At 39.6% G+C, this 72,089-nt stretch overlaps 1 protein-coding gene across 1 annotated transcript; it reads left to right on the top strand.

Annotated features, from left to right (window-relative positions):
• Window positions 1-28,213: 28,213 nt before the first annotated feature.
• LOC120304833 (tripartite motif-containing protein 16-like protein) lies at window positions 28,214-55,672 on the top strand. Its single transcript, XM_039335828.1, has 6 exons — window positions 28,214-28,868; window positions 39,960-40,055; window positions 42,977-43,210; window positions 43,800-43,971; window positions 44,140-44,235; window positions 52,895-55,672. Exons 1-6 carry the CDS (start codon window positions 28,299-28,301, stop codon window positions 53,512-53,514), a joined length of 1,788 nt encoding a protein of 595 aa, XP_039191762.1. The 5' UTR covers window positions 28,214-28,298; the 3' UTR covers window positions 53,515-55,672.
• Window positions 55,673-72,089: the final 16,417 nt, after the last annotated feature.

Below are 72,089 nucleotides of genomic sequence, written 5' to 3'. Positions count from 1 at the left end.
AGGAATGAATGGCTAGCAAGCTGAGGAGATGAAACACCATACCACATCACATGCTTTATTATGGTCTATATTATAATAAAGAGAAGGCCTAGAGACACATGGTATGCAGCTTTGGCTAATATGTCTCTTATAACATTTAGAAGTTATTTATGAACTTCACATCATCCATGACATTCTGAATATACAGGTTCATATAAACAGAACACGAAACTAATGATAGGACACTATACCCTTTAATTGATTGCATGTGTTCATGAATCTACTATGCTCAATTTCCATCAGTAACATGGCTTGTGAGCCTGTCAGTAATTTTCCTGTTTGTTTGCAAAATGTTTATTGTTGCCAGCTTCATCTCTTGATTTTATTTTCCCAGGCTGCTTGGGCCATGCTGCCAAAGGAACACAAAATCTTGTCCTCTCCATCCATCTGGAATGCCAGGAAAATCAATATGAGCATAGAAATTGGTGTGTAAATATGATTGGAACAGGGAGCTCTGTACTGAACAAAATTCCCACCTGCTATTTACTGCTATAAAGCAATGATCCAAGCTATCCTTAGCATAGCATTGGGAACTTTCTTGAGATAAGCAAGCAAAAGGTCAATTATCTGATTTTTAGAAATTTTGTGCTTGTAATTATGTCTGAATTCATTTTCTGAATATCATCCAAGCCTGTGGATGATATGCATGAATAAGGTCAAAGCAGAATCAGACATTATGAGACCTCTGTTGCTTTAAGATGGTTTGTCTCCTCTTTGTTGTCACCTTAGCATATTATATAATCCTTTGCACAAGAGTAAGATCAAATGGAATCATTGTATGACCTTCAAGGAATTCTCACAAAGTTAGCTCTTTTTTGAAGAGAAACGTATATGAACTCCTCCTGGATAGTATGAACCCGTATGATTAAGCCTCTGGGTTTTTTTCCACTGATGCATGAAAAAGCAATAAATGAGTATATTTGACAAAAAGATACATCAATACAGTTCAGAACAAAATTATATGACACAACAATCTTTATTTCTGTCGAAAACCAGCGTAAAATGAGAGAAAACTATAGCAATACGAATAAAGTTATAATGCTAGCGTAAGCTATTTCCGTGTTATAATACAGTCCATAAAATATAATGCTGTAAAAGTTGGGGAAGTATATGCCTAAGATGAATTAGAAATTCAATATCAGTTTAATTGTGCTCTAAAAGAAGAAGAAATATTGTTGTAACCACAGGCCAGACAGATAAGATACTTAATGATCCAAACAGTAATGTAAAACTGATGAATCATTTATTAAAACAATATAGCCACATCAATCTCTAATTTCCTGTTTGTAAAAATCTAATTTTTATTGGTGTACTAAGTCTTCAGTTCACTTATTGCCACTCTGGCTTCTTCACTGCTCAAGGAAAGTAACAATTTTGGAAAAATACTGAGAGAATAAAAAAATTCCAAAGTGTGATCTGCTTTCACCTAGATTAAGTGTTACTAGAAAATTCATATGAGATGGGCCTATTGAGAAGAATGTACTGGTAGTCCTTGAGTTACAACCATTGGTTTAGTGACGATTCAAAGTTACAACAGCAATGAAAAAATGATTTATGACTGTTTTTCACACGACTGTTGTAGCATCCCCATTGGTCACGTGATCAAAATTCAGATGCCTGGCAACTGGCATGTATTTAAGGTAGTTACAGTATCCCAGGGTCATGTGATCACCTTTTGGGACCTTCTGACAAGCAAAATTGATGGGAAAGCCAGATTCACTTAATAACCGTGTTAGTTAGTAAGCCCTGATTAATATTAGTCTAATTGCCATATGACTTTGATATGTTAAATCCATGTTGGGAGCACTTTTATATGTACTTGGCCTATCACAAAATACCAATTTATAGAAAACAAATTGTTCAGGTGGCTTTCTATGACCCACTTTATTCCTCCCTTACCTCATTTCTCATCACCACAGTTAACTTTTATTTGTTTTTTTCTAGGGTTGATCCAGTCTATAGAAGGTGGTTCAATAACCAGATGAAAGTTTATTGGAATCTAAAGTGACTTCTTATATACACAATTATTTACTTTAGACAGCAATGCCATGTGCTAAATTATTATGATGCTGGCAAAAGGGTCAGTTGGTTGCACATGCATGAATCAATTTTCACACAGCTTACATGATTTCAGTTGTTTGCAATTTCTCAACATCAGCATAAGCTGAACTCCTGGTAATTTTTTTCCACAGGCTATAGGATCAAATTAGTGCAATAAATCATATTAAGGAGTTCTATAACATCACACTGTTGAACATTCAGTCATGCTTTTACTGTAATAGCTAAGTGTTTTCATTCTATAGAACACCTGAAAGCACATAAGACTTCATTGCTGATAAAATAAATTCTAGACAGTAAATCCATGATCAGGTGAAAAGATACAGTAAACATATTTTTCAAGAAATGGGAAAAATATATTTCTCCACATAACAAAGGGTCCAGTTCCTTAAATGAACTGGGCTGATTGCTCTGTACAAACCAAGTTAATGAGTTTATTGTTTTAATATAGAAACAAATTAATGAAAATTTAGGAAATTATATTTCCCTAGATAAAATAATAGGAACTGGGCTATTAATGACTATTTCTAGAAACTAAGGCAGCGTTCCTTAAAGACCAGTTATTATAGATCATTACTGGTATATATAGTCAGTGATCCCTCTCAGACCCCATTTCCCATAGACACCTGAATGGCTCCTAAAAGTAGTTTCTGTCAGCAAGAAAAAAAGACAACTATGGGGTATGGCATAAGTAGAACAGATTCTCCAGAATGGTTTTAAATTAATTGTGATGTTACTGGCCCAAGGTCACACAGCTAATGTGTCTAATGCAGAACCAGAACTAATGGTCTCCTGGTTTCAACACTATTCCAAACTGGCTGTCATACATTTAATATTCAGTAGGAATTACATAGGTTGGAAGCTGGACAATATACTGTCTTCTAAGTCCAGTTTTCCATCAATGATTCATGGCAGGATTATTCTGTTTTGGAGGTGTGGAACAACAATTTTTCAAAGATGTCTGGTTCTAGCCATCTTTAATATTTTTCCAGTGACCCAGAATGATGGATGTTAGACTGGAGAGAAATTGATGTGACGGTTAGATCATATTAATCACTGTGCTGCTCAGCCTGCCAAAATAGAACATTTTTAAATGTAATATGTAATAATGGGCTTTGCAGAACAGGCTTTACTCTGTCTATTGTCTTGATACCATGAGTGATGAGGCTGGTTCTGGGGATGCTGTGTTTTAGTTCATAAAACACCATTGTGATGCAGTAGTTAAGGTACTGGACTAAGGTTGGGAGGTGGGGGGAGAACCAAATTACTATTCCAGTTTAAGCCTTGGAAGTTCATGTAGTGCAGGGGTCTTCAAACTTGGCCCTTTTATGACTTGTGGACTTCAACTCCCAGAATTCCTCAGCCCGAGTGCCTGGCTGAGAAATTTTGGGAGTTGAAGTCCACAGGTCATAAAAGGGCCAAGTTTGAAGACCCTTGATCTAGTGACTTTGGGTCAGCCTGTCTTTCAGCCCAAATGGTTATTGTGATGATGCAATGGAACTCAGGAGCTCTATATAAGTCAGTTTAGTTACTGAGTGAATAGTGGGATCGAACTCTAACAAACCAATAATACACTTGGCTACCAACTATCTCATTTTTTTGATATACACAGTATATCAAATCATAAACTAAGCCAGAGAACAGGGTTCTCAGAACTCACTCAGCCAGCAAAAAAAAGAAAACTTAAATGAGAATAAAACCAATGAAGATTAGCATGTTGTGTGAATGCAGCTGTGAGTTTTTAAGGATAACTTGAGAGAGCATGTTGCATCTATGAAGCCCAAGTTTCATTTGTGCACCAGCTATTTTGAATTCAACCGAGATGTCAGGCTCCTCGCCATAAAAAAGCTATGACTGCCCTTAAAATTTTCCTTCTTCTGCCTTTCTTTTTCCTTTTATAGTGTGTCTTTTAAACTTTTAATATATTAATTAAATTTACTAGTTGCTTTATAGTAGGGCTGGGCAATAGCTTACTGTACGGTGCCAAATCTTTTGATGGCTCTCTGTGTGGTTCCAAACTGTGGTTGAACGTTAATGCAAAACACTGAAAATTGTGACCCGCTTTCCATCCCCTACACATTATTTGGCTAAAAAGTAAAGGAATTAGGATTTGTTAAGCTTCAAGTAGACTTAATGCACATATGAAAATAACCTCAATCCCCTAAATGGGCAAAACAAAAACAAAAAAATAATTGTTGCCCTTCTAGGCAACCAGGTGATGGTGATTGGGCAGAAGAACTGTAGCCCTTGGCTGCAAAAGAAAAAAGAAAAAAAAGAGAAAAAGATTATTATTACTTTATAGAATACAATTCTCAAAGTGAGAATTTATCACATATAAAACAAAATCAAAGACAAAATGTATGACGCTATTATAAGAAGGCAGAAAGTGGGGCCTTAAATAAAATGGAAATGCCATCCGAGAACATTTCTGGCTTGCCTAGGGAAATGAGAAATGCTTTTAATTGTATTAAGATTATATGTTTTGATTGAAAATACAGTGAGATGAGGTTCGGGTCCTTTTCTGATTTCCACGTGATTGTACTTCACATGAAAGAATGAAGAAGTAGAACTTTATTTATTGCCAATTTTATTTTATGCCTTTATTGCATTTTAAATAAACAAAACCAGAGCTGTTCCCATGGGAAACCATCAGTTCTATGGAAGAAAGGAAAATGCAATATATTAAGGAGTACTTGGCAGTAGTATGCATAAAAGATTTAATCCTATTAGCTCAGAATGAGATTCACTGAAATTTTTTATTTAATTATTTATATTTTTGACATTTCTATGAAAACTCAAGGTGACAAATAAACCCAGTACTCCTTCCTCCTCCTATTTTCTCCACAACAATAGCCCTGTGAGATGCCTTGGGCCAAAGTTACCCAGCTGGTTTTCATACCTAAGGCAGGATTAAAACTCACACTTTCCCGGTTTCTAACCAGATGTTTTAGCCACTAGACCAAACTGACCTATTCCTAGAATTATCTAGAAATGTCTTGTGGGATTATAAGAAAGCGGAAGCCAAATCATTCTTTAGTGTCATGTAGAATCTGATCAGTTTTCTGGGTCAATGTTACTATATGTTTTATGACACAAATGCACAGGACTTAGGTTTCAACTTCACATAAGTAACTCTATTCTTGTCTTCATCCTATGCTTTTACTCTATTTCCCAAGATGGCCACAATTCTCATTTCATAGAGTTTGGAGGGACTTTCCAGTCCAACTCATTGCGCAGTGCAAAAATCCTCAGATCATTCTGGATGAAAGGTGATTCAGTTTTTTTCTTGAAAGCTTCTAGTAATTGAGCACACACAACTTCAGGAGGCAGGTTGTTCCACTGCCTAATAGCTTCAGAACACTGCAACTATTGACATCATAAAGTTAAAACTTCTTAAGACTTTTAAGCAACATTCAAAACTTAAAATATTTTGGTTACCTTCCCTTCTAAATACTTCCTCATATTCTATGATGTTTTCTGCAGTTGTATCTTTAACAACCATAGAGGTGGAACTGAGCAGGAAAAATATTATATTTTAAAAACTGCAATAAATCTTCCACTGGTAGTCCTCGTTATTAAACCAAGAATTTAAAGCTTTCGATAATATAATAATACATTTTAAAAATACTGCAAATATTTATGGCCATAACATTGTTTCAAATACCTACTTATGTTGCATGACTAACACTAAGCTCACCAATTTATAAATTTCCTGGGAACGTAAGCCACCTTCATGTTAAGATAGGCAAGGACATAGTAAGAATTTAAACCAGTAAGTTGAATGTGTGAAGGTGAAGTGGAGTTGACTTGGCTTCAGTGGCAGTATGCTTCTATGGATCAAGAAACATAGATTACAAAGTTGGAATGAAAATTGGGGGTCTTCTAATCCAACCCCTTCTCCAGTATAGGAAGCTTCACAACACTGAGGACAAATAGCACTTTAGTTTTTTCTTGCAGACTTTCAGTGACAAAGACTCATAACTTCAAGAGGCAGGCTGTTCCTCTGCCTAATTGTTCTCAAATCCCTACTAAGATCAAGTTTGGATTTCTCATTGTAAAGCTTCCACCCACTGGTCCTTGTCCTCCCCTCAAGTGCTCAGGAGAATAGATCTGTTCTCTCTTCATGCCTCCTTCCTTTAAGCTGTTTCACCTTATGAATAAACTAAACATACCAAGCCAAACTCCTTCTTGGCTTTGGCTAAGAACAAGTGTAAGCATCTTATGAATAATATATTAGGATTTTCATTAATTTCATGGGATTTAATAAACGCACAAATTGCAGTTCTGAGTTCCTTCTTTAATTCTGAGATAATCCAGCCAACAGGTGATTAAAGTTGGAAACCCCCACATTCCCAACTTTCCTGCTCTTCAAGTGCTTCATGTTCCAGCATGCAACTATTGAATATTTTAGTATGAAGTTGCATCTAATTAAGAGAAACAATGTCCATAGCCAATGTTAAGCATAATTAGTATGATAGAATAATAGGCAATTGGCTGGGCAAAACCAAGACACAAAATACTGACATTCAGACATTTCTTGAAAGAACCTGCAACCAAATATTTTAAAGTCTCAGTTCTTAAGGTTCTAAACCTCAAACACTCAATATTATTTTGAAGTATTCCTTCTTCTGAGAAGAAGTGGTCCATTTCTCCTAAGAGTTCTATTTTTCAGGATGCCTGAGTTTGAATCCTTTACCTCTTATGGAATCTGAAGTTGGACAATCGCCTAACTAGCAGTTAGAAGAAGCTCTTGGCAACTTTTTAACTTCTATCTGTTTCACCTCAAGGAGTTCTGTACCTTATTTCTAAGAGAAGTAATCTGAATTAAGGGTATCACCCTCCCTAATAAATTTTCTGTTCAACAGTTTCTTTTTCCATCTTTCCCCATTCACTCTGTCTCTTTAGATCCTCCCCATCTACGCTGTCATGGGGACTTTTAAGTAGCTCACTGTCTTTGACAGCCTGATTAGCTATAGTTGCAATTTATATTCAGAAGAAGGCAAGTTGCTAAATAGTTCTCACTTTTGCTACATCATCATTGTGGCCAGCCCATGGCCAACTTATTTTGCAGCAAGATCCACAGTTCTGAAAGTAGACCTACCTACCTTGTATTAATTTAATGAAGATGATGGGACCATCTTGAATTTGAAAAAGTGTTTCTCACCTGTGGCAACTTGAAGATGTACCTATTTCAAGGGAATGCTGGGAGCCGAGTCTGCATATCCGTTGCCAAGTTGCCAAGGTTGAGAAATACTGCTCTAGAGCAAGTAGAGTCATGGCTTCTGATGATCAAGCATGAGAAAAAAAAAATTAACTCTTAAAAGTAAAATGAAAATTAGTTTTGAAATAAATTTACAGCTCATCCTTACTTAAGACATATTTTCCCCTAAATCTTTGCAGATCTCCATTTACTATTTTCCCAAATCAGAATGATGAAACATTTATTTATTTTTTTATCATATAGTTTACACTAAGAGTTTATAGCTTTTGGACGTTCTACTATACCTAAGATTTGTAATAGAACAAATAGCACCATAGCTCGGGAGGGTAAGAAAGTTACTGTCCTTCCATTACTTCTCCTTTTGAGAATAGGCTGTATTTCATTTCATGACTTTGTTAAACAATCTGCATGTTTAATTTACTGCTGTAAAGGAAAATAAATTTACAGACCTTGATCTGACTGTAATCAGTCACATCACAATGCAGAATGGATACTAATGTTGTAATTTTACCCATAAAGAATAACACTAAACAATAATTATATTGGGTTTTGTGATTTTGTGTGTGTATGTGTACGTTCAAGTCCTGATGACTTCCTGAATTAATTCCTGTCCTTTTCTTGACAAGATTGTTGGAAGTGGTTTGCTGTTGTCTCCTGCTTAGAGCGGAAAGAAAGTGACTGTCCCAAGGTCATCCAGTTGGCTTTGTGCCTATAGCAAAACTGGAACTCATGGTCTTCTGGTTCTTAGCACCTTAATCTCTCTACCAATGTGGCTCTTTTGGACATTAAGAGAACTTCAAATGCATCAATGAGACATGATCCTAAAAACAATTTCCCCAATTTCTAAAGTACTTCCATGTACTATAGAACAGGGATCCCCAATCCCCGGTCTGTGGACCGGCACTGGTCCGTGGCATGCCAGAAACCAGTCCATTGAAACAAGCGAAGCCCATCCACAGGATGCAGCAGTATGGAAAACCATGCTTCCTCTGGTCCACGAAAAAAGCTCTCTCCATGGAAGCAGTCCCTGGTGCCTAAACAGTTGGGGACCTCTGCTTTAGAGTATGTCTTCCATTGTACCCAAAGGTTCTGTTAAGTGGAATTGATGGACCTTATAACTTAATAGATTAGAAGATATCATTCTGGACAAGTTTACTTTATAACAATCTTGTAAAGAAAACTCATCTTTATTAACCCCCACATTACCGAGAGCAATGAGTAATGCTGATAGGCAACAGTTGACTTAAAGCCACGTGCACTACAAAAGGAAGATTAAAAATAGGCTATTTCCTGATTACTCATGTAGTCTCTTTCTCACTTTTCTTCGTGCCATCTCTTTCAATAGGTTTCTACAATGCTATCCTGGGAGGGAGTGTGTATTCGTTCATGAATAGAGAGAGGTCTGTACTCTTTTTTGTATCAGCTGTTAAATGAATAGTTGAACATGCAGTGTAGGACTAGGCAGGTTGATGCCTTCTTCAAATTTAAAGCTAGTTCTTTTAACGCTTGAGGCTTATTAAAGCCCTTGAAATATCTTCTGACAAGCATCCCTGGAATCTAGTACTGCCCAAAGTTTACATTAATTTTATCTGCCCTTAAATCCATGGTTTGGATTAGTTCTGGAGGCAATACGTTTCCGTTTGTTTGAAAATATTTGGTACCTTGTGTGTTTAGCACATGGGACTAAACATAGGAATAATCCTGCTGGATTACACTAAGGTCTAGTTCAGTCAGCCAATGCTTTCTTACAGTGGCCAACCAGATGGTCTGGGTTGCTCGCAAGCAAGGGTTTAGATTGTTCCCCTTGCAACTACTTTTAGGCATAATGCCACTAACCTGAAGGTAACATCAAGTCTTCAAGACAAATGAAAATGCATGAACATTGGTCATGCATGCAGTCGCTTTATGTATTAATGTTTTATCCTCAATACTCCTCTTCGCTGCAACCTAAAGGAGACCTCAAATGTCTCACTCCCTGTCACCCAAGAGCAAAGTTTTAATAAGTTTTAATAAAGTTTAATAAATTTTAATAAAGCATCAATTCATATTAATAAAACACCAATTCCTATTCCAGAAATTGAGGAACAGCCTTCCTCAATCTCCTTTTGTCACCTGAAATAGGTAACTTCCCTTAGCGGGACTGGCCTAGGTAAGAAGCCCAAGTAACTGCTGCTGGAAATGTGCCTTTTATAAATCTCTTTCCTTTTTTATGGAACAGTTTTTTTTCTAAGCCTCAACTTCCCTCTCCTTGACCATCTTTGGATTTGCTGATGCAGATAAAACATCCCTGCTGAATTCCTCAAGAGCAGGCAAGTCATACAAGCGGGAAAGAACATGCTGCAAAAGGTATTCTCAGATAAGAACTGGTGTTACTCTTCCAGCAATGAAGAGAAACTGCCTATAGTATTCAGGCTACTCTGGTACTACAGAGATTGAGTCTCCTCAGTTTTTATGCTTTTACTACTGAGGGAAGTTAGCCCCCCCAGAAGGAAATATTAAAAAGAAAAATATATTTTTCACCAAAAGGATTTTTTTTGAAAAGCAGAAACCAAACCTGGCCCCAAATTTCTTTGTCCCAAGCAAGAGTTATCCCCATACAAATGCAGATGTAAAACCGTCAGAAAGTTGGAGCCAGAGCAATCAAGAAGACAAAAGAGAAGATCTGCATACCCCACCCAAACTCTAGAAGTCAGCCCCATCACCTGGAAAGCATGATATAATAATAGAATTAAACCACAGATATCAAGGCCTAGACAAACACTCAGAAACAGCCTCAAGGTTCATGCCATAGGAACAGGAAACTATTCCAAACAAAAGGTTAGAGGGGGTATAAAAACCTACTACACCATGTACTCAGCCCTTCTCTCCTCTGCACTTTCCTGAAGAACCATCTTTCTGCAATAAACTGTAACCTTCTTCCCAAAGCAGTCGCCATGTTTGCTTATTTATTCCCGGCTTGGATGAACCAGGATGAAGACTTTACTTCTAACACTACAAAGGAATAGCTTTTTGCCTATAGAGGTCTCTGTTTTTTTTTCAAGGAATGATCTCTTTTCTTTACAGGTGTCATCTGTAGGCCTCTGCTGCTTGCATATGAAATTTAAGAAGACAGACACATGCTTACTCACACACTCCACCCTAACCTGCTTAGCAGGAAAGGCAATTTCTTTTTCCCTTCCCTTCTGGGCGTAATTTGTCTTCCTGCTTTTAGGCTTCAGGGCAAGGTGGGGCAAATGGAGATTGACTATGCACATAGGCTGCTGACAGTAATGAGGCAATGAGGAGAGATGTGTGGAATTGGCTTGCTGATGGGTGGTGATAGATCTGGTTTCAGGTGAGTGGAGAGAAGGGGAGACAGTGGATTTCCAAACAGGACCAACGTCTGATCAAACGGAGAGGCAAAACTCTGGGAGAGAAACAAAGCTGCCTTTCTCAGGGCTTGTGGCCATGTTTCTCAGACATAGAAATGCCTTTTCTGCCATGGCTGGGCTTTCCAAGATTGGCTTTTTTTTTTTTTTTAATTTCACTCATTTTTTCAAAAGCTTTGGCTGGGCCGGTGCTTCTTTCTCATCCAGATTTTTTTTTTTTTTTTGCTCTTATAACATGGAAGGTTAAGCTAAAAGGCCTTGCACAAGATAACCTGTTCTGCTTTATGGCTAAATACAGATCAGAAGAGGTGCTTTAGTTGAACATTGTGGTACAATTGCTTTCTTTGTTCTCCTTTTTTTAAATAGGTCTGAAGTACATGTGGAACATTTTGACCAGCTTTTCTAAACAGTCAGCTCTCTTGTTGCAGTCAAAGCAGGTGGAAGCATTTAAGAAATCTTGGCTGTTCTCAGAAAAGTCAAGTACTTTTCATCCTGGATAATACTAGAGGGAAGACTGGGGTTGTGAGCAAGATATTTGAAAATGTGAAGGAAAAAAAAACATTCTGAGAAAAAGCAATAGTAAACTACCATCATAATGAAGCCATGCAAATTGCATGGGTCCCTGTACTCATCACAAATAGAATTCCAGTTGAGGGAATACCATGTCTGTATTCTGAATAGACACGGTTCCATAAGCAGTACTACAAGTGACTTTTAAACACAATATTCACAACTTGTGGTAGAGCATATATGTAGCCCAGGGATGTACTTAGATGTTTGGTGTTCTCTGAATGTGGTTGTTTTCCTGCAGATGTTTCATTACCAGGTTACCTAATCTGGTAATGAACCCAAGAAACCAACAATTCAGATCTTTTCAGTCCTTACCCTAGAGGTTGGAAAGGCTTAGAATGTATAGCCAAAGGTTTAAAATTCCAGAACTTATAGCCCTCACAAATGGAAAAGATGTCAGGCTGGGAAAGACTGTCTTCATTACTGTTGCCAAATGTGCAAAGTATGAATGTAAGTTCTATAGCAGAGGTCTTTATGACTTGTGGACTTCAACTCTCAGAATTCCTCAGCCAGCGTGCCTGTTCTATAGGAAGAAATATGAATTTTTGACCAACTCCCATTATGCAGGGCTCCCGAAGCTGTGGTCTGAAGCCCACTACTGGGCTGTGGGCTGTTGGCCACTGGGCCATGGAGTGGCTGGATAGTGCACACATGTGTGCCTGCTCACACCCCTTCTCCCGCTAGTGTCGCAGCATCGAGTGGGTGCTAGTGATGCTGCGAGTGTTGTTCAGGCACTAGCATCACTGTGAGTGTACACTCCCCCCCACTCATGCACCTCCCACTTGCATTATTGTCGCAGCCTCTCACAGGCGCTATCATTGCTGTGAGCACACACATCCCCACTTGCGCTAGCAACACAGCATTGCGTGGGTGCTAGCATCGCCCAAGCATTGCACAGGTGCTTATGGCCCCATTTGTGTCACGTGCACAATCGTGGCCACGTTTGTGCATGTGCTTGCAGCCCCGTTTGCATATGTGCACACTTGTAAAAGTATCTCCACCACCACCCTGCCCCAGGCCGCCAATCCAGAAAGGTTGGGGACCCCTGCTCTTAGGAGATCAAATCAATCCCAAAGGAAATCAACTCTGATTGTTCTTTGGAAGGACAGATACTGAAACTGATGCTCAAATACTTTGGCCACCAAATGACAAGAGAGGACTCATTGGAAAAGGCCCTGATGTTGGGAAAGATTGAAAGTAAAAGGAGAGGGGGACGGCAGAGGATGAGATGGTGAGATAGTGTCATCAATGCTGTGGGCATGAGTTTGGGCAGACAGTGGAGAAAACAGAACAATTAATCATTGGGATAACCTGCCTACAGAAGCTGTGAATGCTCCAACATTGGAAGTGTTTAAGATGAGATAGGACAGGGGTAGGCAACCCAAAACACTCAAAGAGCCACTTGGACCCATTTCCCACCAAAAACAAAACATTGGGAGCCGCAAAATCCTTTTGATATCTAAAATGAAGATAACACTGCATATATCCTTTTTTACCTTTATGATATATATATATGGTTGTTTTCTTGCAAATGTTTCATTACCCAAACAAGGTAACATCATCAATGAGCACTAATAATGTTTTCTAGTTAGGGAATGAAATGCTTGCAAGAAAGCAACCCAAACTCAGATAGCACCAAGGACCCCCCATTTCAATTGATCTACAAATATTCTCTTTTCTCTAAGGCCTCCCAAGGTGCATACATTACCATTGTTAATTGAGTCCATGCCCCTTGCTGCTGGTCATCTTCTCTTTCCTAAACTAGGTTTTAGCAATTACCTGTAAATCATTTTCAACATCAATGTTTGTAGATCATCCATCTAAACCCAGAGAGATATTGGTATGTACTGGGTAGTAGACAAAAGTAGAGAGGGCAGATGAAGGCACTCCTGTTTTTTTTTTTTTTAATACAAGTTAATATGAGCTAATGCATCAGATCTATTAGAGGACTGGCATATATTCTACTTACCTAAATGTTTTATTTACACATAAAAGAAACCATTTGCCCATAAATATACAGTATTCTGCCTGGAAGCTAAAAGAAACTGAGGTTTAGAGCTTGTCACAGCCTCATGGTCCTGCATCTGTCATTCTTATTAAAGCAGGATCCTAGATGCCTCTAGTCTGAACACTAAGTTCAGCAGGGAAATACCAGGTTCAGATGCCCTCCTTCCAAAGACCCATTTGCTGGGCCCATTGGATCAGCCCTTCTATCTTTCTGCCAGGCTGTGGAATGGTGCTCAGCTTCCTCTCTTTCCACTTTCCGAAAAAGAAACAAGATGTCCCTCATTCAGCTAGAGGCTTTCAGTTTGACTTGATAACATAGCAGTTCAGGTTTCATTTTTATTGTGATCTTCCTTGAGTGACCATGAGCCATAACCATAACTGGTAATAAGATTCTCATTTGTTCCTTCATCTTTACACTGTTGCCTTCCTAACCTTTTAGGGCAGGGGTGTCAAACTCACACCATCATGTGACATATCGTGAAATATCACAACTTTTTTTTTGCCATTGCCAGCAATGGGGTGGGTGCAGTTTCGCTATGATGCATTTGGCCCGGGGGCTGGCAGTTTGACACCCCTGTTTTAGGGGCTCAAAAAATGAAAAGACAATAGATGATGTCTCCTCAAGCCTCAAACCTGGTCAGATATGCTCTCTTCCCTTCAAAGGCATGAATGAAGCTATGTGTATGAGTACAGGTACAAAGTCAAAACTCAATGCAGCACATTATTTTTAGGCAACATATTTCCAATGGCCAATGCACCTCTGGCTATTCTGTCTGTCCACTTGGGAGGATCTTAGCATGAGATGAGAATTTTGCTGGGTAAGACCCACAAATGATCCTTATTAATGGCAAAGGCCAGGATAGCTTCCGGAAGCACCTGAAGTACGCCACTAGGATGTTTGGAAAGCAATATTTATATATGTGATATTAGCTAATAACCAGACAATCATTGGTGAACTTAGCCAAATCCTTTTCTTGCAATTGGTTTGTGACCTGTACAGCAGAAACAGTAGCATGGTGGCCCCTGCATTTTTGGTGGTGGGGCACAAATACCTTCAGCCCTTTTCATCTCAGGGAGGGGGGACTTTGCCTTTTCCTGGCACCTTTTTGCACAGCTCGGCAGGCATGGATATCATCTGACAGGATGTGTACATACTCTCAGGCAAAACACAGACGAGGCTTGTTTTACAGGAAGGCCTCCAAGACTGAAGCACTCCCTGCCTGCAGACCCTCAGCCTTGCTGCCCCCACCCCTCACACGGGGCTTGGAAATTGATGGCGAGGTGAATAACTTCTTTGACATCAAGAACTAGACCGAAACTATGTCAACGGAGACAGAGAGAGATTGGGGTGGGGGGCTGGGGGGGGGTGGCTTTTCCTGTTGATCCTGTTTGAGCTTTTGAGCTATGTCCCGAAAGGTCAGTTTGTTCAGGAGACAATTTTATCTAGGGAAGAAAAGAAAGGAAAACAGAAACCAAAGAGGCAGGAGAGGAAAAAATAAAAATAATAAAAAAAAACCTTTGATAAATGCCTCAGCTGTGACCTAGCTGAGAATTCATTTCATTTCAGATTGTTAATCAGAAAGAAAGAAAAAAATATCTTCTGAGTACAAAAGACATTTGCCTGAAGCTTTGGGGATACATGATTGCTCAACCAAGCAGTGGAAAGAACAAGGAAAATAAAAAGTTGTAATTGGGGCATAAATGCCAAACGATTGCTTTATTGCTTACAGTTACAATTTCACCACTCTTCCTTTGTGAGTTTGCAGAAACACACCTGGAGATGCCAAATGCTCATTGGACAACAGGCCTAGAATTATTAAGGGAGGGAAGAAGGAGGGCTATCAGTGAAATTCACCTAGCTTTAGTCATATTGTGTCCTCCTACATAGCATTTAAAAATCAGTAGTTGGAAGGGCAATTTAAAAAGTAAAAGCCATTTACTTCTTATGGTCTGAGCACCCCAATAAGATATGTTAGCTTTACTAGTTGAATTACAGGTAGTCCTCAACTTCTGACCACAATTTAGCCCAAAATTTGCTAAATTGTGAGACAATTGTTAAGTGAATTTTGCCCCATTTGCCCAATTCACTTAATGACCGAGTTACTACCTTAACAACTGCAATGATTCACTTAACAATTGCTGCAGTTGTTAAGTGAATCACTGCAGTCATTAAGGTAGTAACTCGGTCATTAAGTGAATTGGGCTCCTCCATTGACTTTGTTTGTCAGAAGGTCACAAAAGGTGATCCACGTGACCCTGGGACATTGCAACCATCATAAGAGTGAGTCACTTGCCAAGCATCTGAATTCTGATCACGTGACCATGGGGATGCTGCAACGGTTGTAAGTGTGAAAAATTGTCTTTAGTGACATTTTTGAGTGTTGTTGTAACTTCGGTCACTAAACAAACTATTGTAAGTCGAGGCTTACCTGCATATAGGGAATCTTCTCAACCCTGAGACAGCAATATCCTTAGTTAAATAGGTAGAGGATATCATCATTGCAACAAGGGGGAGGGGGGAAGTCATGCCATAACAAAGCAGGCCAGTAACCCATAGTAGAGAAAAGAGACCTACTTTTTAATGCTGTGTTAAAATTTCTTTTGTATTTCCTAAGTTTTCTTTCTCTGCGAAAGAGGCTCCTTTATATTCCGAATACTTGAAGATTTCTTTAGGATGTTTTTGCATCTGTTGGATTGCTGGAGGGTGCAAATGCTGCTGTGCTTTTGTCCTAAGCACAGATCTTCCCATCACTTTAAAGCCTTCCTGGTTGTAAAACTCTCCCTAGTCTGAAAAAGCCCAACAACAGGAGTTTTCTCAGGGTCTCTCCCCTGCAGAGCGCAGAGCTGAGAACTTGAACAACAAAAGATAAGACAATAAAGCCCATCTTTGTCCACATCATCCATGAAAATTTCTTGGATTCTCTTGAATTTGACTGGACTGAGAACTATTTAAAAATGCAGGATTTTTTTTTCTTGCATAACACTAATACTTGGTATGCATGCAGTAATAGAACAGAAAGGGAGAATGATTGTGCATGCACACACACACACCTACCTGGGAAAAGTATATGAGTCTTAAAAACGTTTGATTATTATCCTTGTTGTTCCCTTCTTCCAGAGATCTCATTAAAACAATGCAGGAAAGAAACAATATTCTTTTCTTGCCTTCAAGTGACATCTAGTGGTTTACTTTCAAAGAACACTCAACATAGAATCTGTGATAGAAATTTGCAGCACAAATTGCCATCAGCTAACCCCTTTTGGAGTAAGAAATGATATTAATATTATTCACTATATTTCTCCAGGCCTTTCTGTTTTGGCAAATCATCATTGCTTCCACCACATCAATACACATTGATTCATTAATTGTCTTCTGTTCTTTCCATTTTCTTTTCTCTTTCCATTTTGGGCTTCTCATAAATGCCATTCAACCCCAACTTTTTTGGACTTCCAGGTAATTTCCAGATATTTAGTCTTCTTTCATACATTGGTTTTTGGTATCTGATCTTCATTTACTCTCTTTATATGACACCCATCTTTCTTGTACAATCCTTATTTCACCAGACTTAATCTTGATTTTATTGAGTACCCTTCTTAAATACTCCATTCCCCTTGAATTCAATTTCTGTGTTTTTGTCTCGTATACAACTCTTAATTCCATATCACAGTGAGGATCTTACTCATTCTTTTATATAGAGCCATCGTACTTCTCTTAACAAACATTCCTTCTTCACAATAGGCTACATATATCATCCAGTAGATTTGCACACAGTTCCACATCTTAATATTTCCCTATCTATTTCTCCTTTTTTAGTAAATATTCTACCAATGCACGCAAGTTCACCTTTTTGCTTGATCTTTGCCATAATTTATACATGGCTTTCAGGTATTCACTCTATTTTCCCTGTCAAACATCTAGGTCTTTGATTTATTAATTTCTAGAGTCATATTCTTCATTGAATTATACACTCTTCATTTGCTGCAGTTTATTCAAAATCTTAGCCAACCATATGACATTATTTGCATACAAAATGCCCATGTATATACATCTCTCAAATACACTTCTAACTTCGCCACAAGTATTCCTTATATGTACATCCAGAAATATATTAAATACCAAATGGACATTATACATCTTTGCCTTCTTTACTGCTTAATATTGAACCAACCTCTGAGCAGTCCATTTATTTTCATTCTTACTTTGCTCCATCATACCCTGCTGCTATTATATTTATCAACCAACTTTCAACTAGATTTTCATACGCTTTCTATCATTTTTTTAATTATATGCAATAAATTTTATTTCTCACAATCTCACATTTTTCAAAGAACTACTAAAAAGCAACAGTCTAGTTGACTCATTCTTGCCCAGAATAATTCTGTATTACAAGAAATGTTGGACTGTGGCAAAAAACAAACATCCAGAAAATAGACTGGCTCTTTAAACTCCTCCAGATAAAGGGAGGGACAAGAGATCATTCACAAATGTTCTAGATCAGACATGTCAAACTTGCGACGTCACGTGACATCACACAACGTATCGGGATGGTTTCGCCCTTCCCGGCAATGGGGTGGGTGTGGCTTCCAAATGATGCATCCGGCCCGTGGGCCAGCAGTTTGACACCCCTGTTCTAGATAGTTGGTCTTAATGAGGAGACTGGTGGATTTTAAGCACTGGAAGATTAGGGAATAATTATCTTGCTCAAACAGTGGCTAGAACCTTTGAAAGGACTAAGTTCCTTTTCTAATCACACTTGGAAATTGCTTACTAACTAGTTTTTTTTTTGCCATTAGAAACCTTTAGATAAAAAGTCTGAAAATACTGGGTGAGTATGCCTTCAAACATTAATGAAAGAAAATTTTAACTACAAACTTAAGAACTTAGAGAAAATGTCTTTTGAAATAAACAACAAAAGGTTGAATAAAATTTTGATTTTATAAAGTTACAAATAGACTAATGGTCCAGATAAATTTGAAATAAGATTTTTGGCCTTTAATGCTGTAAATGACTTAAGACCTAATTAACAGAGGAATCATATCTCCCACTTTGAACCTGCCTGGTTACTCAGCAGACGGGATCTCTTGAAGATCACTCTGATGTTGGAAACTCAGTTATTAAGCAGAGGGAAGAGCCTTCTGCTATATACACAGTATAACTCACAGAAAATAGAATGGCAAAAAAATGTCTCTCCCTGAGCTTTTAATGGTTAATATTTTAATGGTTGTTAATGGCTATTGAGTTTAACATTTTATTTTTATTTTAACTGAATTAATTTTATGATTGTGTTAAATTTATTGTTGAATTCATTATAAACTACGTAGAATGCTTGAATGATCAAAAACGTGATGTAAATTTGATAAATAAAAATAAAACCATTTTCAAGTTTGATCTCTCCCCCCCCCCCGTAGTACTGTAAATTTGGATTTCCAAATGAATCTTGACACTTGAAGAGGAAATGCAGTTTATCCCTTGGCCCTTAAGATGTCTTTTAAGAGACCAGAGCATTGTAGTACTGAAAAAAAATATGTAACATGTCTGAAAACCAGTGATATCTTAGTGAATTTCAATAGGATGATATTGGGGGATTCTGGAGACCACAAATGGGGCTTGGTGGTTTCTATATGTAGGTCTCTAGTTTGTTACCAGGGGATGAAAATCATATATTCAGGAAATTAAAATAAAAAAGAGATACTGAGCAAATGTTAATAGACAACACAGATCTTTAAAGTCAATAATATAATCCATCCATTAAGCAGGAAATATTTTAATAGCGTATCTTTGTATTCTACCAAAGCACATACTGGAGGCAGAAGTACTTGTTACATCCCAAAGTAAATAGATCAGTTTCAAACAGAGATGTAATCATATCTAGCAAGAATAAATCTGTAAACAATTATTTAAGGGCCTAAATGATAGTTAGTGTTTGGGGGAAGACAAGTGCCAGACCACTGAAAATACAATGTGAATATGCACTATGGGGTTTTTGTGAGTTTATACTACTAGATTAATATGAAAATTTAGTAATAGAGAAAATAGAGAGGAAACAAATCACAGTGGGATCAAATAAGTAAGTCTTTGCAGTGGTGATTTTGCAGATTTTGGGAGGACAGAAATATACCCAATAGCAGATTTAGAGCAGATTTCAAAATAAGAGTAACCAAGAATTCTAGAAATTCAGGTTTATGGGCAAGTATCTATGCATGAGACTAATAGGAAAGACTGCAGAGAGAAGAAATATAACCAAATATAGACTTCAGAAGTCGTGAAAAAGCAATATAAAGATAACTTGAGGTATTTGTGGTAATGAATTTTAGAATACACTTTTGAGGAATGGCAAGATAATCAAAAGGAAGAAGTTGCAGGACAAGGTAATAAAAGTACATTTGGAGCAGTAAATAATCCAGGAGATGTGTGAAACATTAGAAAATATAAGGTAATTCAAGGACTGAAGAAATTCCATGCTGTTATCATCACTGCCATTCTCCTTAGAGTCAAAGCCACTGTTGCCACTGTCACCACTAGTACCTTATTTCAGAGTTACTTCAAATTTCTTGAATTTCATTTAGTGGTTTGGCTTATACACACAGAATATGAACAAGAAATTCAGGGAAATTAGGGCAGATACAATATTGTTGCCATTATGGAAACTTGGTGGAATGAAACCCACAAATGGAACATACAGCTAGAGCAGGAGTGTCAGACTTGCAACATCATGTGACTGTTGTGACGTATCGCAACATTTTTGCCTTTGCCGGCAATGGGCTGGGTGCTGTTTTGCTATGATGCATCTGGCTCGCGGGCTGGCAGTTTAACACCCCTGAGCTAGAGGGATTTAAATTATTAAAAAAAAAACCAAAACAACGATGGAGGAAGAACAAGTAAAAGAAACAATGATAATATGGGCAAAGAACTTTGGATATAATATAGAATTAGAAAACTGGCAAAAGTTATGGAAAAGAAATGCTAAATTAATGAAAGCAGTGGCATATAAAGAAAACTTATATAAAATGTTTTACAGATTGTGTATGATACCAGTGAGATTAGCAAAAATGTTTAAAAATACTTCAAACAAGTGTTGGAAATGCAAACAAAGATCAGGTACTTATTACAATATCTGGTGGACATGTCCTAAAACAAAAAGGTTTTGGTTAAAAATACATTTATGGTTGGAAAAAATGACTAAAAATCAAATAGACTTTAAGCCAGAATTATTTTTGTTAGGAATAATAGGAACAAATTATGAGAAAGACTGTATATATTTAATTCTACAAGTACTAACTGCAGCAAGAATTGTTTTTGCCCAACATTGGAAAAATGAAAATTTACCAACTGAAGAATTAATTAAGAAAATTTTAGAGTGTGCAGAAATGGATAGATTGACTTTTAAGATAAAAGAGAAAGAAGACTTAGTGTATTTTAGAACATGGGATAATTTTTATCAATGGCTAGAAAAATGAGTTAGAGAGAAAGGAATGTGATATGTAACTTTGAATATATATTAGCAAGAAGAAGACCATCGAGCGATTAATTAACATATTGTTTATGATACTTAACTACTACTCATTGTTTTTTTAAATACACGAATGCAGACATTATGCTGTTTGCTAAATATTGAGAATGTTATTTAAAAAAACCCTAACCCCAACTTCAATCCTTTCCCCACCTTATTCCTAATCCTATAAAAACTAATAATATATATATAAAATAAATTATTTAAAAAAACAGACCAAATTAAAGAGGAGGTGGAGAAGCACCATAAATAACTACATCTCTGCAGAAATAGAGCACAACAATGATGAAAACTGTCCTGTATGCATTTGGGTCCATATAAAAGGAGTGGAAATGACATTGCCATAGATGTATATTACAGGCCACCCAACCAAACAGAGGAAATAAATGAACTTTTTGCTAGTCAGTTAATGAAGGTATGTAGGAAGCACATCACAATAGTAATGGGGGACTTTAATTACCCTGACATCAAATGGGAGACAAACTTTGCATCAAGTGGAAGATCAAATAGATTCCTGACAAACCTAGCAGACAACTTTGTCTCCCAAAAAGTAGAGAAGGGAACTAGGGGATCAGCCATATTGGATTTAATTCTCACTAACAGAAATGAAATGATATAAAGAGTTGAAGCTACAGGAACCTTGGGGGGGGGGAGAGTGATCGTGCAATATTGGAATTCAACATTGTGCAAGCACAAGCAATAGAACATAGTCAAATTACAATCTTGGACTTTAAGAGAGCTAATTTCAATAAACTTAGAGAGAGCTAAGGAAGGATTTCATGGATGAGAATCCTCAAGGGAAAGACAACTCAGAAGCTTAGGAAATTTTGAAAAGTGAGATAATAAAAGCCCAGTCTAGCACAATACCAATGAAGAAGAAAAGTAACAGCTCTCAAAAGAAACCAGCATGGCTGCATAAAGAACTCTCTAATAAATTGAAAAACAAAAAGGACAAGTTTAAAAAGTGGAAAGAGGGGCACATAACTAAGGCAGAATATCAACAAATAGCCCAAGCCTGCAAAGATGAAGTGAGGAAAGTGAAGCCTTAAAATGAACTAAGGCTTACGACAAAAGTCAAAAATAGCAAAAAAAAAAAAAAAAAAAAAGCTTCTTAACATGTAAAAAACAAGAAAGAAGTTAAGGAAAGTATTGGCCCATTAGTGGGAGAAAGTGGCAAGAAGGTGACAAACAACAGGGAGAAAGCAGAACTACTTAATTCGTTTTTTGCATCCGTCTTTGCACAAAGTCCAACCTACCAAAAACTGTGCCATAAAAAACAAATTAGAAACACAAGTTAAAATGGGCAAGAAAATGGTAAGTGAGCACCTATCCAACCTAGATGAGTTCAAATCACCAGGACCAGATGGATTATACCCAAGTTTCTGAAGGAACTGGCAGATGTGATCTCAGAACCACTGAACTATATTTTTCAAAGATCCTGGAGCACTGGGGAACTACCAGAGGACTGGAAAAGAATTGATGTAGTTCCCATCTTCCAAAAAGGAAAAAAATAAGTCCAGGAAACTACAGACCTATCAGCCTGACCTCAATACCTGGGAAGATTCTGGAAAAGATAATTAAGCAATGAATCAGCAAACACCTAGAGGGGCTAGATGGGGAACTCATCAAATTTGCAGATAACACCAAACTGGCAGGAATAGCCAACACTCCAGAAGATAGGTTTAAGATTCAGAAGGATCTTGATAGAGTGAACATTATCTAACAAAATGAAATTCAGTGGTGAAAAAAGTAAGCTTCTACATTTAGACAAGAAAAATCAAGCACAAGTATGCTCAATAGTAGTAACTGTGAAAGGGATCTCAGAGTCCTAGTTTACAATCACTTAAATATGAACCAGCAGTGTGCTGCAGCTGCCAAAAAAGCCAACACAGAGCTAGGCTGCATTAACAGAGGGATAGAATCAAGATCATGTGAAGTATTAATACTGCTTTATAACATTTTGGTAAAGCCACACTTGGAATACTGCATCCAGTTTTGGTCACCGTGATGTAAAAAAGATGTTGACACTTTAGAAAGAGTACAGAGAAGAGCAACAAAAATGATCAGAGGACTGGAGGCTAAAACATATAAGGAACGGGTGCTGGAATTGGGTATGTCTAGTCCAGTGGTTCTCAACCTGTGGGTCGGGACCCCATTTGGGGTCGAACAACCATTTCACGGGGGTCGCCAAACAAGGCTGTCTGCCATTTTCCCATAATACATGGGGAACTGTATTATGGGGTCGCGGCATTAGAAAGGTTGAGAACCACCGGTCTAGTTTAACAAAGAGAAGGATGAGGGGTGACATGATAGCAGTGTTCCAATATTTCAGGGGTTGCCACAAAGAAGAGAGAGTCAAGCTATTCTTCAAAGCACCCGAAGGCAGAACAAGAAGCAATGGATGTAAACTAATCAAAGAGAGAAGCAACCTAGAACTAAGGAGAAATTTCCTGTCAGTTAGAACAATTAATCACTGGAACAACCTGCCTCCAGAAGTTGTGAATGCTCTAAAAGTTGAAGTTTTTAAGAAGAGATTGGACAACCATTTGTCTAAAATGCTATATGGTTTCGTGCCCAAGCAGGGAGATGGACTAAAAGACCTCCAGGGTCCCTTCCATCATCGTTGTTGTTGTTGTTAGAGATAAGATAGATAACATTTATTGTCATTTTTATGCTGTGGGCACAATGGCACATATCAAAAATGAAATTTAGTTGCCGCTCTCAAAGTGAAACATATACATGACACACACCTAAACATACTATGAACAACATATGTATAGACCCATATCCCTACATATACGTAGGAAATAAATATTAAATATTGTCCATATTGTTATTGTTGTTATTACCTCATGAGAACAATGAAATAGTCTGGGATTTTGAATTTACTAAGCATATTTCAAAGTTTGATGTGATTGACATAATTAAAGATTTTTCTATAATCAATGAAGTACATATTAACTTCTTTTTTTATATTCCTTGGCTTTCTTAATTATCCAGTGCACATCAGCAACAATGTTCCTCAGCCTTTTCTAATGCCACCTTGAACATCTGGCACCTCTTTTCCTATGTAGGACTCTAATGTCCATTAGACTATTCTAAGCATTCTTTTGCTAGCATGTAAAATTAAGGATATTTTACAAAAGTTGGCTTTTTTGGTATTGGAATGTAGATTGACCTCTTCCAATCTTTTGGCCGCTGGGTGATTCTCCAGATTTTTCCTCTGCTTCTTGCCATATTTATGTGGGTATTCTATCAGTTCCTATACCCTTCCTAGTCTTCCTACTAGTATTAGAAATTTTGTAAGTAGGGAATATTCTAAAATGTTTTGAATGTTGACATCTCTGCTGTACAGTATTTCAGTATTTCCTTCCATATTTATTTAATTTGCTTTGAATCAGTTACTATCTGTCTGCTGGCATCCTTTATCATACCAATTCAATGTTGGAATTTTCTTTTTTGTTCTGAGATCATTTGGAAGACTTTCCTTGCTTTTCCATGTCTGTTTCCATCTTCAAAGTCTTCCATTTGCTTTTGTAATATTGCTTTTTGTCTTTTCTAACAGATCTCTGAAAATCATTGTTAATTTCCTTTCTGAAATGTTTGTCATTCTTGGCTATAGCCTCTTTTCTCTTCTTGGCAATTTTTATGGTTTGTTCTGACATCCAGTTTGCTTTCTTCTGTTTTTTTCATTTTTGGCAGTCTCTCTTTTCTCATTTTACTCTTAACAGCTTCTTGGAGTTCATTCCACCATTCTCTATCATTGAAGTTCAGGACTTCAAAGTAATTGCTAATTTTCTTTTTGAAAACAGTGGGTAAATGATCAAGATATATTGTAGAAACTTACTGGCTTTCTTCTTTTTCTTTAGCTTAAATTCTTCACTTAATTTTCCCAGATAACAGACAATAATTATTTTAACATACTATCTGGACAAACATTTTGTCTGCTGTATCTGAAATCTGCTAAACTGAGCAGCTATTGTATCTGGAAGGAAAAGGAAGTTGGAAGGATGGCTTTCTTCAAGAACATCTAAATCTTTCCATATTTTTCTGTTGTTGTTACCATAAGATTTCTGCTTTCTGAAGTGGATGGTTTATAACATGAAAGGAAAGTATCATTACAGTACTAGGATGAGGGAAGAAGTATGGTTTTGATTTAAGAGTAAATATATATATTATTATTTTTTTTAAAAAAACCAGTTCATTTTGGTTTTGGAAAATGTACTTAACTATCTGTATTTCATTTTCTTTCCACTTGAAAGCCACGATCAATAAGTATTTCCATACATACAAATAATACCAATTTTGTGCTTTATAGTTTTCAAGTGAAAAAGTTGGTGATAGGCTGGATATAGTGACCATGATCCAGTGCAGAGCCAACTGGGTTGAAGCCCATTAATTCCAACTGCTTACAGATACAATTGAGTGCTGTATTTTGATCCTTGTGTTTACCCTTAGTGGCTGAATAAAAACCATGTCATAGCTAAACACCATTGTCTATTGTATAACAAGAGGGATTTTTGCTTTTTTAAGATGGCTGCTGTACTTTTCCTGGCTTTTCAGAGGGAAGAAAAGATTAGTTTCTAATTGACAAGACAATTTTGAAAAACTGCAGGGGAAAGAAGATCAACTTGATTTAACTTGAAATGATTACAAGAAGGCATTTGACTCTGTGCCACATGATTGGATAATTAGTGCCTAGAAATAACAGGAGTCAATAAAAACATCAGAAGCAAAGATCAATGGAACAATGGAAGATATGGTTGCTGGTCAATAGTGATACACTAGGAGAGGTTAATATCAAGAGAAGAATCTTTCAAGGAAACTCACTATTACCATTACTATTTACCATTATATTGATATCTCTTGATTTAGAACATATCTCTTGAATATTAAACAAACATCAAAAACATCTGCCAGTCTATCCCATCTCCTTTATATGGACAACTGGAAGCTGTACAGAAAGTACCGTCTAAAATAGAATTGATGCTCAACACTGTCCTTATATACAGCCAAGATATTGCAATGGAATTTGGATTGGATAAATGTCCCTCCTTTATCATCAACAGGGAAAATTAGTGAAAATTAAGAAATCAACTCAAGCGGAACTAAAAGCCCTACTTCTAGGAAGACTAAAAAAATAATGTCAGTAAATCATGCCCTTCATTCACACAACGATGTTGACAGACTCTACTTACCAAGTACCTGAAGTGGGCATGGAATGTTGCAAATGCATCAGACAGTTGAAGAATAAAAAATGGCATTGGAAGAATTTCTGAGGGACAGCAATGGAAGATGAACTGAAGCTAGTACACCATGAAGGTTTACTGAGTAATGGAGTGACTACACTGGCCCACAAGAAAGACCAAATGAAGAAAAGAGACATGGCAAGGCAAAGTATTACATGATCAGTACATAAAAAAATAGCAGGCTAATAAGAGGATAACAAGAGGATAAATATGAGGATAACCAGAAGGCATGGCACTGGCAAAGAGAAGGAAAGTTGAAGAAAAAGACAGGCTAATTTTGGTTGCATAAAGCCAAGCCTTCAGAACAAATGCATATAGAACCAAAATTGAAAAGATAGCAACAGACAGCAAATGCCTTCTCTCAAGGAAGCTAAAGAAACAATGGAGCACCTAGTTAATTGTTGCAAGAAGGTTGCACAGATTAACTACAAACAATGCTATGACAAAATAGCAACAACAGCACATTGGACTATCTGCCAGAAATACCAACTGCCTTCAAGCAAAAACTGGTGGGATCACAAAAAAAGTAATAGAAAATGAAGAAGCTAAAATGGTCCTGGACTTTAAAACTCATATAAACAGGCACTTGCTACATTACACCTCAGATTTAACAACTGTTGATAAGAAAGACAAAAAAAGTCTGGATAGTGGACATGGCAGTACCTGGAGACAGCAGAATAAAAGAAAAAGAACTGGAGAAAAATCACAAAATACAAAGACTTGAAAATAGAAGTAGAATAACTGTGGCAAAAAAAGCAAAGATACTACCAATAATATTAGGCCCCTTGGGTGCAACCCTAATATTTCTGTAGCACTTCTTGAACATCACTGGCATTGACAAAATAACCATCAATCAATTGCGAGAGGTAGCTTTACTTGGTGCAGCTTACATCTTGTAATGATAGCTTTAGTACTATCAAACAACAAATCTGCCTACGCCAGGTCCTTGGGAAGGACTTGATAGAAGGACTTGATTGATGGATAAAACTGTCAAATCCAGTCTAAACATGTGGCTGACTGTGTAGCCACCATGATAATAATAATTTCAAGCAGCTGTCATTTCTAGAAATTTTAATTGTGGTATAATTCCTAGAAATAAATACTGATTTATTAAATAAATTCTTGTGCCACCAATCTCTCTTCACACCTGACTCTGCTAATACAATGATCAGCAAGAAGAACTGTTTTTATTAACCTTTCAGTGGAGGCATGTGAAATGTGAAGGAATGGAATGGAAATGGAAAGAATGAAGAAGAAAACAAATTGGAGTGACAGCAACCTCTGGGGCTCATTATATGTACAGGCTGAGGGCCCAGTGTGGCTCCAAAGGTTGTCCATCCCTAGTTATTTTCATAATTGCCAGGCCAAAGTCTTCCTCCTTTCCATATGGAAGTGCCATGATAGCTGGACAATTCAATTGCCAAGGTGAGAGATCTGCTAAGTGTCAAAACATGTTTATGATGACCTCTTGATAAAACTGCAATTTTTCTGTCCAATACAGCAGCAGTAGATATAAGAGCCTCTTCTAGCAATATATTCCAAGTCCCATGGAGTAGAAATAATTTGAACTAATTAAATCCTTAGTCCAATTATTTGTCATTAAGTCACTGCATTATTAAACATGTATTTAGTTTGATGAAAAAATTGATATGAATGTATTTCCTGATTCTTTCATCCCTCTTTCCTTTGAAAACATGGATATTACATTGTAAGTCTGTCAGCCACCTTTTTTTTTTTTTTTAAAAAAAATCTTTTTTAAAAAATGTGCACAATATTTTTTAAATGCAAGTCATGGCAATTATGGAAATAGGTAGTGATGGCCCCAAGTTACACTGAGCCCTCAGCCTGTTCTTAGGATGGTCTCAGAGGTTGCTAGTGTCTTCTAAAAAATTCATGAGAAAAACAAACATGTAAACATAGCTGAATATGCAGCTATGACAGGACACACACACACATTAACATTCTACTACATGATTCATACATTTCCTGACTGTATGTCATAACACAGATATATAAAACTAAAAGCAAGTTTTGGCTGGTTAACACTAACAGTAAAGAGGTTGAATATATACCAGCTGCTTACATCACCTGATCCCCTGTTGCATAATTTCAGTCCATGCATCTAGGAGATGCAAAGAAAGAGTTAATCCCCTAAAGCACACAGACGCACAGGAAGTTTAAGGCGTGACTTTTTTTTTTTAATTTCTATCTGAGATGCAGTTAGACAGCAAATACTTTAGAAAGCTGGATCTGTTTAGGAAACAGTAGATAGATAATGGCTGCCTCCGATTCAAGTTGTCCCGAAGAGCTGGCTGAAGATTTGGCAATTCAGGACCCTGTAGTAAATGGCTCACCAATCTGTGAAGAAAAGTGGGGGAGTAGAGAATTGAAAAATGAAGGGGAACTTCTGATGGGATTTGAAAGCAAAGATCCATGCCAGGCCTGGGAGCCAGGCCTGGGAGACCAACTGTCTGAAAATGAATCATCCAAGGATCACTCACCCAGTATCTTGGCAGAAAGTCCCTCAGAAGTGAAGCAGAAGGAGGAAGAGGTGCTTTGTGATTTCTGCTTGGCAGAGAAAGTGCAGGCAGTAAAATCCTGCTTGACCTGTATGGTAAATTACTGCCAGGAACACTTGAGGCCTCACCTGGAGAATGTCAAACTACAGAGTCATAAGCTTATGGATCCACTAAAGGACATCGACATACAGAGCTGCAAGACCCACAAAAGGCATCTCATCTGGTTCTGCCCCAATGACCTAATCTGTATCTGTGAGGAATGTCTTTCTGATGGACATCAAAACCATCAAGCTGTGATCTGTGAGGTAGCCAGGAAAGAAAAAGAGGTAATGACTGCATATAGGTTTATTGTTAATATGACGTGAAAGAGAATTGCCACAGGCTATTAAGTGCTTGGATATAAGAAGTCAGAGAGCTCTTACTTTCACTCCTAGCCTTTTGCAAGATCATTTGCATGGCCATTAGGGACTAGGTCACACTGACTTTCTGTATTGATTCTTGGATTGTAGCTTAGCAGAACATGTGAATCTAAGTACTAATTTATGCATTTTATGCAGCATTATGTATAAATCCTGTGACTTATTCCATGAACCATGCCTTAACATGCACTTAAGCTTGTTCCTAAATGAACATGATATATAACTGCGTTATACTGGGATTTCATGAATTTGCAAGTGGGGTATTATGAAATAAAAGCTTCCTTGTGAAAGAGGATTGGGGGTTTTCAATAGGGAGAAATCCTGATGAGCAAAAGGACTTTCCTATTTTCTATGAGAAGCTGACTGTCATGTGACCACTGCCACACTGCTTGTTTTTCTAATAACCTGTGAAGAGGCTCAGCTACACTAGCTTTATGTGGAAGAAAGGAATTGTAGAAATTCAGGAGGCCCAGAAAGGCCTGAAGTTCGGCCTTAGACTTTGGCCTAGGTGCTTCTAAAATGGCAGTTAGTTTGGATTCAGCAGGGTGAATCCCAGCAGCATCAATTTTGAACCCCAGAAATTCAGTAGAAGGCACCCCAATTTTGCATTTGTCCTTTTGAGCTTGAGGCCTGTTTTCCTGAATCTTAACAGAACAGCCCTTAGCCTTTCAGCTAGAATGTGTGTGGAGTCTCCTGCAATTAAGACATCATCAAAGTAGGGGCAAACCCCCGGTATACCCCGTAGTGTGTTTTCCATTACGCTTTGGAAAATCCCAGGAGCGACATTCACTCCGAACTGTAGCCTTTTTACCTTAAAGGCCCCTCGGTGGGTCACAATAGTCTGAGCTATGGCAGCATCATCATCAACAGGCAGCTGTTTATATGCTTGAGCTAGGTCAAGCTTTGCAAAAACACGCCCCCCCTTGAGGGAGGCCAGAATATGACTGACCACAGGAACAGGATAGGCATGTTGCTGCAATGCCTTATTAAGAGTGCATTTGTAATCAGTACAAATGCGAATGTCCCCATTTGCCTTTAGAGGCGTGACAATGGGGGTCTCCCAAGGACTGGAATCAACGAGTTCTAGAATTCCCTGTTGGATCAGTTTGTCCAACTCAGTGTCAATTTTACTCTTTAAAGCAAAAGGGACCCTTCTTGCTTTAATTCTAATGGGAGTGACAGTGGGGTCTAGTTTTAAGGACACAGGGGGTCCCTTGAATGTGCCCAGTTGGGGGCTGAATACATCTGCAAATTCTTTGCAGACTTCCTGTAGGTCGAGTGTTTGTAAGCTGTTGAGCCCCGTGACGTGTATCCCCAAGGCTTCAAACCAATCGAGTCCTATGAGACTCGTTCGTTCACCCCCTACTACTAATAGGTCTAGTGGACCTTCAAAATTCTTATACTGTACATTAAGGGTGGCCTCCCCCTTAACACACACTCTCGAATTTTGAAAGTCTGTTAACACAATGTCAGAAGGCCTTAATTTAGCCTGAGTTCCACTGCCGGAACAAATCTTCCTAAATGTATGCAAGGATATGATTGAAAGGGCAGACCCCGTGTCTAGTTCCATAGTTAATGGAACCCCTTGTAGCTTCACCTTGAGTGACAGCTTTTTCTTGATGGACTTGTGTGTGCCTGTCCTGAAGATGCTCCTTCGCGAAGCGCAAAAACCTACCCTATTCTGGCTGGAGACCCTGGTACCTTTCAGGCGCAGTTCTTCCTGAGGTTGTACCTTTCATCAGCCCAGACACACAGCTGCAATATGTCCTTGTTTCCCGCATGCCCGGCAGATAGCGGAGCGGAACTTGCAGTCGGTTCTCCTGTGGTGACCTCCACAGCCGATGCACTTGAGGGGAGCTGAAGAGCTTCCTTTCTGATTTCCTTCCTTCGTGGGGTGGAGACGGTCGACTTCCTCGTCCGGATCCTCCTCGGAGTTCCCTTGGACGTCCTCTTGGTGCACGGATGCAACATCTGGACTGTTCTTGATCGGCTGCATGTTCTTGACGGCGCTGCCTGCTGCTTCTTCTGCGGTGACCTCTCTTAAGGCATCTTGGAAGGACAAGTCTTCTTTGGCGAAAAGCCTCTGTTGTAGATCTCGATGCCTTAACCCGCACACGAATCGGTCCCTCAGTCGTTCTTCGAGGTCCTTGAACTCACAGTGCTTGGCGGCCTTCCTCAATGTGGCGATGTACTCTTTGGCCGACTCTCCAGATTGTTGATCCCTCTGCTCGAAGGTGTGGCGCCATGTGATGACGGACATCTTGGGCTGGAAGTGCTCCTTCAGTAGCTTCTTTAGATCTGCGTAGCTGACAGACTCTAATGGAACAGGTGCTGCAAGGTTCTCTGCAATTTCGAAGGCGTCTTGACCGCAGACACAAAACAGGGTGGCAGCCTTCAACCTATCTTCCCTCACTTGGTTCACCTTGAGGTAGTTTTCCACCCTGGCTACGTAGGACTCCCACCGCTCTGGATGTGAGACGTCGAATTCCGAAAGCCTTCCAACCTTTGCCATCTTCAGGAGACGGGTCTATCAGCCAGCCTACCCCCGAATGCGCACTGGATTGGCAGGTAGCTGCCGAGTCAACGCCGTTCCGCCGCTCAGGACTCACTTGGGTAAGCTTACACCTCTTCCTTTTCAGTCGATGTAAGGCATCCCACCCTCGTCACCAGTGTTGAGTCCTTCGCGAAAGGCAAGACACGAGAAGCAGTTGTAGTTCTCAAGTTTTCTTTTATTCTGTGTTCAGCTTACAGATGAAGGCTTCAGCAACGCCCAAAAGCTCCCAGCCTCTTATATAGGCATTTCCCGGGTCGATGTGTTACTTTTCCTGCGCCAGCACCCGCGCATGCGCACAGGCGCTGGCGACAGCCTGTCTGGTCCCGGGCAGCTTGCACCTGCCCGGGACTGCCTGCAAACGCCCCGAGCCCATTTGCAAGGCTCGGGACATAACAGTTTTGATAACTGGTTATCAAAATGGTTATGACTCATATTTTAGGTGGAAAAATCAGGCATTTATAGCTCTTATGAATGAATTTCTTTTCTTGGTGTGAAATTATTTACTACTTTTTTTGATAATCTTCCTGTTCTGCAGGATAAAATTAATAGTACCAGTTATTTTGTACTAAACAGAGTTGTGTGATATTCACTGTTGTTTCTCCACTTTATGCCTTAATCTCTCTTCTTTACTAACTTTCACTCCCAGGGAGTAAAACCTGACAGGAAATTGGAATCCCTTTGGAACAGAATTTTGTTTCATTTTGATTATGCTTATTTAAAAGTGTAATCTATTCCAAATGTAAAAAATTAAGACAGGTAAAATGTAACATCATTGCATTGTGTTGGTTACAACATGTCACAGAATAAAGACCTTCAACCTATTCTTCTTCCTGGGAGCTTCTCGTGTATATCTGGAAAGGAGCAATTACTCATACTTAACATATTAGGCTGAGTGAATCACAGTAAAATCAACTGGAAGAAGAAAAAATGGGAGGGAAAAAAAAACAAGAAAAAAAAACAAGAAAAGCCACAGGACCTGATGATATCCCAGTAGAAATTTTAAAATTGCTGGAAGACAATGGGAAGAATTTTTTACTGCAGCTCTTCAATCGGATATATAAAGCAAGAAAGATACCAAATGATTAGCTAAAATCAACCTTTTTTGACAATCTACCCCCCAAAAAGGCAAAGAAGTGTACCGAATACAGAACAATAAGCTTAATGAGTCATGCCCTGAAATATTCCTAAGAATAATTCACGCAAGAATATACAACAAAATTGAAGAGCGTCTAGGTAACACACAATTTGGTTTCAGAAACAATCTTGATACATAAGATGCGCTATTCAGCATTCAAGTTCTTGTACAGCGTTGTAGAGATGTCAGTCACAGTGTTTACATGTGCTTCATTGATTTTGAAAAAGCTTTTGATAAAATAAGACACAGCAAACTATTAGAAATCCTGAAACAAGGGGGACTAGATGACAAAGACATCCAAATCATAAAGAATCTGTATTGGCATCAGGTAGCAAATGAAAGACTAGGCCAAAAATACTCAGCTGATGCAGAAATAAGAAGAGGGATCAGACAGGGATGTATTCTGTCCACTGTTGTTCAATATCTACTCTGAGTCAATCTTCAATGAGGCACTGGAGAATATCGATGCTGGTAAACGGTGTTTGGATCAACAACTTAAGATATGCTGATGATACAGTTCTGCTTGCCAGTAAGCATGAAGACCTTCAGCTCCTCATCAACAGAGTCACAGAAATATCTGAAAAATACGGCTTGAAGCTTAACACCTCAAAAACCAAGATCATGGTCATCAACAAGCAACCCATTAATTTACCACCAATAAATTCAGAAGGAATACCATTAGAAAAAGTTGAAAGGATCACACATCTCGGTTCTAATCTACATGAAAGCTGGGACATGACCACTGAAGTAAAGACAAGGTTAGAGAAAGCTTGAATAGCATTCTTCAAAATGAAAAAGGTCTTCTGCAGTCACGACATAAGCCTAAGACTGAAAATCAGGCTTGTCAGATGCTATATTTTTTCTATCCTGCTCTATGGAGTAGAGAGTTGGTCTCTGACAGTAGCCACCTGAAGAGACTAGAAACATTTGAAATGTGGATTTACAGGTGGCTGTTATGTATAAGCTGGGTTGACAAGATCAGAAATGAGGAGGTGATAAGCCACCTGGGAAAACCAAGGGAAATCATCAAAACAATTAAAAAATGAAAATTAGAATATTTTGGACAGAAAAATATGGCATATTCCATTTAATCCTCCAGGGAAAGATTGAAGGCAAACGAGGTCCAGGCAGAAGAAGAACAAAATCTAAGGGACTGGTTTGGACAAAACTCAGCAGCACTTTTTCGTGTAGCTGCTGGTAAAAACAGGATCGCCAACATTATCGCCAACGTCTGATAATGGATATGGCACAAGAAGAAGTCATGAGGAGACTGCATTGGAGAATATACAGATATTATCTTCTAAATCAATGAGTAATCAATGGACAACTTGTTGCAAACCAGATTAATAATAATAATAATAATAATAATAATAATAATAATAGTAGTAGTAGTAGTAGTAGTAGTAGTAATAAAGTTGGAAGGGACCATGGAGGTCATCTAGTCCAACCCCTTGCTTAGGCAAGAAACCCTATTCCATTTTGGACAAATGGCTGTCCAGTCTCTTCTTAAAACCTTCCAATGTTGGAGCATTCACCACTTCTGGAGGCAGGTTGTTCCACTGGTTAATTGTTCTAACTGTCAGGAAGTTTCTCCTTCGTTCTAGGTTGCTTCTCTCCTTGATTAGTTTCCATCCGTTGCTACTTGTCCTGCCTTCAGGCGCTTTGTAAAATAGCTTGACTCCCTCTTCTTTGTGGCAGCCCCTGAGATATTGGAACACTACTATCATGTCCTCCCTCGTCCTTCTCTTCATTAAACTAGATATACCCAATTCCAGCAACCGTTCCTTATATGTTTTAGCCTCCAGTCCCCTAATCATCTTTGTTGCTCTTCTCTGTACTCTCTCTAAAGTCTCAACATCTTTTTTACATTGTGGTGACCAAAACTGGATGCAGTATTCCAAGTGTGGCCTTACCAAGGCATTGTAAAGTGGTATTAACACTTCACGTGATCTTGATTCTATCCTTCTGTTAATGCAGCCTAGCACTGTGTTGGCCTTTTTGGCAGCTGCAGCACACTGCTGGCTCATATTTAGGTGATTGTCCACTAGGACTCTGAGGTCCCTCTCACAGTTAACTACTATTGAGCAAGGTACCCCCTATACTATACCTGTACATTTGGTTTTTCTTGCCTAAATGTAGAACCTTGCTTTTTTCACCACTGAATTTCATTTTGTTAGATAGTACCCAGTGTTCACATCTGTCCAGATCCTTTTGTATCTTATGCCTGTCTTCTGGAATGTTGGCTATTTCTGCCACCTTGGTGTCATCTGCAAATTTGATGAGTTCCCCATCTATCCCCTCTTCCAAATCGTTGATGAAGATGTTGAAGAACTGACTTGCAATGATGGTAGGAGATATGTCTAGTGACATTCTCCAGATAAGTAATTTTTTTTCAGTTGAATTTTGGGGAGTTAAGAGGCTGGGTGCCTTAAGCTTTTAGGGATCTTAAAACAACTTTGTTTGCTCTTTAACTGTTCAAATGGGAAAATTCCTGTAATAATATTTATTAATACAGGATTTTGGGATGGCAATACCTTTATTTATACATTTTTCTCAAACATTGATTTGGAATTTGTGTATCATAAATGCTATATAGAGAACAATGAGATCAATGTTCTTTCTTTTTCTTTTGATCATTCAACAAATAAATATTATCTGTAGAAAAGTTATTCCCCAATTGCTATATGAAGGGAAATATGGGGAATGGAAAACTGGAAATCTTGCAAATGGGATAATAATCAATGTATAAAACTCTTTGGGCTCTTCCATTGATAATCTTCACTGCCTTGCTGGAAATGATAGAAAGCTAACGTGATCACCATAAGAGGAAGTGAGTAAAATCCATTTTGTAGGGTTAGTCAATATTTTAGATTTTCCTTCAGTCAGTGTTTACGGAAATGTTTTGAAGGAGAAGGATGGGTCCAGTCCTGTTTATGGCATTTTAACTATATTACCTATTTGTGAAACATGTATAATTCCAAGTTATAGAATTTAGTTATCCTCAATGGACAATTATAAGGACTAGAACACAATCTTTATTTCGGACTTTTCTGCATGGTTTGGTCTGATTAAATTGCACAGAGAAATATCTTTTTTTTCTTTTTAATAAGCTAAATATAAGAAAAAGAAAATTACACAAAAGTATAGAAGAGAAAAACCTGAAAAAGAACACACAAAATGTATATTTACAGCATATATTTATTAATAAATTGAAACTGTGATTCATTACAGTCATTCATGGTTGATGTATGTTAATCAATTCTGCAAGGCACTAAATAGTTGGAGCCATATGTTTGTGTTTCCAAGGTTGAACAATAAGTCTTTTGATTATGTGTTCATTTTCTCTGTCCAAAAGTCACCTCCCAAGATAAATCTCAAGACTGAGTTAATACATGTAATTGCCTCTTACTGAAATGGAACAATATATTTAAATCAACCATTCGTTTCACTGCATCTCCGACAACATAAATCATGATAATTATTTCTGAACTACTGTTTCTTATTTAAAAGGATTTGACCCGAAAATCTGTTGATATTTGGGATTTTTTAAATGTCTCTTTTATTCATTTAAGTAAAACGTACAAGCAAAAGAAGGCAAAAAGAAAAAAAGAATATGCACACAAATACTTAAAGGAATTTGACAAAAAAAATTAAATGGCAAAAAAGGAATAAAAGGGGCATTCTGCTGGTCATTCTCTGTTTCATCCCTTCCTTTTAATCTTTTCCCAGCCTCTAATTACTGCTTGGATATTTTCATAGTTTATTTTGGACATTATTACTCATTTCTATTTAGATCATTGGAATGTCTAATTGTCTCTGTGTCTCAAGTCCCCTTTAAGGCAAGAGTTTACAGAACTCACTTTCTAATTTATGCCATTAATGTGTCTGGATAGAGGATATTAGAAAGTACCAACCACTTTATGATACATCTATGTATGTGATAAGATAAGATAAAATAAGATGAGATGAGATGAGATGAGACAGGACAGGACAGGACAGGACAAGACAAGACAAGACATATTTTATTGTCATTTTTTACTGTCGGCACTGGCACACATTAAAAATGAAATTCTGTTGCTTGCTCTCAAAAGTGTACACATACATAACATATATAAACATGCTATATACAACACACACACACACACACACATCCTCTGAGGTTTATCAGACAGTACGGTCTTACACTCCAGTCCCGGAACAACCAAAAGAGAGAGGAACCATTATTACAAAAAATGCGTGTCTCTTTGCCATATATTAATAACGTCTCGGAAGCAACAGCCAGACTGCTGGCCCCCCATGGAATAGAAGTGGCCCACAGACCCAATCAGACATTACGGTCCAAAGTCGTTCGCCCCAAGGACCCACTCCCTGCCATGGATAGATCAGCAGTAATCTATAAAATCAATTGCAAGAACTGCGATGGCAATTATGTTGGTGAAACAGCTAAGCATTTAAGATCTCGCCTGCATGAACATCAGTTAGCTATAAGAAGGGGCGAACAGCATTCTCAATTGTGGATGCATATGGCACAACATCGCCACTAATTTGACTTTGTGAATGTTCGTGTTATGTCTGAGGATGCCACTAAGGGAGGCCGGCTATTGAAAGAGGCGTGGTATTCCAACAAAGACACGGTTAATCGTCACATTGACTTACATCCAGCACAACAAGCATTGAGGAAATGGGATTTTATGCCAATCATTATAAGCGGTCTGAACAATGCTTGTATAGCTGTAAATGTGACGTGATACCTGGCCTCCATCCTGAACAGATAGATGGAACTTTGGCTAACCCTTGACACTCCAGGGGCACCCCTGTTTCGCCCGATCAACACCAATACCGCTCTAATGAATGTCTGAGGAGGCCACCATTGTCAAACACACATAATCATCCACCGATGGAAGACCTCCCCCTTCTCCAATATCACCACGATAGACCCCCACCCCTGGAACTTAACAACAACTGTGGAGAGTGTGGAAGATCCAGCATGAGGAATTTGCAGCCCGTCACTGTGGGGAACGTCGACGGAGATCAAAAGAAAAAAGGGGAGGAGAAGAAGAACGAAAGCACAGCTCAATTGCCTAGGCATACGGTGAAAGGGAGAGACACGGTGTTCTGCCTAGACTCTCTGGAGACAAGGAATACCCCCACCAACGATCCAGCCTCCCCCCCGGAATGAACACTTTGAAGTCCCCCCAAAGATGAGCAAAGGAGAGGAGAGTGAGAACGCAGGGAATCAGAATGCAGAGATTTGGAGATCTGGTGTCTGCCTGAATGCCGTTCCTATCAGCAATGGGGAAGAGCGTGCGATAGGGAGGAGGGGGGATGATGAATTGAGAGGCGGAGTAAGCACCCGATCACGTAGCAAACAAATGGAATGGTGGAGAACTGTCGACACGAAGATTGCCAGGACGGAGGAGGAGGGCATAGACCCCCAAATATGCAACACCCGTATGAAAGTTACTCATGACAGTGGAGGAGTGAGAAGAAAGGGTGTGGAGCAGGGATTGAGAAAAGCGTGTGTGGGGGGGAGCGTCTGTGAGCCCAGGGAAGCTTGTAACACTCAGAGGAGAAACGGATACCCCCAGGGTGGAAAATGAAAACAAAAAGGGGATGAGGGTCAGTACTATGGAAGGAAATAAGGATAAAGGGGTAGTGGAGGAGATGAATGTCAGTAATGAGATAGTGGAAGGAATGATGCGGAAGAACCATAGAAGGAAGCACAAGGAGAGTAATAAAGAAACATCTGGAACACTAATTAACCAGCCGGGACTGGTGATGCGGTCCATGAGCCGGGTGCAGATGCCGGCAAAACCCATTTAAGTCATCATTGTTTACTGGCTCCTTAGCCCTGATGATGTTTGGAGTTTCCAAACGAAAGCTTGGTAGCTTTTAGTAAAGTATATTTTTATATTTATACTCTCCTGGTGTTCGTATTTTATTTGTACCACATATATATATATATATATATGGTACAAATAAAATACGAACACCAGGACACACACACATACATACACACACACACATATATATACACACATATACATATATGCTCTAATCAGAGCACAGCCAAGCTCCTAACCAATCAGAACACACCTCCATCCAATCAGAACATAGCCAAGCTCTCATCTAATCAGTTCATACCCCCACTGGCAGTTGAAAGGAAGAAACAGCTACAATCACACATTGCTCCTAGAAGCACGAAGACGAAAACACCAGCCTGAAGATGACGAATGAGACTTCGTCGAAACGTCGCCAAGAACCTCCAATTTGACGTAGGAGAAAATCCGAATAACCAAAGACCTACATACATACATACATACATACATACATACATACATACATACATACAGTAAAAACAAATAAATGTGAACACCAGGATAATATCAAACTAAAAATTGTTTAATAAAATGCATTTTATTAACCGATTTTTAGTTTGATATTATCCTGGTATTTGCATTTATTTGTTTTTACTGCATGGTTTTACCCAGGATTCGAATTTTTAACGTAATTACAGAATGAATATATATATATATATATATATATATATATATATATATATATATATATATATATATATATATATATACAGCTACACCCTTACATATAAATACATGTAAATATTTTTAACCCTCTAAAGCTGTAGTTTATATAATTTGCTTCTTTTATCAGATATAGAATATTTTTTAATTCAGCTAAGTAGTAACATATGCAGTTGCATAAAGAAAATTTAGTATAAAAAGAATGTCAACTTTATATTTGGTTGCAAAGGATTTCAATTGTTTTAATATAAAATTGGTTGTAGTGGCTTATTTTTCACCTACTGTTGATGGTTTAGTTTTAAACAACCCATATATGTTAGTTCCTGTTTTCTAATTGGTGGTTTGGATGACAATCCTTTGATTTTGACAAGTGCTTCATGGTATTGATCAGATAATATGATTGCAATAATATATTAATTAAATAATCCAGTAGCAATGCTTGACCAGGGAATATCATCAAATTGTAAGCTTTTGATTGCATCAAATTAATTCTAGTTGAATTAATTTATACTCCACCTCAATTCAGCTGGATTCTGGACAGGTTTTAAGGAAGTACAATCTCATTCAGAATGACTAACATGAATGACTTTTCTTACAGACCAACCACACCCCAACCTTGTCTACATCACTTTACTTAACTTGTCTGGCTCAATATAGAAGCAGCTTTCAGTCTGAATGTTCATGAACAAAAATGAATTCATGCATGAATTTCAGCAGCTGTTATATGACTTGTCTCCATGTAAAATACCTGGTTTATCTTTCAATAGTGTGAACTTCTTCATCTTCAAGAAGAATATGATTGGAAAATGAAGTCATCTGAAAACGCAATTGTTAAATTGCAGAAGAACTCAGAGTCTATAGTGGTAAGAATTAAAATAGAGATCTCTATTTATTTAAGATTCAGCCCTTGGCGACGATAGAAATGACTTCTGTGTTCTAGTAAGTCTTCCATATGCTAATTGCTTTGCAAAATATATGCTTGCAGACAGGCTGCTTCTTAATAGATCCAGTTGTTCCACAAATAGATTGGATATGAACTAGTTTGAAGGTTATAGATGCTGCACCAGTATGTACCTGACAGCAGTCATAATGGTAGGCTATCTTCCAAGGCTTATGGGAGAGGGTATAGTTATTCCCTTCAGTACCTGATAATATATCTCTGTGATGGATTGTGATGACACAGGGGCAGGTGATGTGATGGTTTACAGTGAAGTGTCAGTTTCCCAGGAAGGAGGAACACATTCCAAGGAGGGGGTTGAGGCAAGATTACAACACAGCTTGGATCAGAGGCAGAGATTTAGGACAGCCATTCCCTAGAATCTTCCAGGGTATATTCATTAGGGTTAGAATGGTATAGATTTAGTCTTGCAAGATCTGTCTAAATGGTGAAAGCAACTAAAGAACTAACTTTGGCGGGACAATTCTAGGGCATGACACTCTCCAAGGCAATTTTGGAAATCACAGTGCTGGCATTCAGGTTTATGTGACAGCCTTGGATCAGACATTAGTGTTGGTGGTCTTGGCAGGCCTCTGTTGACTTCCCTAGGAAACCTGATGAGGATGGGGGACATTATTCAAATATTTCCTTATAGAAAAGTAGACTATATTTAAGCACCACTCAGTTATTTCTTGAACACTTAAAAAAGAAAATGTATCAGGAATGTTTCAGTTACTATACTGTGCTGTGTCTCCTTCTGTTGAGAACACTAGGCCCATGTGTGCAAAATATAGCTCTTGGCTGGTTGAGAATGGTCAATTCAGTGACTCCCTTCATTTTTCCTTATTTTTGTGTGGTCATTTTTTAGAGTTTTATGTAGCTACTAGCAAAGAAAGCTAAATCTATTTAAAGATCAGCATGTAAACTGATTAAACATACTACCTGAATGATCTGAATTAATTCTTAAAGGCTAGCAACTCCCAAACTTTCAAATGGGTAATAAAAATAGTAAACATAAACTTTGTGTAAGTTTTTTTTGGGGGGTTGTGTGTGTTATTAAATCATTTGAAGATTTCCTCTAATCATCCTTAGTATATAGATGTTCTTTGGACTGTCCCTTGTTAAATTAATTTAAGAGTGACTATTGACTCTCAAAGTCACAGTGCTTTCCAGAAAGGAAACTGATTTATATGTCATTCTTTTCTCTTCTTTATGCTCCTTTATAATTTTTACACGTTTCTTATTTTAAAAACTTGTATTTAATTTTGCTGGAAGGAACATTAAAGGCTACTTTCATACTTTACACTCTAAAGTCAACATTAATGACATTTAGCAGAAGGATTTTATAGTTACCCTTGAGTTGGACTAATTTCTTTACAAGAGTCATCTATACAATATCTGCAGTTTTTACTGGAATTTCCCATTAAATTCCTCCCAGTGAAGTGAGGAATGAGTAAACCTTTCACCTCCAAATCTATAAAGACTCCTCTTGAGCAACGTTGATGTTTATGCAATTTGGTAAGGTTTATCTCATAGATTGCACAATCCTTCATGCAGTCATCATCTAATGTCACCTAACTGTAATGAAAAATAGAAAAGTTATAATAGCTTTCTTTGAAAAAAGAAATCAGCATTTGAGGAAATATTTGATCCCTTCAGAAATCTGCAACTTAATCCCAATCTTCTAAAAAGGCAAACACAATAGCAACTTCTGTGGATTTCCAGGATTAGCCAATCGCAAGTACCAAACTTCAGTTTTCTAAAATCTGAACCAAATATCCTATTTTATTGTCATTTGTGAGACATTTAACAGCAAACAAATGAAAAGCTGAAGTTTCACCCTTCCAAAAACTCTCTGGGCCTACAAACCCTGACCATCCTTCCTGCCAGGTTATAATTGCTTCGTAGTTGCAGCTGCAAACATTTTTTGTTCCCTCATAATTCCACTGTATAGAACCTCTAAATCCTGTGTGCCTGACTGGTAAACATAACAAATGATAAAATATATTCCACAGTGTCCTTTACAGGCTCTAGAGGAGAGGTGGGGAACCATAGCCTCTTTATGACCTGTGGACATCAGCTCCCAGAATTCAACAGGAATTCTGGGGGTTGAAGTCTAGAAGTCATAAAAGGGCCATAGTTCTCCACCCTATTACTAGAGTTCAGAGATACGTGACTAGGGAAACCAGTCCATTCCATCCCATTCAAAGGCTGAATTTCTTGCTACTTTCTGAGATGCTGGAGGATGTCAGGGATCAGGGCTTCAGGGATGGAAATCTTTCCCACTATTTACTGCCTCTGGTGCTTTTCAGTCACTGAATAAGCTTCTTTCTTTAATACAAAGATCATCGAGAGTGATTACTTTGTAATTTAAAAGAACTATGAGATATTTTAATTTGGCAGATATGATGGAGAACCTCCAGGGGGTTTTATTACAGCCATGGGCTGAAAGTTCTCTATGCCTGCTACAACAAGTTAGCATTTGATGAGTTATTCTTTATAATAACCCCAAACATAAGACACTATTAGAATAATAGTAGTTTTCATTCTCATTGGGTGGGATGTTATAAGTGAATTGACATACTGTAATGATGGCATGCATAATAGTAAGTGAATACTTGGGAAATGGCTGCTGGGTTTACATAGAATAATTTATTCTTGAATGTGACTCATTTTTTTCCTTGTCTGCCTATCTTATGCATTTAAAGAACATTTTGAGTGGAACATGACTGGAAGGACTGCATGGTTATGGATACAGCTGCACAGTTTATTACTGCATGGTCAATTTAAAATGTCAAACAGATCAGCTTTAAGACTTTGCAATGACGATGGTTTCTGTTCTTGCAGAATTCAGTATCTGAAGTGAAAAACTTCGTGGAAGAGAAGTTTGACGAGCTGCTGCAAGCTGTCAAGGCAACCCATGCCACTGTGCTCACTTTTCTGGAGGAGAAAGAGTGTGCTGCAGTTAATCATGCAAATGGAATAAAGATCCACCTTCAGAATCAGCAAGCGACAATGGAGGAATGCAGGAAAAGATTGGAGAAGATGGCCACCCACACTAATGATATTGTCTTCCTAAAGGTACCTTAAATGGCGATAGTAAAAATGTTTAAATCAGCCTTCAGCAACTGTTTGCTTTTTTTGAAAATTGTGGGTTTCAACCGTTAAAGTTCTCTCACTGAAAGCTACGGGAGTTGAAACCCGATGGATCTGACATGTACATCATGTGGAAAGGTTGTTTTACATGAATTTATTCTTTGCCTTTTCACTAACTATCTTGTATTGATATGATCTGTTATTGGTGTTCACCTGAAACATAGCTGCTGCTCTGAATCTGGCTAATGTTCAGTCTTAAGAGAAAGCAGAGAATGCTAGTCTGTATATTTGAGTGAGCAACAAATCCTCTGATTTTTTTGTTTTTTTTAATTTCCACAGTTTAACTTCATAGGCTTCTGCAAGGTGTGGGTAAGAGAGCAGAAGAGTGATACAACATGGTGTGATATCATGAACCAAACCTCTTGATTTAAATATGTTCATTTGATGTTGAAATGCAAATGTGAAAAGGGGGGTTACATCATATCACAATGCACAGGATTTTTTCTCCTAGCCCTTCCTCCTAGCACTGTCTAAGCAGTGTTCTTATCTCTTTTATATATCTGTGCATATTTAGGAATACTGTGAATTCAAGAAGCATCTGGGAGATGATGCATTGCCCAGTGTGTATATTGGCCTGAAAGACAAATTATCAGGAATCCGAAATGTGATCTCTGAATCCACTGAACAGCTTTTACAATTACTACAAACTTCTTATAAAGAAAAATTGCAGAGGTTTGCCAATGATGGTGAGTACCCATCCATCCATCCATCCATCCATCCATTTTTAATTTACATGTTTATTCATTTTGATCAATTTTAAGGCTGTTCACTTATTAACAGTTTTGATCCTGACAATTCTTTTAATTCTTAGTGATACAAAATAATTATTTCCTTCCTTCCTTCCATCTATATAGAAAATTCTGGGATAAAAACAACAGTGGCTGCAATTGTTCCATCCAAACATCGCCTGTCAGCTCCAGAACCCCAAAGTAGGAGTGACTTCTTAAAGTGTAAGTTATTGGCCGATTTTTGATGCAACACTTGAAAGAATTAAGAAAGCTTTGCAGAATCAGACCAACAACATTGGCTTATCTAAAGAAGTCTACAGGAAGCTGACAAATAGGAGATCTGTGCAATTATATGCCTTCTCAGGAAATTCAGGGGCATGCTGAATAGTGAACAATAAATAGTTTTTATGAAGAGCAGCCACTGATTCATTTTGATCAATTCCCTTTCAAGTTTTATTTACTGCAATTATTTTGATAAATCACCTCACTCTGATACTGTATATCAAACATAATCATTATTATAAGCAGAAAACACAAGCTAAAGAGGCTGTGCAAATTATTTGAAAGGAATATGTCACAAAGTGTATTGGTGCAATCAAAGCATTCCTCCTCAAACAGTTAAAGCAGTCACATCCTCTGAAGTCTTGACACAATTTCTTCAAAGCCTTCCCTACATCCTCTGCTTGTTGGTATATAACCAGTTATTGTAGTGAGTATGGAAGATGGCCTAACTGATATATGGATATGTAGACATGATTTAGTTAAAAATATGCTTGATGATTAAACATGTTCTGGAAAGGTCTATGTTCCTTCTGAAACATCAGATGGCTAATTTGAGGATGTACATTTGTCCTTGACATTTCATGTGTAAATGGGGCTTCCATTGGAGAATCTGTGGCAGGCTAGAAATCACTGAAGGAATAGGATCAGCAGTGCAGTGGTGAATTCTGGCAGGTGCTGTCTTTCTGGATAAAGGAGAGACATGAGATTGCCCACTTGCAGTCTGAGCAGTTCTTGTAAATAGACTGCAGGAACTGAGTTTTTTGTGGTCGACTCATGAGTAGAATGGGTCAAAGGATTTTAATCAAGTTCAAGCTCACTGCTGTGATGCCGTCTATATATGATACAAGGTTCATACAAGCCTCATTTTCTTAAGCAGTTTTAAATATAAATCATTTATGGCTAAAGAGAGATTTACTGAATGACAGGATAAGAGAATTCCACCTGATGAGTCAACATTTTTTTGAACTAAAAAGGAAAAAATTAACAAAAAGCATAGGAAGGAGTGGATGTAAGATAGGGGAGATATATAAACATTAATTGCTAAAATACATATTTTTATATTATAAAATATGTAATATATTATAAATACTGTATATACAAATAATCGTTTATATATATATATAAAAATATAAACATATAAATATTGAAATTTGAAACATAAGAACAAGTGAAAGAATATATGATAAAATCGGCTATTTACAGAGAGAACAATGGGAAACTATCTGGGTGAAAGAATAGAAATCTATATTATCTTAAAATCTTAAAGAGAATGTTTACAAAATAATGCTCCATTGGTTTATATCGCCAGAGAAATTATCTAGAATCTATAAAGGAACTTCAAATTTATGCTGGACAACAAGAATGACATTTTGTAATACTTGGATGATGTATAAATAAGCTAGAAAATTCTAGATTCAAATACACATGGTGATTCAGATTTTAAAGATAAACATGCAACTGAGACCAGAGATTTTTCTTTTGGTGTTAATAGACAATTGGCAAAAAGTAATGGAACTAAATTTTTGTATATGATAACTGCAGCAAAATGGATCTTAGGATCTTTATACCCTGACATCAGTGGTGGGATTCAGCCAGTTTGCACCTGTTCGGCAGAACTGGTAGCTAATTTTTTGTTGAGTTCTGGCCCAGGTGTCAAGCTCCTGGAGGCTTGACATGCACATGGGGACGGGGGGAAGCAGATGACAGCCCACCACTCTCGAGAACCGCCGAACCGCACGCTGCCGCAGCTGAAGCCCGAGCCGAACGGGGCTTCACACCAGACCTGCTTCCTCGCATCGACGCGCAGGCGCAGACGGGCACCGGTCCGCGCGCAAACCCGGAATCCCCCGAAGATCAGCTGATGCCGGCAAGGCCGGGATTCCCTGACGACCAGCTGGGGCCGGCAGGCCGGGCGAACGCCGGCGCGTCAACGCGGAAGGACTGAAGCGAGGGGATTTTCCCGGACGCCAAGCCCCTGCCGGCGAATCCAGCATGGGCTGAGGGTGGGGAATACTTACCAGACAGGCGGGCCAGTAGGCAGGGAGAGCATGGCGGCGGGAGAGGAACGCGCGGACCGGACACACGGACGGAGGGGTGCGGGGGTGGAGCTCCGTCGGGGAAAGGGAGAGCGCAGGGGAAGGGTGGGGCATATATTAGATTTGGGTGGATGTCGGCTTGGGGTTGGGGGCGGGAGCACGGGGTGTGGCACACTGTTATAGAGCACTGGGAGAAAACCACTCCCAGTGCTCACTTTGTTTCGTCTTCACAATAAATCGGTTGATGAGCTCAGTGTGTACCGGCGTTCCTTTACTCTTACTGACGGACGACAGCGGATGCACTGACAGGAAGTCAGCACTCCTTTTCTTCCTTCAACCTATTACTTGCTGCGGAGGAGTGAGGTATGGCAGAAGGCACGCAGGGCGTTTCCCTGGTCGAGGGGGAGGTGGAGGCTGGCGGTGCCGGTGAGGCCGTTCCGGAGCTGGAACAAGCAGCTGAGCAGCCTGTGGTGCGGCCAAAGCTGTTGCTGGCCACAAACCCAGGGCCCGGTGTGGATGAGACAGGGGCTGCCAGGCCACAAGAGGAGTGGTGGCAAAGCCCAGCGGTGGCTGGGGTGCAGACCGGGCAGCTTCTGACACCCAAGCCGAAGCCCGTTCACTCAGGGTGGAGGGAGAGGTGTGTCACCTCCGAGGACGATGAAGACTGGGGCTACTCCACGGCTCCGGGTCAAGATACGAATGGATATTTTGCGACACCGGTTTGGCGAGGCAAGCTACAGGGGTGGTGCCAACATGTGGCAATCGGAAGAAGACTCTACGGCACGCACCCTGTCATCCAGGTTTCGCTTGAGCAGTCCAAGGCTGCGGTTGCCGCCTCCAGCAGGTGGGTCGGCTGTCACGGGCCTCCCGTCAGGCGGCCCGCCGGGTCCGCCACAACCAACCCAGCAGGTTGGTCCCAGAAAGGTGGCTAGAGGTCCTGTAGTGAGAGGGGGTGTGGAACAGCTGGGGTCTGCGCCCGGATATGCTAACACCATGCCAGGCCAACCCCTGGGACCATGGGGTCCAGGGAGTTCATGGGGGGCCCCTCCCATTCCTGTCACGTTTGACGGCAACCCTGATCACCTGGCAATGTTCTTGGGCCAAGCCATAAGCCACTTAGATCAATATGCCCAATTATATGCCTCCCAATGGGCCATGGTTGGCGCAGTTACCGCGGCTCTGCGGGGAGAGGTGGCTGCACGGGCAGCCGACCTGTATAGCGACCACGCCCGTGAATTGGGGAGTGCGGGGCTGTTTTTGGACGCTTTGCATGTGAGATTTGAAGATCCTACCCGAGCGCAGAGAGCAGAGGCAGACCTCCTTGCACTACAGCAGGGGAAGCGCCCAGTCATCGAATATGTGCGGGACTTCCGTAAGTTAGCCGGTCGATTGTATTCTTCATGGCCAGAGCGATTGCTGGTGCATCATTTCCGGGCTGGCCTGGACCACGACCTATGTCAGGCTTGTGTGTACAGGGGAGTTCCGAACAGACTCCGGGACTGGTTCAAGGTCGTGGTCGAGCTAGAGGTAGGCCTCAAAGAGGTACATCGAGGATTGGGGGATATCTTGAGGCCACGGCGTCCTGAAGAAAAGCAGCGAGAGGGAGGCCAGGTGCCGCTACGGGCAACATCCAAGTCATCCGGTGCACCTGGGGAGGCTGTATTTCGGTGTTTCCGCTGCAACCAGCCGGGCCACCGAGCAGCTGAGTGCCCAGCGCCTAGCCCACGTAAGCCCACAACGAGTGGTAGGGCTACCCCCATGAAGACGGCCGCGGAGAGTTCGAGAGCCGCCACCCAGCAAGGAACCCCAGGAGTGAGAAGGGGGTCCCCGGCCACCCCAGAGCCTGCAGCAGCGGCACGCTACCAACCGGGGGATGATGAAGACAGTCCGGACGACGGGTCCGCCGATCCAATGGTAAGTGAACCCATTAGACCATTTGTTCTACCCATAGTCCTAACGAGTCCGGTAACGGGGGTACAGAGGGCATGTCAGGCTTTAGTAGACACCGGGTGCACACGATGTCTGATCAGTAGGAAAGTCGCAGTGGATAGTGGTTTCCGGATATATAGGTTAACACAACCCATCCGGTTTGAGCAAGTGGATGGGTCGCTTTTGGGAGGGGTCCCCACGACTCACGTTACCGAACAGGTACGCATGGACTTGGGAGACCACTGGGAGGTGCTACGCTTCATCGTGGTGCCTATTATGATGGAGACTGTCATACTGGGGTTGGCTTGGTTAGATAAATGGACCCCCACTATATGGTGGGAGGGGGGTTACCGTAAGGTGCGCCTTGGGGTAGGCCCAAATCCAGTGGAGAGTGATACTGGGGATCAGGTCCCAGTAGTCCCAGGGGTAGATCAGGTCCCAGTAGTCCCAGGGGTAGCAGCACAACTCCAGGAGAAGGAGGGGGGACTTTCATACCCCAAGGAATACAGGGATTTGGCAGAAGTCTTCAGCGAGCAAGGTTGCGATCAACTGCCCCCTCACCGGCCGACAGACTGCGCTATTGAACTGTTGCCGGGGGTTAAGCTCCCAAAACCACGGATGTACGCTATGACATCGACAGAAGTACAAGAGCTCCGTAGATATATTGACCAGAATTTAGCACGGGGGTTTATCCAACCAGCCCATTTTCGGATAGCGGCTCCCGTGTTATTCAAGGAAAAGAAGGACGGATCATTGCGTCTGTGTGTCGATTTCCGGGGGTTAAACGCAGTGTGCGTCGAACATTTATACCCTCTCCCTCTCATGAAGGACTTACTGGCACATTTAGGAAAGGGCCGCATATTCACCAAACTAGACCTCCGAGAAGCATACTATAGGGTACGGATTAAAGCCGGCGATGAGTGGAAGACGGCATTTAATTGCCCGTTAGGCAGTTTCCAGTTTCGGGTCATGCCATTCGGATTGCAAGGGGCCCCTGCGGTGTTCATGCAGTTAATTAATCAGGTGTTGCATGACCACCTATACCGAGGGGTCCTTGTGTACCTGGATGATATTTTAATATATACCACAATGAGGGATGAACATATCAGTCTTGTTAGACAGGTGCTCCGGAAACTTCTCGATGCCCAACTTTATGTGAAATTATCGAAATGCGAATTTCACCGAGAGCGACTATATTACCTGGGTTATCGTATTTCGGGGAACGGGGTGGAAATGGATCCGAGTAAGGTGCAGGCGGTACTGGACTGGCAAGCCCCCAAGACCAGGCGCCAGATACAAAGTTTCCTCGGATTCGCGAACTTTTACCGCCAATTTATTCCATCATTTGCCGCCGTGGTTCAACCCCTCACAGAGCTCTTACGGACGAAACATCTTACGGGAAAACCCCGCCCGAGTCAGCCATTGGAGTGGACCATGGACTGCCAAAGGGCATTCGAGACTTTGAAAGCGTTGTTCGCTAAAGAGCCTGTGCTGCGCCACCCAGATCCGGATGTCCCGTTTGTGGTGCAGGTCGACGCCAGCGATGTGGCCGTGGGGGCGGTGCTGCTGCAGAAGAATGAAAGCGGGACATTACAGCCCTGTGCCTATACCTCCAGAAAATTTACAACGGCCGAACGAAGCTGGGCCATCTGGGAGAAGGAGGCCTTTGCAGTCCGATGGGCTTTGACGACATGGCGACATCTTTTAGAAGGGGCCGAGTTACCATTTGAGGTGTGGACAGACCACAAGAACCTGGAGGCACTACAGTCCCCGAGGCGCTTGGCCCCCAAACATGTCCGATGGGCCCAATACTTTAGCCGATTCAGGTTTGTGCTGAGGTATGTGCCAGGAGGAAAAAACTTTCTGGCTGACGCGTTGTCGCGGATGCCACAGTATCATAGCAAACGGGAAGAGGTCGTACAGGCGCTGATGCCCTTTACGCGGCAGGAGATGACCAACAGCGCAGTTCACAAATCTCAAACAGATGAGTTAGACACCATTAGGACCGCCATGTTGACGGATAAGTGGGCAAACGAGCATCCAGGGTGGCTGACCATTCGCGATGGCGTGGCCTGGAAAGGTGATAAGATGTATGTGCCTGATAATCTGCGTAAATCTGTCCTTCAGAGATGCCATGATGCCAAGCAGGCGGGCCATTTCGGGTTTTTAAAAACCTTACATTTGCTACGGCGACAGTTTTGGTGGCCCAGACTAAAAGTGGATGTGGAACAATACGTCAGAGAGTGCCATGTGTGTGCCAGTGCTAAACCCCGGATTGGGAAGCCCATGGGACTATTACAGACAGTGGCCAACCCATCTCGGCCCTGGGAGGAGATCGCCATGGATTTCATCGTAGAGCTGCCCGAAAACCGGGGTTATAATGTGATCTGGACAGTGGTGGATCTGTTCTCGAAACAGGCACATTTTGTTCCATGTAGGGGGCTACCATCGGCGCGGCGATTGTCACGACTATTCATCCAACACATCTATCGGCTCCATGGCACACCCAAGAGAACTATATCAGATAGAGGGGTGCAATTTACTGCACGGTTCTGGAGAGAGTTCGTTTGTACGCTGGGCTCATCCCAAGGCCTAAGCTCAGCGTATCATCCCAGCACCAACGGGGCGGCAGAGAGAGCAAATGCAATGGTAGAACGATATCTTCGGAGTTATGTGTCATTTCAGCAAACGGACTGGGTGGACCTCCTACCATTTGCCGAGGTGGCCTATAATAATACCGTCCACAACATTACTGGATATACCCCGTTCAAGATAGTGTATGGAGTGGAGTTTAACCCCATTCCCGAATGGTCGCCAGAGGCAGATAGTGAACGGACTCCCCAGACATGGTATTCCCAGGTAACAGGGTTATGGGAACGGGTTAAAGCAGCACGGAAGAAGGCCGAGGCAGCTGTCAAAACCCAAGCGGATAAAAAAAGGGCAGCGCACAAACCGTTCAAGGTGGGGGACTGGATGTATTTAGCCACCAAGTATCTTCGATTACAGGTGCCATGCAGGAAATTGGGTCCGAAATATGTAGGTCCTTTTCAAATAACTAAAATAATCAACCCGGCCACAGTCCCGTTACGATTACCCGCCTCCTTAGGAAGCTCCTGGAGGCTTGACATGCACACGGGGATGGGGGGAAGCAGATGACAGCCCACCACTCTCGAGAACCGCCGAACCGCACGCTGCCGCAGCTGAAGCCCGAGCCGAACGGGGCTTCACACCAGACCTGCTTCCTCGCGTCGACGCGCAGGCGCAGACGGGCACCGGTCCGCGCGCAAACCCGGAATCCCCCGAAGATCAGCTGATGCCGGCAAGGCCGGGATTCCCCGACGACCAGCTGGGGCCGGCAGGCCGGGCGAACGCCGGCGCGTCAACGCGGAAGGACCGAAGCGAGGGGATTTTCCCGGACGCCAAGCCCCTGCCGGCGAATCCAGCATGGGCTGAGGGTGGGGAATACTTACCAGACAGGCGGGCCAGTAGGCAGGGAGAGCATGGCGGCAGGAGAGAAACGCGCGGACCGGACACATGGACGGAGGGGTGCGGGGGTGGAGCTCCGTCGGGGAAAGGGAGAGCGCAGGGGAAGGGTGGGGCATATATTAGATTTGGGCGGATGTCGGCTTGGGGTTGGAGGCGGGAGCATGGGGTGTGGCACACTGTTATAGAGCACTGGGAGAAAACCACTCCCAGTGCTGACTTTGTTTCGTCTTCACAATAAATCGGTTGATGAGCTCAGTGTGTACCGGCGTTCCTTTACTCTTACTGACGGACGACAGCGGATGCACTGACACCAGGCCCAGAATGGACTTCCAGAAGCAGCATATACACAGAGAACCGGTTGTTCACATATTTGAATCCCACCACTGCCTAATATGGTGTTGTTCATGATACTTTGATAGCTCATAGAGGGACAACTGTGATTTTGATGTGAGGTTCCTTATCTATATAGGAAAAGGCACATGGAAGCTGTTCTGAAAGCAAGTCTCCTTCCATTAAAGGCTACAAGTAAACATTTGCCCACCAATCTGACAAGGACCTTTTTTTGTCATTTTATGTATTCTGGCATAAATGGTGGATGAAAAATTTAGGGAAATGTTTTGGAGGAAATAAAATTTTCCTATGCTTTGTAGAATGGTTAATAAAATTATATCAATAACTTTTTTAAAAAAAACCTAAATAAATATTGATCTCACATTAGTGACCCATTAGTTAATCCATTATTAATGATCGAATATTGCCTTTTTGCAGTACTGAAATATAGGGAACTATTACTTAAGTAAGCTATTTATTTATTCCAAGCAGGAATGCAAAAACCCACAGTGATTTTACATACCAAGCCAAAATGTTCTCTAAGTCTCCACCTCTGAACCAGTGGAAAAAAAATCTACTAACTGTGTGTATTTTAACATTTTTAACCAGCAGACAGAGCTGCAGCCTAAATATTGTTTGGCGAAGGTAAAAAAAAAAAAAGTGAGATTCTTCCAAGTCCTATACATTAAAGACAAAATATATATTGGACTTAAATCCTGTTATAAAATCTAATTAGGTCTTTTAGGTGTTCTATCATATTTAGTGCTCAATTATTTATTTCTAGCTTTTTAAAAAAAATGTATCTATTTTTTGTGCAGATGCTTGCCTGTTAACATTTGACCCAGTTACTGCTCATCGCTATTTGAGGCTTTTGGACGACAACCACAAGGTCTCCAACACCACACCCTGGGAGCACCCGTACCCAGATCATCCAGAAAGATTTGCACACTGGCGCCAAGTCTTATCTGATCAAAGCTTGTATATGGGTCGTTATTACTTTGAAGTTGAGATATTTGGAGCTGGTATTTACATTGGCATGACAAATAAGAGCATTGACAGGAAAGGTTTGGAGAGCAACAGTTGCATCTCAGGGAATAACTTCTCCTGGTGTATTAAGTGGAACGGCAAGGTTTTCTCAGCTTGGCATGGTGATGTGGAGACACCTTTGAAATCTCAGGGATTTAGCAGAATAGGGATCTACCTAGATTACCCCAGGGAAGCACTCTCCTTTTATGGCATCGCTACTGACTCAATGAGTCTCTTACATACTTTTGAATGCAAGTTTAATGAGCCTTTATACCCAGCCTTCTGGCTCTCAAAGAAGGAAAACAGCATTCAGATCGTTAGGTTGCGAGAAGAAGCTGAGCAGAATCCAGAAGCTTCTCTTCCTTCTACAGAAGAAGAATCGGCTTCCAGTCCTATAGGGACTCATGACTAAAGCAATGCACAGTGGAAACTGTTAATTCAGAACTGAGTTGCTGATTTTGTTATACAATATTGGCAACAGTGGTCAGTTGTGAACACTTTGTAGAAGAATCCTATTGAAAAATTGTCTTTTATATACTTCAGGTTGCTTATTACCTCTGTGAATATTACCTCTCACTGAGAGAGAAAACAGTAAATTATAACAATTCTCTTGTTTTTAAGTGAAAATATTGAAAATACTTATTTGCAAAATCAACTTCTTTCTGGTTGTAAACTTCTAACAGAAGCATTCAAAATGAAAACCAAATGGCTGTTAGCATAACACTGCTTACTATGTATTGAAAAGATAAGGACAATTTATCTATATATACAGTCACTCCTTGTCCAATCCCCCTGTACTGCCTATGCTATAGAAAGTACAAGTCACATGTATTGATCATATCAGGGAGCTTTTAGAACAACTGATGTCACCCACATCACTTTTGACTGTAGGAAAATTACTGTATGCATAAAGGTGAAAAGAATTGGCATTACCCACAATGGAGGAATGGTTGGTGAAGATGATAGAACTTGCTGAGATGGCTACATTAATTTCTTTGATCAGAAATTATAAACTTTTTTTGTAAAACAGGAAAAAACGTATGATGTTCTTGATGATTAGATAGGATAAATTATAGAAAGAAGAGGGTCATGTTATAACCATAGTATAAGAAATAAATTTATAATTGTACTTATAACTGCTGTAAAGATCAGAAACCACTTCTTTGCATCTTTTTTTGTATTTATGTTTCCTCTGCTCAATAAGCGTATTGTATTTCAGTGGATACACAAGTATATTATACCTTATATTGCACCTACAGTGAAAGAGAGAGAATTCAGTGTGCATATTTAAGGAATAGTTAACAGTTCAGTCCGTCCATAGAAACAGCTCTTTTATTATCTGAACTAGTTAATGGGTATTACAGTTGCCAATGAAAGTTAACAATGTCTACCATACCAGCAACTCACAGCTTGTTTTCCTTGAACATTTCAGGAACTAATCTGTGATGTTTCTAGATGCTCTAGCTTGGATGAGTTTCATTATTCTGATATTGGGTGCTTGATCTTTCTGTGGTTGTTTACAAAGCCCCAGATATTATCTTTCTTTCATGCTATCTTGCTGTATGAGCTTGAAAGTTCTAGCATTGCCAGTCAGTATTGTGACACATAGGATCTTTGCAAAAATTAGGGTTCAAGATTCTGAAGAATTATGCCATACATCTACAGTAGAGCCATCTACATGTCTACAGCTATGGTCCAGACTTTGAGCTGCTGCCAGAAGAAAACTGCTTAATACTGGGAGCACAGTATAGTCATATAACATTTTGATGTGCAAAAAGCGTCACAGAACACTATAAAGGAAGTTCTGTTTACAATATCTATTTTGTCTGGTTATAGAAATCTGTTACTAACATTATTAGTAATTCCATATTACCATTTCAGATATTTTAAAGGGTTTCTTAATGTTAGAATGAGACGTTGACACTATTGATTTTTTCTTAAAAAAAATCCTTAAAGCGGAATGTTTGGTTTCACTTATTATTTGTTTCTATTCTGAGTTAATCAGATTCTTCGGACTGGTGAACTGATTAGCTTTTATAAATGCAGTTATTCATTTCCAAGATAGTCTTGTAATGGGTACATTTGTGTTGGCAGGATTGTTGATAAGGGGTAACAATGAAGAGTGTGTTTAAAAAGTGATAAAAAACAAATGACCTTCAAATTAAGAATAACCAAAAAGTTGGGTTAAAACTAATTTTTATAAATTCTCAAAAGATATTTGTTTAATATATCACTAAATGAATTGAAAGCTGATATTAAATAAATGTAATTTTATCATTAGCTAATTCTTTTTCAGCCAAAGTAGCATTTTGGGAAGTTTTAGAAAAGCCTAGAAAGTCAGCTCTTTCTCACAAGGGGGCAGTGTTGTGCTATAATAATTCAATATGTTTGTTTAATTGTAAACATAAATGTGAAAAATTTGTCTTTCAGTGCCTTAGAAGGCAAATTATGTGTGTTCAAATGTATCTTAATGCTTTTGAATGGATCAGATTTTTTTTCCAGACATGTTTATGATTTAAAGGAGTCGTGCACTGAATGAGAGCTAATAAACTGAAGTTTATTCTAATTACTTTTGCTCAAGAAAAGAACTGGAATTCAAATGATATGGTATGGACTGACGTCTCCCTTTTTAAAATATCTGGCTTACACCAGAATGCTTGAGCCCAGAATGCTTAGGTGACAACCTTTTCAGAAATTGCATCTACTTCAGGATAGATCAAGTATGGCCATCAGAACACCAGTCTCAGTTTACAATTGAACTAGGCTGCATCTGTGATGTTTTCTTTGAATGGCTCTGGAAATATTAACTGGGTCAAAATCCAGATGCTAGTTTGGGAGGAAATGGCTGTTTCAGTAAAGCAGCAGTGGCTTCCAGGCCCCTTTTGAACACAAAATGAGCTGATCCCTGAAAGCCCTAAGACCATCTTCTAAATTTCGTTTAGGTTCCTACTTCGATTGGTTAGGCTGCATTTTGTTATATATTTAAAAGGTTATGGGACTTCAAAAACACTCAGGTGGATATTTTTATATTTCTGCACAGTTTTCCAACATGTGGTTCCCTAGCTCCTCCAATCCATTGAGTTGCTGGTATACATTTCATCTTAAGTGGTTGTTCTATTTTAAATGGATTTAAATTAAATTGGTTTCGGTGCAGCATCAGTTGAAAGTCCAGAGCACGGGTGGACATATGGCAATTGTCATCCTGGAGTCTCTTAAAGAGGGGTCTTCAAATATGGCCCTTTTATGACTTGTGTACTTCAACTCCCAGAATTCCTCAGCCAGGCATGCTGGCTGAGGAATTCTGGGAGTTGAAGTACACAAGTCATAAAAGGGCCACGTTTGAAGACCCGTCTTAAAGCTTTGAGGGTGCTTCTTCACAGGTGCTGAATGTGAGATCTTGTTCATTAAGTTGGGATTGTTGCTGCTATAACAGCTTCCCTGATGTGTAGCAACTTCCCTGCCTGAGCTGCTGGACTCCAGGGCTGGGCTGGTGATAGAGTTCCCAAACTTATGGTTCTGGGGGGGTTTCAGTCTGCTTTTTCTGATGTTGAAGTCAGAGACAGTTCAGGACTTCTTAACTACAATGACAACCAAGGGCTTATCTCAGGGACAACGGCTCAGATCTCGTTTTTTCATCCAAACAATGGCAAGTGATCTGAAATTATGGGAACTCATAGTGTTCCCCTTGGTTACCATGGATTTCTTGAGTGCCACTATCTACTGTGAGGAGGTCGGACCTATGAGATCAACCCATGCTAGGTCAGGAGGACTCCAGAGTGAGCTGGGGTTATGCTGGCTCCAAGTCAGGGTGCTATTTTCACCCTTAAAGTCCTTCATGGGATGGGTGGATTATTTGAGTAACCTCCTCTTCCTGATTGTAAGTGCATGTCCTACTGGGTCTTGCAGAAGAGGTATATAGAGGTCCCATCTGTGAAGAAGTTACATATGACTGGACTCAGGAAATGAGCCCTTTCTGTTAGGGCACCTGTGGAATATCACCACTCCTCAGGTGAGATTAGCCTCATCTTTCCTGAGCTTCTGGAAATCCCTTAAAATTTGGTTATTTCACCAGGCTTGGGGATTGTAAAGGAATGGTAATTTGATTAAATGTCTCTGTTGTTTATAATCTCTCTTAGCCTTTTATAATGTTACATTTTTGTACCTTTGAATGCTTTTAAAATTGTTTATATGGGTTTTTTTGTGCCTCCCAGAATCCATTTGTTTATAACCATATTGCTATGGCCAAATATTGTAGTGATTTGCGATAGCTCAATTATATAAGCCATTCAGTTAATAAAAAAGACTCATTAGTGAAGAAATAAGAGTGCCCTAACATAACAGGGCTGTTTTTCATTCTTCAAGCCATGCTACCACAAATCCCTAGATCTTGTTCCCTCCCCTTTTACCACAAAATGTGTCAAGACCACCTTTCTTTCCTGAGCTAATTAAGAGGTATGTGCAGTTTTCTCTACTTTTCACTGACAGCAGAAACTATTAAATCCATCCAGAACCTGGGATGCTTCCTAGAAGCATAGGAAATTTGAATTCCTCTCCTTATAAGACTTGCCAGATATATATTTGTGTTGCAAGTCCTGGGAATCCAGACAGAGTTTGATAAAACAGATTGTAGAACAGGGATGTCCAACCTTGACAACTTTAAGAACTTTGGACTTCAATTTCCAGAATTCCCAGTGGTGGCTGAGGAATTCTGGAAGTTGAAGTCCACAAGTTTTAAAGTTGCCAAGGTTGGACACCCCTGCTGTAGAAGCTTAACTGTTTAGAGATGCTTGATGGCAGATTGAGTCAATCAGTTCTTCCCTCACAGGAACTGGTCAAATATCTAACTGTACTTCAAGTGATTGCTTCCATTGGTATCATTGGAAGTTGCCTTTGAGATACTAGTTACACTTTGAAGAATAAGTGTAAGAAGAGCAAGAGTCAAGTTTCTCCACATTTCTCTTTTTGCTGCTATTTTCTCTTGCTTTCTCAGTTTTGATTGGGCTACCAAAAAGACCATTTCTTGGCTCCATCAAGGCAGGCAATCAGTAATAGATTCTTTACTTAGACGTGGCTTCTTAAACTGGTTGAAGCCCATTTATCTAGGCATACCTTTCAAAATGCCACAAATGACAGATGGGTCTGAGGGTTCAGTAAGCAAGAGTCCTGCTGCCCATCTTTCTCTGAGTGGAGACTTCAGAGGGGAAAAAAAAAACCCTTGAAAGTGGCAAAGGGCAAATTTGCTTACGAGAGAGGCAAGTTTTGTCACATATGGACAAGCTGTTAGGGAAATGTTCCACAAGCTAATTTAGCTACTCAGCAGCTTTAATTCCTCTTGTGGCAACATGCCAATCCCAGGCACCCAGCATTGGCTTAAATAGAATACATGTCTACTTTTGCTCCCGGTATATGCATTAGCCTGGCCATATTATACTCCTTCAAGCTGATTTATTTCTCTTTTGTATATTTAGGGCAAACAACCTGCAAAAATTGGCATACAAACAAGCCGGCTGTTACACTTGGTTAATAGTTTGAATGTAGCTGTAAAGGAAATGCCCCTGTTACCCTTTAAAACTTACTAAGAACTGTCATTTTTGGATGGAGTAGAAGAAGGTTCCGAGCAGAATGCCAGCTTCCCAATAGCCTGGAGAAAACGTAAGGGATATCCAGCTTAGGCAGCAATTCTGGATGTCAAAACAAGTTTCCTTGCTGTCATAAAATGCTATTTGGATTTTACATTTTTAATTAAAAATTTAATTATCCCCAGAGTATTTTATTAGCTTTTATGAAGACAGCTGCTTTTTATCCTATCAACGAAAGCTTTGCTCTGCTCTAAAGAGCAACTTGTCCCAGTTAGGAGTTTTGTCCTGACTATTTTTCATCACTGGTAAACTAGGTTATTTAATTTAAAGTGACATTTACCACCCCAATTTGATTGAAATGGCTTTTTATTGCAGAAGCAGCAAATAACCTCGGATGGGGATTTTGTGCTTTGCTTACATAAGATTAAATCTTCCCAAGAGCCTAATTCCCCCTTATTTCCATACTGGATCTCGATCCCACCCACTCTGTTTCCATACCATTAGCAGCATGAACCCAGTAAGATCCCTAGAGAAATCAGTGGCTGCTGTTAGTGGTTTGTGGTTTGGAGCATATTATAGGATGATACGGTGGCATTATTTCTTTACGTATCTATTGGTATATATAATGAGAAAATCTGGATAATAAACTCGGACTTTAAATATATTTTTCAATATAAGCAAGCTGGTTACTAGCTGCCTATTTTAATTAAGGTTCAAGTTTCTACACTTTTAAAAGATTTTTTTAATCCTGCCTTTATTATCTGTATGAATATCTCAAGGCAGCAAACATACCTTTCCTCCTCCTATTTTCCCTACAATGATTACCTTGTGAGGTGTGTTAGGCTCAGAGAATGTAACTGGCTCAAAATCACCTAGCTGGCTTTCATGCCTAAGATGGGACTAATACTCACAATCTCCTGGTTTCCAACCTGATGCTTTAACCTCCAGTCCTAACTTGCTTTGTAATCCTGGTACTTAAATTGGGCTCACATGGGCTTTTTTCTTGGAGGGGCATGATGGTTCAGTGGTTAAGATACTGGAAAAGTCAATGGCTTGGGTTCAAGACCCAAGTGCCATGCAACAAGGTTAACTCCTGTCACTCACTCCTGTTACTCACCAAACTAGCACCAAACTATGCAAGTAGATAAATAGGTACCACTTTGGTGGGAAGCTTACAGCATTCTGTATTTTCATATTGACTACATGATGACGGAAACACCTCTCAGGGAAACACCCCCTCAGCTAAGTATCAGAAATGAGTCCCACTGCCTTGAATTGGTCATGACTGGACTGGGAAAACCTTTAAACTTTTAGTTTTTCTTGGAAGACATGGTATTCTGTGGACATTCTTCCAATCAGGACTGTGTACAAATGACCTTTAGGAAAGCAGCATCCTATTGGTAGGGTAGATTTTACCCTTGATTCCTCATTCATTGTAGCATAGGCATTTCTTCTTGGAGGAGCAATTGACAAAAGAAGCAATTGCACAGCTGGGTCCCAACTAGTACTCTAAAAAATTTCCCTGGATTAATATGGTGGGAGAAGGTCAGGAAAGAAGAGGCATTACCTCACTGGGGATGTATGAATCTTCCCTCTCAGCATGGGTGACATGGGGAAGAAGCACAAGTAATACATACCTTGCCTTTTTGCTACTTCTGTCAATCTTCTAAAAGTTCTCAAGAACAGCTTTTCAGGGAGGAGGGACAGCACTGAGCTGGAGATGAGCAAGAGTTAACATTTGTTTGTATGTGCCATGATACTGAACCTGCTCCTTCATGCATGACACAAAGTCCTGAAAAGTTAACTTTTTAGCTAGGTTGACCTTAAAAAAAACAGAAGAATCTTACAGAAGCCTTGGATACTTGTAGAAACAATGATGAGTTGGATGAGCCAAAGAAGAACAGAGGAAGGCAGAAGCCCAATCAAATGCTGCCCTTCCCTTTGTTTCATTAGTTTCCCTTCCACGCCTGGTAACAAATTAAAATTCAAAGAAACTTCTACTAGATTAGATTTAATCTAGCACTTTGTTACATGAGTATAGAGTGACAGCCTGCAGGTGAAATAGGTAGACCCCCTACTGATTGTGCCCATATCTAGTATTTACAGGTATACATTGTTAAGCCCAACTGATTTTTTACAGTACTGGTACTGTATAGACAGGCTGTTTACAATTAATCACTTCTTTTGCTCTCTCCCCAATACCTATCCTTCAGTTGATTTAAAAATATTTCCATTCATAATCTTGTTTCACTTTGTGTCCCTAAATGCATCTGCCCTCCAGACTTTCTGCATTATGTTCTCTCCCTGTGACTATCCTGGAATCTTGATCAGCTCATCAGTTGCTTCCTCTGTTGATTACCTCAGTCACAATCAGAAAGTGTATTTATGTATGACTAATCACACCACACTGGAATATTTATTAAAATGTGCCTTTTGTTGAAAAAAAAAAAGAAAAAAAACTACCATGGCTTTCCTAATCTAGCAAGAGGCTCAAGCACAGGATATATTAATTAGCTTGGGGATAGTTTTTGGACTTTTTTAAAATTAAAATTTATTTATTAAACTTCCATGCCACCTATCTTACCAAGGTGACTCTAGGCGACTTTTAGTCATATAGTCCACCTATCCCTGAGTCAGCAGAAAATAACAGTGGCATGAAATCTGCCAACCCCAGGATGGATCCCCTCTTTCCTTTTTTATCCCTCTTCCAAGTTACTATGAATTGATTATATATATATACCTTGAGGCTACTTTTGAAAAGTGTTAGACAAAAGATAAAATTACTCAGTGCTTTTTTTGAAAAAAAAAAAAAAAAAAAGGTTCCGGAACTCACACATGAACTACAACCCGCCTTGCCTACCCTACAAGGTTCCATCCAAAAAAGGTGCCGGAACTCCGTTCTGTGCGTTCTATGACAAAAAAGCCCTGAAATTACTTCTTTATCATTGGTATCACTAAGAATGTCTTAAGACATGATCAATTCTTTGGTAGGGATGAGATGAAAGCAGTATCTGGAGACCCAACAGAGAAATGACACTGCTAGGAAATATTTTGTGCTGTGGGTAGGTACAAGCGCAGAAGGACACTGAGATCCAATATGCCTAAAAAAACCCACACTACCTTGAATCTGATACAACATCTGGAAAAAAATCTGTTTTTGGTCCTGTGAGCCTCCACAGTTGATGTTATACTTTAGGGGAAAGATCAAGGGGTGAAGGGGACTTTTTCAAAATCCTACATGATGCTGTTCACAAAAAGAAATATGTTGCTGTCAGCTAATAAGATATGCACTCCTTAAGTTACCATAGTCAATCTACTTAGATTTTACATCTGAAATTGCAATTGATATTCCATTCATTAATAAATCTGAAATAAAAAATAGCTAATAATGCAAAAATAAAGAAGTCTGGTTTAGAATGAGACACCTTATTAAAAGGCAAGAGCTTTTATGAGCCACAGCACGGAGTGGCTAAATTGATGTTGGAGAGAAAGGCACGGTAATAAAGCATATGTGGATTACTTAGTGACAAAGGTTATAAGACTCTTAACAAATAAGACCGTAATGTTTTAAAAAGCCACCGTGTTTGTTGAGACCTGAAGCTTTTTGATCCATATGACTTCAGGAATCTCTTGCTCAATTCTCCTAAAGTTTTCTCCTCCCCAGAATGGGTTAGTTTGAGATTTGTAATTGAATGTGCTTTGATATTTCTTTATCCTTGTTCAGGTTCCTGATATTAAACTTGTGTCCATTTTGCACAAAGTTTGTTCTACATAGAGTCCCGAAGGACATTGCTGATAGCTGATGACATATATTGCATTAGAGGAAGTACATGTGGAGATGTCTCTAATCCTGTGTGTTTATTTGTTGGGGCCTATGATGATGCTGTTGGTGTGCTGTAAATGATGAAAGCAAACTAATATCTGGGTCTGATTCTCATGATAACATCATTATTCTGTTGTTTCTCACTGCTTGTGAGAATCTGCTCCCAGTTGAGCGGCTACTCCTGAACAAGTAGAGATTACAACTCAGTGTCCAAGAAAATGCAGTATTGTTGTATGAGCAGTAGCTCACTAATAATGTGTTTAAGTAGACTGAACTATGAGTTATGCTACCAGACTAATTTTGATTTTTGGCTATCAAAGACTAACACAGCTCTTTTTTTACAATGATGATGTGAAGGATGTAGCCTACTGTGCCTTTTGAACAAAATTTCCCTTTCTCTTTCCTGTTCAGTCATTGTACATTTGAGGTACATTTGAACAACATTTATGTCCTGTGTAACATCAATTGAAGGACTCTAATGGTTTATAGATTATATATAAACATGCTTGCCTCTCATTGCTTTTCCTAAATAATTACCTTCTGAGAATATTGATGGAGATTCACAATGCCCTATTCAAATCTACCATTTCTAAGGTTTTCTCAAAAGGAGAAATCACTTTAAAACCATGTTTACTCAGTGTAAACTAGCATTTATGGCCATACATGGTCTATTCCTGTTAATGGAGGATAAAGGTGTTATGGCAACTCAATCTGCTGAAAGTTAAAAGAATTCCTGGGCAGACAGTCCAGGAAAGAAACACAAAAATAATGTTCCAGAAATAATCCAGTATTGTACATACCTATCTCTCTTGAAGCCTCACAATTTTTTCCAACATTTTAAATCAACAACATCTAACAGAGCCAGATCTAGATAGGGAAAATCACACCAGACAGATCAGGCAAGTTTAGGCAGCTGAGACTAGACCCAAAGCTGAAATCCAGCTGAGATCAATAAGTCAGACATGTTAGACTTAGCAAAGGCAGGAATCTTATATAAAGAAGCTCTGAACCCAGAAATCAAGCTTGATCTCTCTACTTAAACAACAGGACACTGTTTCAACAGCCAACTGAAGCTGTAGAAAAGTAATCAGATATCTATAGAAAGATATCTCCACTTCCCTGGAGGTGCTGCCTTCATAGTTAAATGTTCTGATTCCATTTTGTAGTTTCCAGCTTTTATAAGGATGACAAGATTGAGGTTTGTCCTCTGAGTCAGATGCCTATGTGAAAGGATGGTATTCTATCTGAATATTTCTGAACATGAGTGAATTATGAATTATCAGAATCTTTTAATGGACCTTGAAATGATTTTCTTCTCTCAAAGCAAGGAGAAGGTTTCATGGATTTACTAACCAAAACATGGTTTATTTGCTTTTTTTGCCCACTATGATAAATGAGCAAATTGATTACAGTTTAGAGACCAGTTTCCCAATATAGCATCTGGGAGTGTGTCCATATATCCACAGAGATTCTGCTTTATTGAAAGGTACAAAGGATGGAAGAATCATAGACTCCCCTCACTCTCTACACAGGGCATTTAGATTCTTTTATCCAATTACAGAGCTCAGCTGAATAAACAGTGGCTTGAGGAACAAAAGCTGAAAGAGAAAAATGCAGGAGGGTCAATTTTTCCAGAAGAAACTTCCCACTTTAATATTCACCTTAACTATAGACAAAGGTATAAGAGATCCATTTTCAGGCCAAACTGTTTAATTGTTCCTTTAGTCCTAAGAGAAGTCATTGCACCTGAAAAAAAAGGGTGTTATAGAACTTAATTTATTTTCATGCTTGGAAGGGCTTCCATTTTGCACACTGACATTTTCCTGCAGTAGCGGCAGAATATAATGTTACATGTGATAATAAGTCTTGAATACTGCTTTTAAAATTTGCACTGTGCCCTTTTTGCAAGCCAGCTCCAACAGTACCAAGAAAGTACACACACATTCAACATGCATTTACTCTTCAGACATAAAAAAACCCCACTGATCTGTTTGGGAGCAGGCCATGCTTTGGATACTGCATTACAGCTGATAAATAATAAAAAGTAGACTGGGTCTGCCACTGGGGTTTCTGGTGATGGATGAAATACAGGCAGAGTGAATGCTTACAATATGTGGTGCTGAAAACCAGAGATAAGAGGGAACATGCATTAAATATACAGCTTTGTACAAACCATGGAGGAGAGTGGCAACTTGCTTCCTGCACTACATCTGCAGCACACCATCAACATCTCTGGGCTGACAGTTCTGCCCACCCATAGATATCAGTTTTGCAGTGCAAGGGCTTGAAAATGTCATCACAGTCTCACAGTGCTACTGTCTGGAGCGGAAAGGTGGGGCTATTGGAAAGTATGGGATCAGGGAAATAAAAACAGAGGGCAAAAAGTAAATATGGGAGAAGAGAAGGTTAAGGGTTAAGGTTAGTAATTTCCCCCTCCCCTTACCTGTAAATATGAGCTCCAGATATAATTTGCATTGGTCTGTGTCTGTCTCCAATAGCAACACATGGACTGCCATGAAAGACTATGAGAAAAAAATGGGGAGGTTGCTCCCTCCATTATAATTTCTTTACTCCTTTTATTAATAGTCTTTTAGAAGTCCTTCTTTCTCTCCCCTCTTTTTCTGCCTCTCTCCATTCATCTTACCCTTTTGCAGCATGTTAAGTAGCATAGAGTGCACCAGGGCCTTTTGCAGCCTTGACCTTCAATCATTGACCTTTTTGTGAAATGCATTTTCACATTTGCAGCACTGTAATGTCTCCCATAATCCTCACCATCTGCATGATTCAGTTGGTTGGTTCTGCCTCCCTTTCCTGACTTGTGGTTTAGACCGTGTTACTCTTTCAATTCACAGGAGTAGATGGGATAGCGTTCGCAACACTGTGAAGGGGATGCAGGGCCTGTTCCCAATTCAACCCAGTCATTTTTGAAGGTACCTGGTGCTGTTACAGCATGGAGACAGTCTTAACATAATCCATGGGCTTTAGCTGCTGTTAGTAGCTGATTTGGTCAATTGGTCATATCTTGCTTGGTTTGTATATTTCAAATGACAGACCTTCTACTTACCAATCCATATGTACTGCAGTAACAAATAGCAAGTCCTAACAAGGCCAAATGGAAACACCAGAAACAAATTAGTGGAGTGTGGTATTATCATTTCAAACACTGTTACTTTAACAATAATTGCATTCACTGGAATCTTAGAAAAAAGTCATCAGAGAACTTATCCTAAATCCATGAACATATTCATAAATGTGTGACTGTTCCAGTATTTAAAGTGATGGAAAATGGAATGTCCATTGTCTTTAATTGGATGCCTACTCTGAAGGCTCTTTGCTTTCAGTCTAACTAATATTTTGGAAAATATTTCCTATTGCTGAATGGAGTCACAATCAAATTAACATCTCTGTTACTAAGACACACTGCCTTATTATCAGGATTTTTCAAGATGAAACTGATGACTATGTTATCTTGTAAATCTCCACTTAAGGATAACCTGAAGAATCTTTTTACTTCCTTTGACAGTATTTGTTTAAACATCTTTTGACTGCACAATTAATTTCCCTCAAAAAATAACAAATGTCAAGCAATTAATTATAATTCTTCAGACTTTTCCCCTTTTACAGTTACTTCTCTCCTTTTACAGTTACTCATCTCTGTATGAGTAGACTACCTTATTTTCTCAAAAAGTTTGAATTTTTTAAAAAAACAGCAGAAAAACTGAGAAAATGGGAATGTGCTGTGGAGAATAATCAGTGGAGCACAAGATATTAAAAGGCACAATGTCTTTTCAAGTACCATTGGCAGTGTGCCATCGGATCTAATTTTAAACAGTATTTGATTGGCCATATTAGGAAGCTGTATGTACAAGAGGTTTGAGTGAACATTTAGCTTAGAGTGAACATTTTGTTTCATCCAACTTAATTCTCCTTATGAAGGCTGCCTGCAGTCTTGTATTTGATGAATACGTGTAGTAAATGAGAGAAGTAACAGCTTTGCTTCTGTACAGCACTACTAAACCAGGATTAGGGGTTTATTTGAATACTCAAACCCACATCTGAGTTAAAACCGTGCTGTACTTTTGGCAACAAATCACAACTAGAAAGCACTGTTAATGGCTAGCTTGCAAATTCCAGCTTGTTTCAACAAAGCAATCATTATGTCTAAAGTAAGGATTTTGGATTATTTCAGATGTATTTGTGCCAGTCCAGCAAGATGCAAACAGCTAAAAGAGGCTTTTTTTTTCTTCCAGGATTTGTTCTCCCTTGTCATTGTCCTTGACAACAGCATTCTTTCCATGTTGAAGTTTTTCTTAAGTCTAAAGCAGACATATAAGCTGAATCTATCAATGTCAGGCCGCCTGTTTATTCCTACAAAGAACAGCAAAATACTAACTTCACAAAAGAAACTTGGGATAGCCAGAAAAATGCAGGGAAGATAAGATACCCAGCCAACACAAAAATCCACCTGCAGAAAAAAAATGCACTCAGGCAAAATGGTCACCTGACAAAAATGTTCAAAGAAAACAAACTAAGCCTCACAATCAAGACTGAAAAAGCAGACCTTCTCAAACCTGTTGTACAAAAAACAAAGTACACATTGGAGCTGTGGCCATGCTGCTTGTCTTTCCTGTTTTCAAAAGGCTTTTATTTCTTTTTCTGTTTTCATCTGGGACATGAACATGTGTAACGCATCAAAGAGTTGACTGATAATACCCAGACACTCAGAAAGAAGTAGAAATTCTGGAGATCTTTGAAAAAATCCCTGGGGGCTATATTGTGTGTGTGTGTGTGTGTGTGTGTGTGAGAGAGAGAGAGAGAGAGGGGGGGGGGGCAAGGAATTGTAAGGAACAGAAGTGTTGACAAGGTGTGGCCAAAACAGTCAAGATGGCATCCACAAGGCTGCAGTTGAAGCTTCACCAATTTTTAATGTGCTGATCCTACCCAGTAGTCCCTCTCTGTCGAGTGATGACTACAATTGACTTACAATTACAACTGTGCCCAAAATTTCTGTTGCTAAGCGAGACATTTGTTAAATGAGTTTGGCCCCATTTTATGACCTTTCTTGCTGCTGTTGTTTAGTAACACAGTTGTTAAGTGAATCTGGCTTCCCCATTGAATTTGCTTGTCTCCAGGACACTGTGACCATCATAAATATGAGTCAGTTGCCAAGCATCTGAATTTTGATCACGTGACCATGGGGCTGCTGCAATGGCTGTAAGTGTGAAAAACGTCCATAAGGTATTTTTTTCAGGTTGGGAGTTTTGTTAGTGTGTGCATATGTATATTTCTTGAAGCACAGAAACCAACTTTTTGTGAATGGGGCAGTCTGTTATATATGCTGTAGGCATACACTTTCAGTTTGGTATTTTGGATTCAGACATGTCAGGGAGAATGAAGCTATTTTAAGAAGGAAGAAGGAAGAACTTAGTCACTTTTCTGAGGAGACACCAACAACAGTCAGCAAAATCACTGGAGAAATGAGGGTCAGATTTTTGACTTTGATTGAATGTGTGACAAAGGAATGGGGTCACTGACCAGCTAGCTTTGTAAAGAAAACATTGGTGACTCTCCTCTTGTCAGGCTTTCCAAGAGTAAAGCTCATTCCTGGGACTTCACACAACTTAGCTGGGCTATTAGGCAGAACCTTCTCAAATGCCTGATACTGTGTGGCTAAAGAAGAATCTTTATTGTAAACTAGAGTGAAGCTGATTGTTCTCTACCCACATGAGGGTGCAGTTTCCTTACGACATCATTCCTTAGGACAACAGTTTAAAATTGTCCTTCCTTCTTCATGCCCTTTCCTATATTTTCATAGATTCCACAGACTCTTTTTGGCTTTGATGCCAAGTGCTGGTTGACATCTCCACCACAGAACCACTGGCTCTAGGATTTCTTTTCTGCTCTCAGGTCTTTCTTTTTGGAGAACTTCCATTTATTTTAGCCAAGCCAGTTTGCCTTCTGGGAAATGCTTACATGTTTAACATGTTTATAATTCACTCTCAAAACTGAGAATGTCCCTGCTAGTCCTGAAGCCCAATGCCTTCCTTTAGCATTATAAAAAAAAGGCAAATTGTTATGAACTGCTAAACAAGCATAAGAAGATTTTCAGCTGAGTCATTGATTAGTATAAAGACATGGATTTATGAAAACTTGGGTAAATGACAAGAAATAACAGAAACCACATGGGAAGCAAAGCTTAAATTCAAGCTTTGCAGGTCTTATGGGCTTATGAACTTGAAATTTCAAGGATGACAGCAGCACCCATATATTGTTGGACAAAGGTCATCATTGCTCAGCCCATCTGCTGTCAGCCAATTCTTTTCTTGTTTGACATAGCCACCATTTTAGACTTTCATTATGACAGTCACAGGCCCCACTGTTGAGGATGGTGGCCCAATAATAAAGAGGAATTGCCAAAACAGCTGAATTGTGGTATCTTTTCCCAGGGAAACAAAGCCTAGGAATAAAAAGAACAACATTTCTGGAAAAAGTTGAACCTTCCACTCCATTTGTAATGCTTTCAAAGACATAATGAAGTGATATTGTTGGAAATCAGATTGACTTCAAAAGCCAATATATATTGCAGAGATACAGTGATTTTAGTGTAGTTACAGAAATGAATGCATTATAACAGTTAAAACTAATCATACGTGCACAAACATATCTGCATTCATTTATTTTGTGCATGTTAAATGACATTTTCACTCTGAAATATTGATGTTTCATTATTGTATTGACTGTCTGAACATATCTATTCCAATATAAGAAGATGCAGGTACAGTAAGTCTTATCCTTAAATACACTCTGACTTTCCAGTAAGGGGTTCTTATGAAAGTTTGTACGTATGTATGTGAAAAATCATCATCATCATCAACATCATTATCTTGAATGAAACCATTTCAAAATGAAGACCTTTTGGTGATAAAAGTTACCCCCTATATACATGTGAGTTGCATTCACTATCAATATAAGTGACCTGCTTAAAAGTACCCTTGTAAGAAAATGTTCATAACAAGTTAAATTGATCCTGAGTGGTGACAGGGAGAAGACTCAATCAGGAACCTGTGGCCCGAAAACCAAATTGTTTATATTAACTGACCATATAGATGACCATTTTGCTGGTCAGGTAACTAAGGCATGCAGGAAGCATATCACAACAGTAATGGGGGACTTTAATTACCCTGACATCAACTGGGAGACAAACTCTGCACCAAGTGGAAGATCAAACAAATTCCTGACAAATCTAGCAGACAACTTTGTTTCCCAAAAAGTAGAGAAGAGAACAAGGGGATTAGCCATATTGGATCTAATCCTCACTAACAGAGATGAAATGATAGAAGGTGTTGAAGCCACAGGACTATTGGAATTCAAAATTATGGAAGCACAAGCAATAGAACACAGTCAAACTAGAGTCTTGGACTTTAAGAGAGCTAATTTCAATAAACTTAGAGCTTGGGAAGGATTCCATGGATGAAAATACTCAAGGGGAAAACAACTGAAGAAGCTTGGGAAATTTTGAAAAGTGAGATAATAAAAGCCCAGTCTAGCACAATACCACCAGAGAAAAATAACAGCTCTCAAAAGAAACCAGCATGGCTGCATAAAGAACTCTCTGATAAATTGAAAGATAAAAAGGACAAGTATAAAAAGTGGAAAGAGGGGCACCTAACTAAGGCAGAATGTCAGCAAATAGCCCGTGCCTGCAAGGATGAAGTGAGGAAATCTAAGGCTCAAAATGAACTAAGGCTTGCGACCAAAGTTAAAAATAACAAAAAAAGCTTCTTTCAAATTGTAAAAAACAAGAAAAAAGTGAAGGAAATGATTGGTCCATTAGTGGGGGAAAGTGGCAAGAAGGTGACAAGCAATGGAGAAGCAGAACTATTTAACTAGTTTTTTTGCATCTGTCTTTACACAAAGAGAAAAAACAATCCAACCTATCAAAAACAGTAACATAAAAAACAGATTAGAAACACAAATTAAGATAGGCAAGAAAATGGTAAGTGAGCACATGTTCAGCCTAGATAAGTTCCAGTCACCAGGACCAGATGGATTATACCCCAAGATTCTCAAGGAACTGGCAGATGTGATCTCAGAACCACTGAACTATATTTTTCAAAGATCCTGGAGCACTGGGGAACTACCAGAGGACTGGAAAAGAATAAGATGTAGTTGTAGTTCTCATCTTCAGAAAATGGAAAAAAAATAGATCCAGGAAACTACAGACCTATTAGCCTGACCTCAATACCTGGGAAGATTCTGGAAAAGATAATCAAACAATGAATCAGTGAACACCTAGAGGCAAACAAAGTCATTACTAAAAGCCAACACGGGTTTGTCAAAAACAGATCATGCCAGACAAATCTTATTGCATTCTTTGACCAAGTGAAAAAATTAGTAGACCAGAGGAATGCGGTGGATATAATTTACTTGGACTTCAGTAAGGCATTCAATAAAGTAAATCACAGCCTACTACTTGATAAGATAGAAAAATGTGGGTTAGACAGCTTCACCACCAGATGGATCTGGAGCTGGCTGATAGCCCGTAGTCAGCATGTTGTCCTCAATGGAACTGCATCTACATGGAGGGAAGTGTGTAGTGGGGTGCCTCAGGACTCTGTCTGGACCCAGTGTCCTTCAACATCTTCATCAACTATTTGGATGAGGGAATAGATGGGGAACTCATCAAATCTGCAGACAACACCAAACTGGCAGGAATAGCCAACACTCCAGAAGATAGGCTTAAGATACAGGAGGATCTGGACAGACTTGAACACTGGGCGCTACCTAACAAAATGAAATTCAATGGTGAAAAAAGTAAGGTTCTACATTTAGGCAAGAAAAACCAAATGTACAGGTATAGTATAGGGGGTAACTTGCTCAGTAGTACTAATTGTGAGAAGGATCTTGGAGTCCTAGTGGACGATCACTTAAATACGAGCCAGCAGTGTGTTGCAGCTGCCAAAAAAGCCAACACAGTGCTAGGCTGCATTAACAGAGGGATAGAATCAAGATCACGTGAAGTATTAATACCACTTTACAATGCCTTGGTAAGGCCACACTTGGAATACTGCATCCAGTTTTGGTCACCACGATGTAAAAAAGATATTGAGACTCTAGAAAGAGTACAGAGAAGAGCAACAAAGATGTTTAGGGGACTGGAGGCTGAAACATATAAGGAAAGGCTGCTGGAATTGAGTATGTCTAGTTTAATGAAGAGAAGGATGAGCGGGGACATGATAGCAGTGTTCCAATATCTCAGGGGTTGCCACAAAGAAGAGGGAGTCAAGCTATTCTCCAAAGTGCCTGAAGGCAGAACAAGAAGCAATGGATGGAAACTAATCAAGGAGCGAAGCAACCTAGAACTAAGGAGAAACTTCCTGACAGTTAGAACAATTAATCAGTGGAACAACCTGCCTCCAGAAACTGTGAATGCGCCAACACTGGAAGTTTTTAAGAAGAGACTGGACAGCCATTTGTCTGAAATGGTATAGGGTTTCCTGCATGAGCAGGGGGTTGGACTAGATGACCTCCAAGTCCCTTCCAACTTTTTTTTAATTATTATTATTATGGATCATCGCACAGTCA

The sequence above is a fragment of the Crotalus tigris genome, unplaced genomic scaffold, assembly GCF_016545835.1.
Source record: "Crotalus tigris isolate CLP2741 ecotype Arizona unplaced genomic scaffold, ASM1654583v1 scf7180000017662.1067850, whole genome shotgun sequence".
NCBI lineage: Eukaryota > Metazoa > Chordata > Lepidosauria > Squamata > Viperidae > Crotalus > Crotalus tigris.
This window is presented reverse-complemented; position numbering and strand designations above follow the sequence as displayed.

Excerpts from the sequence above, each read along its gene's own strand:
- LOC120304833 (XM_039335828.1), top strand. The coding sequence starts at position 28,299 with ATGGCTGCCTCCGATTCAAGTTGTCCCGAAGAGCTGGCTGAAGATTTG. Across the intron at positions 40,056-42,976 it reads AGAACTCAGAGTCTATAGTG|AATTCAGTATCTGAAGTGAA; the intron begins GTAAGAATTAAA and ends CTGTTCTTGCAG. Across the intron at positions 44,236-52,894 it reads TAGGAGTGACTTCTTAAAGT|ATGCTTGCCTGTTAACATTT; the intron begins GTAAGTTATTGG and ends TTTTTTGTGCAG.